The following is a 72,089-nucleotide window of genomic DNA, read 5'->3' as shown; positions in this document are numbered from 1 at the left end:
CTGCACCCCACCACTACCGCTCCACTTGTGAAAACACACAGGTATAAAAAGGGTAGGGTATAAAAAGGGTAGCCGGGGCAAAGGCATCTCCTGCTGATGGAAGCAGCTTGCCTACTGCAAACTGTTGACCATGCTTTGCCCTCCAGGCCAACTTGCGTTTGTATTACTATTTCTTTTTTTTTTCAACGTCAACCTAACTATTTTGTCACGCTACAGAATTGTCAGTGAATTCACAAGCTACATTTGTAATAGCTCATTTGAAGACCAAGTAAGCAGACCTCTTTTAATTGCTCAGAAGAAGCACATTAAAGTTCACACTGAACACATTTGAGTTGATCAACAAGACCTACGTTGAGAGGTCTGAAAGGGAAAGGAAAATGTCTTTTAAATATTGAAACAATATGCTGTGCTTTGGATGTGTGATGAAGTCACTCTCAAGTAGCGTTTGTGTTTTCCCACTCTAGGGGGCAGAGGGTTTGGTCCCTATCTTAATGAATCACCATGTGTTTCCTATGAGATCGAAGAGCCTGAATTGTACCAGAGACTATAAACCCTCATTATCAGTTTGCCGTTATCCTGGCTGTAATCCTGCCAGGATACTGGCAAACGGTAATACTGTTACCGGTGCCAGATCTTCTGGAATTACTGGTAGATTACAGGTGCTGGCAAGAGTAGGTTAATACCCATGTAAGGACTCCATGGGGGGACTGCTGGTGTTACCGACACCTGTCATACCGGTGCTGATAATACCGTCTGCTTTTTTGCAGTGGGTTGCCTGACTTACCTGCAGTTCTTGACTGGAGGTAAAACAGGCCACCCCACTGGCAAACTTTTAGCATGCCGGTCTGTAAACATGCCAGTAAACGGAATTACTGGCACGTTAATTCCAGACGGGCAAACTTCTAATGAGACCCTATGTGCTCTATATGGGAAACAGGTTATCTACTAGGTGGTATCCAAATGGATCAAGAAAAACATGTACTTTGATTGATGTAGAATGCATGATTTGGATGGCCATCCCCGGGTGACTCTAAATAGAGGGCCCCACAGTTACTCTGTGAAAGACAAAGCTAGGCCTGAGGTTTGTGAGAAACCTGAAGGTTTCTCCCTGGCTAGTCCCCAGGGATCTGTCATCCAGGTGGCCAGGACATGGCCATTGCTATTGGATCCAGTTCCTGGGGGTGGACCAGTGAGGGAGGATTACGTGGATGGGGGGTACTTGGGGAGTGGGAGTGGGACACAGACGGGTGAGACACAGTATCCACCTTCTACCGACACCTTTTCCCCATCCTACCACGTAGGATATTTCAAAACACTGCCCCCCACCCCTTTCCGACACAAACACTTTTGCACAACATGATACAAGCCAAAAACCGACTCCAGGAAAATGTAACTAGACTAACTGAATTGCAAGCTACCCCAAGGCATACTTCAACCCTATTTCGAAGGTGAGGATTTGGGAAATGTTTTCCTAAACTTCGAATGCCTGGCCAAACAACTTGAGTGGGGAGAAAACCTTAAGAAATGCTATATGGGACCCTTGCTAAAAGGGTAACTCCAAACTTCTTGTCAACTACTCAACCTTGCACAGGGAGCCTCCTTCCTATACATCAAGGAAGGCTTTTTGAAAAGAGTAGGGCAAAGCTGACAATTCTTATCGGCAGAAATTACGAGCCATTAGGTTGAACCCGGGAGAAACTGCTTTAGAGATGGGCGAACGAAACAAAAACACGGTAACCCTATGGACTAATAATAAAACTCTAGAAGAACTGACCGAGATGATTACCTTAGAACAATTTACAAATTCCTTACCCCCTTTTTTGCTAAAATCCGTCCTTCATTTAAATTGACCTACCCTAGCTGAGAATGCACAAAACCACGCAGATGGGGCTAAATACTTCCAGCCAGCCCATCAATGGAAAGGTGAAGACATCATCAACCCATCCATCGCCTACATCCCAGGGAATAAATAAACAAGGGGAGGGGGTCATATAGAGTCAAGGAAGGGGTGCCTCGAGAAAGAGTCAAGATAAACAAAACTGATCCAAGACCTAAAGATGAAAGCAGAAGGGAAGAAGCAAAAGGAAGCAAACCACCTCCTCTGGTCTGTTTCCTGTAGAGAAATTGGAGATCTAGCTAGACACTGTCTAAAGAATGTAAAAGACGAACCTACGGAAATAGGCTGCTTCAAGGGTGAACAGTGGGAAGAAACCGAGGAACAGCTAGAGACCTTTTAGCATCTGCTTAGGTCAAACCCCTACTGAGTTCTCCTATGAAAAGGCTTGGATAAATGGGAAACAGGTAAAGGCCTTAATCGACTCAGGTTCTAAACAGACCGCTATTCAGGACAATTTAGTTACAGTACAAGACTTTAAACCACCAAAACTAGTTGTAGTAACTTGTGTACATGGGGACAATGAAATCTATCCTAAAATACCAGTGCACATGGAAATCTGGGGCAAGACATGTAAAATACCATAAACCATAATACCAGGGCTCCCTGAAGAAGTTATTCTGGGGCGAGACTTCCCCATCTTCCCAACTCTCCTACAGGAATCGCCCCCTCCCTTCGGAGACTTTCTGCCTTAAAGGTCCTGGCAGGAAAATAACAACTCCCAAAACTCTCCTGTATGGGATTGGGAAAACTCAAAACCCATAAAGCCAATACAGACTTTGAAACTCAATTCGTAGGTTACTGTAGAAAGTCAGATAAGATCACTTTACCTCTACCTATTAAAACTGATGAGTGGACATCTCTCACACCTGTTCTTTGGTCAGTCTTAACGACAGAAAATCTAGCCAAAAAACAGGTATATCCACCTTGCATAGGGGAAGGATAAGTGCCTTAAGGTTTCTCCCTGGCTAGTCACTGGGGATCTATCATCCAGGTGGCCAGGACACGGCCATCGCTATTGTACCAGTGAGGGAGGATCACTTGGATGGGGGGTACTTGGGGAGTGGGAGTGGGACACCGATGGGTGAGACTCAGTAGCCCCCTTCTTCCAAAACCTTTTCCCCATCCTACCACGTAGGATATTCCAAAACACTGTCCTCCCCATTCCAACACAAATGCTTCGCACAATATGAAAGACAACGGACTAACACCAGAGCCATTTACCTAACATGTCCTAATACAAGGGTCAGGCAAAGTCAGGCAATTGTCCAGAATCACACACACACACACACACACCAGACAACCTTTTACCTTCCTTACACGGATAAAAGGTGGAGCACAAGAGCACAGGAGGAGCAAGGCAGACCGCACAACGTGAGAGCTAACCTAGCACGGCAGTTCAAGAGGAGGAGAAAGGCAGCGCAGACCGAGACGGTGACAAGGAGAGAAGCGACCTTGCCCTTTCCGACCAAGGCCCGTGAAACCTCTGCAGAAGGAATCATAAGTCTGCGAACAATAGCCAGCTCATGTTGCAGCAGATGTCAACAGTACACGAGAACCTCCTCTGCTGATAACCAAGCCGGGGAGATACACTTGTCTCTGTTGTATCAGCCTTGACTCCAAGAAGAAAGAAAACCAAGCGGTTCATCACAACTGGTGAGTCGAGGGGAGAGTCGATAAGGAACCGCACTGTGGTGAACGAAAAGTAGCCAACAGCTCATTTGGACTTTTGAAAGATTTAAAGAAACTGTTGAGAAAAGAGGGGTAAAACCAGCAACAGAGGAGTCCGGCACCACATGGGTGCTCACGCAGGAAACTCTGGGCAATTATCCGGTGGTATAGACTACCATAACCAGAAGGCATTGGGAAAAGGTAAAAAGAGGTCAACGTGGTCATACATGGGTCTCGTAAAAAATCCTCTTTATATTGAAGACCTAATTAAAGATGAGGAATGGATTGCGTTTGCACATCTTTGCCGCACTTTTGATCTAACGGAATGCACCTACGCAGAGTATAGAAATCTGAAGAGCATCATCTCCGTAAACATGGATCCCACACAATTGGCAGTCCAGGGCAATGCTTGGGCAGCTTTAGAGACATTCAAACATGCTGCTCCCCCAGCCCCAACTATGTACAAGGTCCTGAGAACATGTCATAAGGGGAACTTAGAGACGGCGAATGCTTGGACAGAGGAGCTGGGTGAAGTGATTGACCAAAAATGCTGGCTGCATTGCTGTGGTAATGTGAGGCTTGTGAGCATGGACTGGGGCTTAAGAGCGTCGCAAACCAACCTTCTATTTAGGGCCTTTTGGACGCCAGTGCGTCTGTTTAAGAGACACTTGTTGGAAAATGATCTGTGCTGGAAATGCAAAAAAGCAAGAGATACTTTAAGTCATCAGATCTGGTTCTGTTCCAAGACTAAGGGATTCTGGGAGGGAGTTTGTGAGAGATTAGGTTTGGTGTTGAGCTGTACCATTCCAATGGTTGCGTCTCTCTTAGTACTGGGTGATGTGTCATTGTAAGAGGATGTTGACTTTAGAAAGAAAATGTGGTTCTTAGGGCCTGTATGATTGCGAAAAAGATGATTCTTAGGGCTTGGAAGTCGTCCAGCTCTTTTTGCATCGATGAGTGGGTGGATGAGCTGCTTACGATCTCCACCTATGAAAAGGCAATTTGCAAATTGAAAGGATAGACTGAAAGGTTTATGGACATATGGGGGATCTTTCTCAACGTGCATGGTTAAAGTCTCATGGTGACTCAAAATGCTGGTGTGTTTTGTCCAAATTCACTATTACCCTGAAATGTATTCTGATTTGCTCTTATGCTAGCCAAGATCATGCCATGTTACGTGGGGATGTGTTTATTGATTATTTATAAATTGTACTACCAAATGATACAGTTAGATATTCTTCTGTTTCTTTCTCTTCTCCTTTTCTGGTCTCTTTTCAATTTTCTCTCTTCTACTTTTTCTCCTTATTTATGTTGTGTTTTGTATTATGAGATGATATTTTCTTCTCTTTTGGACTCATTCTTGTGACCAGGTTTGTAATTTTATGAAGCCTGTTTATTTCTAATTGAATTGCAAACTTTACTGCCGAAAATAAAAAAATGATAATACAAAAAAAAAAAACTCTTTACCGTAGAAAGACTTTGACCGACAGATGATTGTGAAAGAACGGGAAATGAATCCCTCTTGGTGAATTGAGAGCTTGAAGAGAGTGTTGCAGAAGTTGGCAAGAGTGAACCCGGCAAAGGGATGCTAACGAGACGGGGCAAAGTCTTAAGTCCCACAGTGAACTGACTGTAAAAGTTGCAGAGAGTGAACCCGGCAAAGGGAAGCTGACAATCAGGGGCAAAGCTTGAAGAACTATTTAAAAAGACATTAAGACTCGTAAGTAAGACAAATTGGAGGACCAGGGGAAGTGAATGGTCCCCCTTGTCAAGTGGGTCCGAGACCGGTCGAGGGAGAACCATGGGTGAAAATTCCTCACCCAAAGTCATTTTGCAAAGGAACTTTTTGTTGTTGAATACATCAGCCCCTGGAAGGTAAGAGACTTTTTATTGGAAAGAGACTTAAACATCGAAGAACCTGATGGCTGCAACAGAACTAGGAAAGCTTGAGCGTGTGCTGTGCTCAGGAGATCCATTTTGTCCCGTGCTCAAAACGTGGGGAAGGGAGACCCCTGGCAATCACATCCTGACTTATTATTTGGAACATTTCTTTCCTTTTCCTTATTTGAAACCATATCCCACACTCTTTCTGTAACTAGTTGTTAGCAATTGGCAATAGGGTTTTCTTTAGTATAGGCCCTTTTATTTTGACACAACGCCACCAGGACTGCCTTATTTTTCATTTGATGGTCGAAGCTTGCTCCCATGATCTGAGATTTAGGTTTACAGTTTAATAAACACCCTTGAACCATGATCACTTGTGTCTGTCTTTACTGTTGCCGCTTACAGGTTGCAATGTGTCCTACTCTCACTTGAATTAAGCTTCCATCAACCAGTATCCGACAGCAGCAGCAAATTCAGCTGGACCCTACCAGGAAAAGGCTGATCGCCTTTTACTTGAGCGTAGGAGTTTGTCCATTCTATGCACCATCATTCCAGCTCATTTCCCAGGTAAACTGGCACACCCGGCTGACCGCAAGGTACGAGGCTTGGGCTGCCATCTCGTACAGCATCCCACTCACTGTACGTTTCCAAACTTTAATACTGGGCTAACAAAACATGTGCCTATTCACCATGCCTCAGCAAAGGATGGTCCCATTGACGTTTATGGGGGCCTGAGCCTGTTAGGAATGCACAATTAATCTGAGGCAGAAGACACCTTCTAAATGGTGGTCAGTTGAGATATGTTTCATTGGCAATACCATCGAGCTCTCAAGTATAGTCCTTGCACAGTGTGGCCTGATCTCCTGTCGGCACTTCCCACAGCAAGAAGGCGAGCAATAACTCTGTGGGCCCTGTTTCATGTTCTAGTGTGCTTCCCTTGTTCCCCCTTGGCTGCGAACAATAACTCTGTGGGCCTTTTTTCATGTTCTAGTGTGCCTCCCTTGTTCCCACTTGGCCGCGAGCAATAACTCTGTGGGCCCTGTTTCATGTTCTAGTGTGCTTCCCTTGTTCCCCCTTGGCTGCGAGCAATAACTCTGTGGGCCATGTTTCATGTTCTAGTGTGCTTCCCTTGTTCCCCCTTGGCTGCGAGCAATAACTCTGTGGGCCATGTTTCATGTTCTAGTGTGCTTCCCTTGTTCCCCCTTAGCTGCGAGCAATAACTCTGTGGGCCCTGTTTCATGTTCTAGTGTGCTTCCCTTGTTCCCCCTTGGCTGCGAGCAATAACTCTGTGGGCCTTTTTTCATGTTCTAGTGTGCCTCCCTTGTTCCCACTTGGCCGCGAGCAATAACTCTGTGGGCCCTGTTTCATGTTCTAGTGTGCTTCCCTTGTTCCCCCTTGGCTGCGAGCAATAACTCTGTGGGCCATGTTTCATGTTCTAGTGTGCTTCCCTTGTTCTCCCTTGGCCACCAACCCCATTCCATGTGCCCAATGCACCCTCCCCTCGAGCCGTTTGAGTCTCCATCGTGGGTCGCGTGACCCAGCCAACATTCTAAGCCATGTTTCTCAGGGCAACATTGCCCACTGCCAGCGACGGACCAGGGCAAAGGGTGACACATGTTTGTCAGTTTGCTGTGGTGCCCAAGCCTTCCTCCTACTGCCTCTCTTGCCTAGCAGTCAGATCAGCTTTCAGGTAAGGGATGACTTCAACCCGTTGTATTTTCAGCTGCCTGGTGGTTCATTTGTGGCCCCACTTTATCACCAGTTCCTTATGTTTGTCCCTCGGCATCAATTGTTGCCATAGATTTTTTCCCCACTGTATATTTGCTCCTTGCTTGATCAACAGAAATTGTTTTCCCTGCGTTTCTGCCCACTATACTATTTGCTGCCCTATAGTGCTTTGTTACTCCATTGTATATTGTTCCGGGTTTTACATATTAATTTAGCTGCCATCCTGATTATTGGTTTGCTTGCATCCTAGATTTTTGACCTCACTATATTTGGCTCCGTGGAATCTTTGCTTAATTGTCTGCCCCACTTTATTCATTGCATCCCTAGATGTGTAGCCCCAGATTCATCCCAGATTAACTGTTTACCCCGATGTGTTTGCTTCCTGTACTAAATTGTGTATGCCCTGCTGAAATATCAGTTGTTCCAGAACAATTGGTTGTCCAAAACATAGGTGTTCCTTAGATTAATTTTCACACCATTACATTTCGCCTTCCTTCATGAAATGTTGCATTATTTTCATCAGTAGAAGGGCAATTGCGAATCAGGTGGCTGGAAACGCAGGTGGAAACTGCCAGTGTTCTAACTGCCACCCCGTCCCTTGCCCCGTGCGTATTTCGGTGCCTTTGCCACAGGCCCCTCCACCAGCCCCGCTGCCTTCTGCCTGGCCTCAAAACCATCCCCAAAGCCCCCTTCAAATGACTTGCTTGCCCTGGGCTTCCGGCTCCCATGCTCCTTTTCCTGTCCATGCCGGGCCGTTGCCATAGAAAAGGAACTTGGTCCCTTCTCTATTGACTTTATTTGGTTTTCTTTTTGTTTGACGGGAGATCAGGCTTGTGCAATATGCGTGGACCTATTTTCGTGGAAAAAAACGAAACTGTTTCCGCCTGGACAGGGCTCCACGCTGTGGTTAGCAATCATAACCTTGGCTTGGGGTTTACAAGGGCGGCTTTGCTCAGCTATGCCAAGGCTCGGGCTGTTACCGGCCCAATAACCCCCGGACCCATGGGTGATAGCTATAATCATTGTCTTAGATCAATAGTCACATTACTGCACTTCCGTGGACTGGATTAACTGATGCATTCATTGGTGTACTCATTGTTTCCCTAGAGTAATGAGGTACGAATTTTGTTCTTTGACTAAATCAATTGTTGCACTACTGTATTCCTGTTCACTACATTAACTGTTGTATTAATTGCTGCCCTGGATTAACTGTTGCAACATTGTATCTCTGCTCCCTACATTAACTGATGTCTTAAATGGTGCATTTATTTTGCCCCACATTAAGGCTGTATTACTGTTGCCAAAAACCAATTGTTGAAACACTGTATTTGTGCTCCCTAGATTAATAGTTGCATTAAATGTTGCCCTAGATTAAATGTTGCCTTAGATGAATAGCTGCCTTGGATTAATTGTAGCTTTAACAGTATCCTTAGATCTATTGTCTCTGCTCGCCTGATTAACTGTTGCATTGCCACATGTGTGGCTCTAACAATTTGATTTACACCCTGGATTTCCTCACTAAGTGATATGGCACAACTCTGCTACCTGGTGTCCCATTGTAATATGTGCTAACCTTACGTACTCACATATCAACGTCTGTGCTCAAACACACTACATGCAGATCTGCTAAGCCACTCATGCATGCCAATGTAATGCTCCTGCCAACAGATATTAAACAACAGCACACTACACCTCTGCAAACAAATTACAAATCGCGGCCATGGCCAAAGCATATAGCACCATGGGCACAGGAAGCTCCCCTCTGAATACAAGCACCTCTATGCACTTGATACAGAACTCCTAGGAACTCACCCTTCCGGTCTGCATGCATCAACATTTTTGGCCTCATTACACGGACGGCGGTAAGAGTTAACGGTCACCGTTAATGGCAACGGTGACCGTTAACCCTTACCGCGTACTACGAGGTCCCTTTGCGGGTTGGAGGATTTAACGCCTGCTTCTTGCAGGCGTTAAAATCCAACCCGCTAAGGGACCTCGGAGCTAATTACGGCACCGCAAAATTGCGGTGCCGTAATTAGCGCCTTCCCCATTTCCATAGAGCCCTATGGGGCAGAAATGGGAATGGGGAAGGGCAATGGCGGAAAGGGGATTTACCGCCCCTCCAACCTTGGAATGGGGCGGTAAATCCCCTTTCCGCCAAGGCAGTGCCGGTATTTTACCGGCATGAGCCATGGCGCTAATAGCGCCATGGCTCACCGCCTTCCGTGTAATGAGGGCCTTTCTCTCACTCCCCAATGGCCTTACCCAATTTCTTTCAGATCTGCCAGAGCACCAGGAGGTGATCAAAATGGAAGCAGTGTGCGGTATGAATCCTAATAATGTGGCAATAAGACCCGAGGCGGCAGGCCAATACCGCCCCAGGTAATGCCCCCGGGGCCATAGTTAACGAAGCCCCGGGGGCATTACCGTGGGCGATATTGGCCCGCCCGTTAGACCGGGGTCCTAATGGAATTTTTTTCTGTTTAGAAATGCTGCTGCGTTTCAAAACAGAAAAAAAGAGTGAAAAAAATTGCCGCCGGGAAAGGGAAAACATAGTCTGTTTTCCCTTTCCATGGTGGCCATTGAGAGCGGACGCGCTGGGAACAAAAGTGTTTCCAGCGTGTTTGCTCCCAAGAAAAGAAGAAGGTAAGTGGGGTTGGGAGGGAGGAAGGGAAAAAATAAAGAAAAAAGTAGAGCGGCTCCGGCGGGGTATGATGGAAGCCTCCAGCCGTGTAGAGGATCGGAGCGGGGATGGCCCCGCCCGCCCAAGTCTCCACACGCCTGGAGGCTTCTATCGGCCTCCGCCGGAGACCAAGCGAGAGAAGGTAAGTGGGGTGGGGAGGGCGGGGAGGTGGGAGGAGTAAAAAAAAAAAAGTCTTACCTGAGTCCCCGGCGGGGAACGAAGGCAGCCTCTGGCCATGGGGAGGCTCGGAGCAGGGATTGCCCTGTTTCGAGCCTCCTCATTGGCTGAGGGGCTGCCACGCCCCTCGCCGGGAACAGAGTACCCGGCACGCACGGCGTACACGGGAATACCGTGTGGTATGGCTCGGAAAAGAGCCAATCAACACGTTGGATTCCCGGTGCACCGCGCGTGTGAGTACTAATATAGCATAACACTGTTGATGAAGAAAATGGCATTTAGTAGCTGCAGATGTCCTTGTTATGTGGATTACATTAGCTGGACGTCAAAGTGCTTGAAAACAAAGTGGTATACTAAATATAGATTATCAGCGTTAAGAGAAGGAAGAGAGCAGGTTCCAGGGAATGGGAGTCAGAACAGAAGTTGTTGTACCAACAATCACACTCTGCAAGAAGTCAGTCTTGGGAGAAAACGCAGGGCTTCCAGCATAACTTGAATAATTATTCACAACACACGTACCTGGGCTCTGCAGAGCCAATTGTGCAGATCTAACAATTAATTTTCCTACCTTTAGGTTTCTTTCAGGAACCCACATGGCAGTTCTCCAATCTGCCCGTATCAGGAAGCCATTTCCCTTCGAAATTCATCAGTCCTCTTTCCTTTGCTTTTCTCAGCTGAGCCAATGGATGTAAGGATGTGTCTGGTTTACACCACTTATAACAAAGGAATCTAAATATGGGCCATAGCAATAACAGGCTCTATGTAAGCAGGATGAGGGGATCACCTGATCACAGGCTTCAAAGTATATCACAAAAAGGATAGAGTAGGGAGAATGGTGAGTGATATAAGAGCCATCGCCATTGGAGTACCCTCCATAAGCACCTGTAGCTCAGGTGTCTGCAACCTTTTGCTTTCTAGATGTTTGGATTACAACTACCATCAGATGTAGCCGGCATAGTCAACAGCGAGGGAATCATGGGAGTGGTAGTCCAAAGCTTCTGGGGAGATGCCAAGGGAGGAGTGGCAACATTTTGCCGGGTGGGGGCAAGTTTACTTTTCTGGCACATAGTGCATTGCCCAAGCCCACAGTGCAGCGGCCCCAACTTTCAGAAAAAGTAATCTCAATACCAACCTCCCTCCCCTTTTCACAGTTTCTTATGTACATATGGTAGACCTTATGGGTATTACTTTCTTTTATTCAACACATTTAAAAACATTTTTCTGTTATATGTGTGGTTTCTTAGAGAAACGGATCCCTGGAAATGATCCCACTTGCCAAAAATAGTACAATTATTTCACCAGGATTATGTAATGGGTGAAATGGGAATGCTGGGGTTTGAGCCCAGTTTTCAATGTGTTACAGTTTGTAATTTGTGGTTGCAGATCCCAGGTATAGATCCATGTCAGAAAGGCAGACCTTTGTGCAATGACAGACAGTGAAAATGCCCAGAGACCAGAACTACCCCTCCAGGGTCAGATCCTTCCACCCCAGAGGTTGGTTCCTGGAAATTTACAAACACAGACTGTTGATAGAGGCACCCTGGTTAGAGGGGCAAGTCTGCAATAACCTTCCTAGGGCACGTCTGTATTAACCTTCCAAGTAATGCTGCACACAGTTCAGGGAGACTTGCTAGAAACTGTAACATTAGGGATTTCTGGACTCCAAAGGAGTAGGGAAGGAAAGTGCTGAATAGCATAAATGAGGGATTATGTCACATGAGCATGGAGGAAAGTACAATGATATCATTAAAGTACCTCTAGGTAGGGCCAGGAAACAGATCACACAGAGACAGGTAGCTGAGCAGACAATGCTGTTTATCTAAGGGGCCAGGGATGGCAGCCCAGGCTTCAGATGACAAAGGGGGCTCATGAAGTCGATGCCGTGAGTGTTAGGTTTGGTTAACTTCACGCAAGAGCCAGCAAGGGGTGATAAGCAGGATGGTGTTGATGCGCTCGTATTGCACACAAGGTACACAGACCCTCACTTCGCCACTTTGTCACTAAAGGTCCCGGCACCCTGGTAGTTGCCCACGTAGCCAGTGTTGGTGGTCACATTCTCACGCCCAGCGATGCCCTTCCCCTTGCCACTTTCATCGAAGCGCTCCTTGTGTGAGCCTGTGTACTTGCTGGTGTCAGTCAGGCGATCCACACCTCCCACGTTGGTGGCTTTCTGAAAAGAAATACGGGACAAGAGGATCTTAAACGTGCCAATCGCAAGCACATTATTTATACGTTGGTCAATAAACTTGTCAGTAACAAACTTGCCACACTGCCCTGCCATGTACAGATTCTATGTCAAGACCGGAAGCGAGCATTATGCTCCATCCTCCTTTATTTATACTCTTCCAGCAGATTTAAATCTCCATATTTCTTTAATAACATTTTTTTTCTTCAAAACTTCAAAAACAGAAAACATCCAAAAGACTTCATCTCCCATGAACCCCAGTTTCTCTGGTAGTACCATGTCCATATCCTGTCCCCTTAGCAGCTTCTTGCCCAGGTCCTTTCCTCTCCTTTTTTGGCTCTTCTAAAAGATAAGTTGCATGTCTGTGTGGCTCCAGATAAGGAGTGTTGATCAGAATAACATGATGTAATCTCATTAGTAGAATTTGTGCAGCATGCTAATAGATGCAGAGTGTCTTATTGGACAGTGATTTTGTTATATTAATGTTCGTAGATTGAACGGGACTGTGTTGTATGCCGGTTTTTCACTGCGATTTGCAACACATTTTTTTGCCTCCCCAAGGCCAGTAGAACACATTCTCCGGATGCGTAGCCGGACCTGTGAGTATCTAACTCACAGCGGGCACCCCGCTGCGGTCTGTGAGGCATTTCCATTTGCCGTTTATTTCAGCGCATTTTACGACATATTTATTTTGCCTCACTGAGGCTAGTACTACATATTCTCTCTGAATGCGCGGCCGAACCTGTGAGTATCTAACTAACATAGGGGCACCCGGCTGCGCTCCATGAAGCGTTTCCATTGCGCCAGTGTTCCGCGTCCGAGCAAGGTCTGTTTCAGCCTAGTTTCGGACGCGCAGACGCTCGGGGCAAAGTGACGCCCCACGTGCGAGTTCAAAAGCTCAAGCATGCAGTGACTCGGGACGCCTGAGGGTGCCTTTCTCTAAAGCGGCAACTCTCTCTTGCCAATTACAGAGAGTCATGCTCAGTACTCCAAGCACATAGAAAAGTCTGTGCGAGCTACTGCGGCCCATTTCAGCAGCACGGCTGCTGTAGAACATTCAAAAAACGATCCAAAACTAGGATATCTGGCATCCTACGATGCAGGCGAAGCCACTCAAGTGTTGCCATTTGGCTGAAAGAGATGTGAAAGAGATGTGGAGATTTGTGGGCATGTATCCAGCCCTTCAGAAGGCCCAAACCTCCATTAAAAAGATATTCCCAGTGAGAGTTTTTGCTGGGACCGATCGCAGCAGCGGTCGTGCATCCGGTCGTTTCCACTAACAGAGATGGTTTAAGAACCCGAGAGCTCATTACTGAGAGTCCCAGCAACAAGGCGCGTTCTTCCTGTGTGTGGACACAGCAACTAATGGCACAGAGGACGAGGTTATTACCACCACCTAAGTGCACAATCAGGTGAGAAGTATGATTACCTACCACCCTGTGTGGGGCAGGACACTATTATGCTTAGAAAATTGGCAAATGCATGGCTGCTACAGACAGTGACATGTTTTCAGCTAGAGTTCAGGGCACTGCCTGTACAGCAAGCCAGGCCAAGGTGGTAGAAAGAGAATTGACCCAACTTGCGAGCAAAAGCGCAATAGAACACAGCAATGAGGTGACAGCTCTCTTCATGAGCAACATGTTTCTTTTTGCACAGGAAGGAGAGAGTAAGGCCGGTTATAAACCTGAAGGAACTGAATGGGTGGCTGGTTTACAGGCACTTCAAGATGGAAGGGGTGCACCTTCGTCCGACACATCCTCTGAAAGGGAGACTGGTTGGGCCTGGAAGACCCCTAGCTGACAATTCGAATTGCCAGGGAGCACTGCAAGTACCTAGGCTTCCTATCGAACGATCAGGTATGGCAATTCAAATGCCTTCCATTCGGGCTTGCCTCAGCTCCCTGGGCCTTCATGAAGGTTATGAGGCCAGTGGCGGCAGCCATGAGAGAAAGAGGTATTCATATGATTGTTTACTTACACGACATCCTTATGCTGGCGGATGACAGGCGAATCCTCGTCGACCAGATGCAGTGGGCATCCCAACTTCTCTACTCCCTAGGTTTTCTGAGAAATCGGGAGAAATCAGAGCTGGTCCCCAGGCAATGCCTGGAGTTTCTTGGGTTTGTAGTAGACACGACAAAGGCAACTCTAGAGCTGCCAGCCCCCAAAATCAGGGCAATAAAGAAGGAGCCCTAGCGAGAATTGTCAGGCTTTTAGCAGCCTCCATCCAAGCCATCTTTCCAGGGCCCCTACATTACAGAGCCGTCCAGAGGCTGAAGATCTGTCACCTACAAGACGGTCTGGCATACCATCAGCTAGTATCCCTAGATCAAGAAAGGAGGTCAAAGCTGGAATGGTGGCTCCAGAACTAGGAACCCTGGAATGGGCGAGCCATCTTTGAAGATGTACCGGAACTAGTGATAGAGTAGGGTGCAAGCAGAGCAGGCTGGGCTTGAGGTGCGGTCATCTGGAGACAGGCAGCAGATGGTCGCAGGAGAAGCTATCCCTCCACATCAATTGCTTGGAACTGGCTCACGCTCTTTTGTGATTGAAGCCTTTACCAAGGACAAGGCAGAGGGTTGTATTCTGCTCAGGATGGACAACATCTTGGCAGTCTGATACATCAACCACCTAGGGGGCACTGCACTTCTGGCATTACTGCCTCAATCTGAGGATCTCTGTGACAGCGGAGTACCTCACGGGCGTGCAGAATGTAGGGGCTCATTGGAACGCTACTGGCACGATTCCACCAACTGGATGCTGCATATAGAGGTGTGTGCGCAGATCTGCAGGCCTCTGGGGGCTCATGGACCCCCACCTACTCGCGTCAAGGTTGAACAGACAGTTACCAAGATTTTTCAGCTGGAGACTGTATCCAGAGGCACGAGGGGTGGTTGCTTATCTGCAAGCGTGGTCAGGCGCAGTACATGACACCTTTTCCCTCAGGGAAGATCTCCTGGCAGACATGTTCGGGAAATATCATCCTATGACCAGGACAGGCCAACTACCTCAGCTAGCGTGCAGGGTATTGAAGGCAAGTCCCTTTCTTACACACACTCGAGAATAAAGACAACCCACTAGGGAAATAGGCCAGGAGATAGCGTTGCAAGGATTACAAGGTTTAATTGTACAGAATCCAAATATCAGCAAATGACTCATAATATACAGTACAAATGGGTGCCACTGATTGGAGTCACCCTAAACATGAACCTGCTCCACCTGGGGCGGCACAGCAAATGGTGCCCGGGTGAAGGTAGGATAAAATACAGTCACACTGAGCCAACATTCAGGGCTTCATTGATACCGCAGTTCCCGCACAGGGTTTTGATCTTTAATTTATCCCTCCCTGCACCTCGTGTTACAGGGGATATGTTTTCATACTTGAAAGAAATACAGCCGCGCATGCTTAGGTCGTCTATAAACACTTGATTTGTGTTGGGACAGGGGGGTCGCTAGCTTATCAGGGAATGCAAAGGTTTGAGGGTCGAGTTAGTGGTAGGGCTGGCTCCAGACTTGGGGTTAGAGGCCTAATGGCAGTTTAGTGGAGATGAATGGATGCAGCACGGAGCCTAGTGTTGTCTCATGTTCTTGTAGGGCGCATTCCTTTGGAAGATACAAAATATTTGACACATTGGAGGAACAAGGGGGAAGTGGACGTCCATTGGAACTGCGCTCTGCAGAGTTAGCCTGTCTTGCGGAAATTAGGCCTAGTGAGCCAGGAACATGTACAGCGAGAGCCTGAAATTCATTCCTTTTGGGGCTAATACAAAAGGGAGTCGTGGGCTATGGGTTTTCTAGCACTGAGCATCTACTTCTAAGCACTACAGTGCCTCTACATGTTGCCTGATAGTGCGGATTACTCCCCCATTGTACGTTACCTCCCCTCAAATGGTGTTCACCTTACCTGGAAGCGCCTAGAGGGATGGAATAGGCTCATTTCCATCCCAACATTAACAGGAGCAGATGGAGTTTGCCAGGCATTTCGGGTTACAGGGTGACTTGTGGGAGATGGTGCCTATGGTGCAGCCAGAGCGACTTTCATCCCGTTTCTGCCCCTCTAGTGCAAGTGCTCAACTTTCTAGCTTCCCTAGCCTTAGGAGGAAGAGTATTTCGAACTGTAGGTGTTTACAGGTCAGTGATCTCAGCAGGGCATGATCCGTTAGATGGAGCCCCTATAGGGGAGCACCCCGCGGTGGTGAGACTGATACGAGGGGCTAACGTTAGTAAGTATGCACAGCTATGGGACGTCGACACAGTCTTGCGGCTGTTCCTGAATTGGCTGTGTAACAGGGATTTATCTGGCCAATAGCGATTTTGCTGTGTCTGGTGTCACGTAGGAGAGTGTCAGAAGTGCCCCTCAGCAGTTATCTCATATCCCTATTTTCTAGAGCTTTCGGAGTCGGAGCAAGTCTTCAAGACATCTTGAAGGCAGCAGATTGGTCCAGTAACGTCACGGGAGTTTTGATTCTATTAAAGACACAGCGGCGAGCATTGTCCCACCCAGCAACACAAAGTATTGGTGATCAGTTTTATGATAATGTATGTCATTTGTATTTGGTACGTTGTGTCGTGTGACCCTCCCTAATGCATGTCTTCTCTGACAAGTAATGACCAGAAGACTGGCTGAGAATTTGAGAGCAGCGGTAGCACAGTTTTGCAGTCCAAGTTGCCGAAGTTGGCCTTGTGATGACCCCTTGTTGAAGAGTACCGGTTTGGTGCAGCCAAGTGCGACATGTTGGTTTCTTCCATCTGGAGTTTGTTGGTCGTTGGTCCGGATGTCAGTTGGAAGACATCAAAGAAGAGGAAAGGACCTGGGCAAGAAGTGGCTCATGGACCAGGATATGGACATGGGACTACCAGCGACACTGGGGTTCATGGGAGATGAAGTCTTTTTGATGTTTTCTGTTTTTGAAGTTTTGGAGAAAAAAAAGAAAACAAAATGTTATTGAAGAAAGATGGAGATTTAAATCTGCTGGAAGAGTAGAAATAAAGGAAGATGAAGCATAATGCTCGCCTCTGTGTCTTTAATAGAATCAAGACTCCCTGCTCTACAGCAGGGATAATACTCATTACCCCAGCCATAGCTTTCTTTCCTGAGGTGTTTATGGGAATATTTTGTTCCCTGAATAGTATTCCAGCCCCATCCGGATATCCCTTGTTATTTGTTATCTCCTATATGTACCTCTGCTCCGTCATGAGGATCGTGGTCTACCAGGACATACTTTAAAGGTCCTATGGTGAGGACCCCAAACTCAACCTGTGCATCACAAGTAGCATGAGTCTGTGAAAACCGTGCTCATCACCCACGACACATACCACCTAGAAACCTCATGCATCAGCGACCGTAATAAAGGGAGTCTCTCAAGCATGATGCAAGGGAGACCCAAGAAACCTTAGGGCCTAAACACAATAGCATTGATGTTTGGTTGTAAACATTGTATGAGATGACATATGCTGACATTAGAAGTGTGTAGGTTTATGCACATACATTACCCGACTGAAAAATGCTCTGATGCAAACCCAGCGTTACAACTGTTAAGAGGTTATCGAATATGGTGTAAAAATGATCAACGGTTGAATATGGAGATTGAGGTTAATGTGCTGTGGAAGACCACAAAAGTATACAATGTGTATAAAGTTGAGATACTCAATTATGTCTTTGTTAAACTGGGAGTTAGCAATCAGTCTCACATACTAACCCCCAAACAGTCGATTGTTATGTATTTTGTATTGTTCAAAAGAGGAGATTCAGTTCAGGAGACCAGTGTTTGTATTGTTTCTATCAATGATGGGTCTTATTAAATTCTTTATTTTTCCAAAGAGCTGAGTTTGAGTGTTAGCTGTGGTAACAGTAGGCAGGGTGTTGTGAAGAAATATTTATTTGGATATGAGTGTCCAGATTCATTGTTTCATGGTACTTCCATTTAGGTGTTCAGTATATTTTCATTCTCAGGCATGGCCAGGAGAAACTCGAGGGCTCTGAATTCATTCCCGGTGAGCCCCAAAATACCTCAAAACCAGTAGAGGTATCTATATCGAGGGTGGTGGTGTCAATCTCTTGAGTCCTTGCAAACAATGCAATTTCCCCAATTCCCTCTCTATTTAATAAGAATACGAATAATACTAGTTTGTATATTGCGCTAGCTCACCCAAGGGCATCAAAGTGCTGTGATAACAGTTGATATCATTACCCACCATGCGGTACTCAATGTATCGTCCTCAGAAGGATAAAAGGCTGAGTTAGCCCTGCAGGGATTTGAACCTGCATCTGCAGCCTATGCCTCGACGACAGAAATGGGCACTCAGTTCGCTGCGCTATCTGAGCAGCGATCTAGTTGGAAATACCAAAGGTATTTCAGAGTCCTTTAAGGGCTGTATGCCCATCAAGCCACAGATGCACGAGTCTTTTCTTGTCTGGATTAAGGGCTTCCATCTAATCCAGTCTCATTAAAAGCCCATAGTGGCCATGTATTTCTGCTGACACTTTCCAGTAGTTTTCCTTTTCCTTTGGGAAGGACCTTTCTCCGGCACACCCATTCTCGATGAACTCTGTCACTTTTTGTAGTATGGTGTCCGCTTGTTGCTCTTTGTGCCGTTCTTCTGAAGGCATTTCACTGTCCAGTTGACGGCTTTGGTCAGTTTCCATAGCTACTACACATTCTTCTTTTAAATACCTGTTGTCATCAGTAGCTTGTTTGCAGGTAGCCTTGATAAACAGTCTGCCTGGCGATCCTCCCACCCTGGGATGTGATGTGATCTGAGCTTTGCTAGTCTGGGAGTCGGAATCTCCTTATTACTTGATCCCAATGTGTTTAGCAGCGGTATGTGCTCAGCACAGGCTTTGAGCTTCCTTCCCCACACAAAAATCCTGAAGCGACTGACTGCCAAGGTGCACGTCAACATTTGTCTCTCAAGGACTGAGGAGTGTTGTTCAGTTTCAATCAATGCTTTTGATGCAAATGCTACAGTAGGTTTAGGGTGATTTGATTGAATACATTTGGTGGGAGGAGAATTCCTCAATTTTGTTTTATTTTGCTGCATATATATGTGGCATGAGACCCCACGGCAACCCCTCTTAACACCCCTACATTAATTATTTCCCTAAACCCACCCCCCACATATATATGCAGCAACACTCATCAAAATAACTGCAACAAATTCTCCTTTGACCAAATATGCTGCGCCGATCCCGCTACAGTGTAGAGTACTAATTTCCTGCATTGCATCAGCTTCGCACACAATCCATATGTTATGTTATGTTATGTTAAAGGGACTTATATAGCGCACCGTCACCAACAGAATTGGTCCCCAGGTGCTCAGGCAGATCTGTAAACAAGAAGGGGGGCGGGTAGCGTTAGTGGCGTTGAGGGGGAGTAGGAGAGTGGGAGAAGTAGTGTGCTGTCAGTGGTTTCAGCTCGGTATACACCATGTGCTGAGCTTTGGTGCAAGTATCGGATCGGGCCAGACCTTGTGTGCTGTACGTGCTGTTTATGTGTTGTTGATGGAGTGTGGTAAAGTGTGTGTGGATTGCTTCGGAGAGAGATGATTGTGTGAGTTTTATGTGGGTTGAGTATGCAGAGATTTGAAAGTTGAGTTAGTGGGGTCTTCATCCTGGTTCTGATACTTCTTGTTCCGTTTGAGCTGTATTCCTGTGGGTGGGGTGGTTGCTGATGCCTTATAGGTCATCTCCCTGTAGTGTGTGATAGTGAAAGTGCGGCGCAGACCAAGCTGTAACCTAGTGAGCGTTGTATGGTGTGATAGGTATGTCTGAATCTTTCCTTCGGGTGTGGGAACTGAGGTTTGTGCTATTCTCTTGTTATCTATTGTGACATTGGTCTGTTGGAGCTTGGAATGGTCCAGGGTCAAGGTGCTGTTAATGAGACATCCTAGTACTTCCGTCTTAGTCAGCCTATGTATTCAGTCCCTAGTTTCCTCCTGTCATGACTATCTCTCAGTTGGTCATTCGGTTTTTTCATGGAGTGTCTTAATTAAGAGCTATTGTTTGGTTGTTGCTTGTATGTGATGGCGCAGCATGCTCCCCGCTGTATCTTAATGAGCATTGTATAATATGAATGGTTATGCCTGTTTCTCACCCTCTGGTTCGGAGCTGAGGGATGGGAGTTCCCTATTGCCTTATTATCTGTCTTGACGGGGGTCTGTTGGGGCATGGCTGCTATTTGATGAGTCATCCTGGTTCTTCCTTCTTGGTCTTGCTATGTATTCAGTCTTTTGGGTCCTATTATATCTGTCTCTCGGTTAGTCGTGGAGTATTTTCCTCAGAATCTTTTACCAGTTGATGCTTGGTGTGGATCAAGATCTGTCTCTTCGTTCATAGATGTTTTAGTTGTGTGTGTGTCCCTGTGGGCGGTCTTCTAGTTATGACGTGAAGAGACAGGTTTTATGTAGTTTCCTGAATAGTAGGTGGTTTCTTGTGTTACGTATCTGCTTTGGAATCTATGCACTGGCATCCACAGCTATTGCGGTTTCCCATTTGGCATTGAAAGGCTTCAGGTTTGGTGAATTGACAAACGTCTCTCTTTATCCTCTTGAACTCTTCCTTGCACTGGGCAGACCAGCCATTAGACTCTTTCCTTTCGTCAATATATTTCATAAGCATTCTGTTTTTGACGAGTATTGATGAACAGTGGGTTAATGTTTCGCCATGCCCATGAACAATTTATTTTAGTTGCTCTTTATTCATTGGTTCTGGTGCTTAAGCTATGTCATTTACTAGACTTCTGTAAGTTGTATCTCTTTGACTGATATTGAGTACGCTAGGAAGTCTAATTGCTCTATGTTGAATTCACACTTGCCCTTCTTTAGGTGGATTCTAGTGTTTCTGAGGGCCCCATTACACGGACGGCGGTGGACGAAGGTGCTGTTAGCACCTTGGTCCATGCCGGTAAAATACCGGCACCGCCTTGGTGGAAAGGGGAATTACTGCCCTATTCCAAGGTTGGTGGGGCGGTAATTCCCCCTTCCCCCATTGCCCTTCCCCATTCCCATTTTTGCCCCATAGGGCATAATGGGAATGGGGAAGGTGCTAATTACGGCACCGCAAATTGCGGTACCGTAATTAGCTCCCTGGTCCCTTTGCTGGTTGGTTTTTAATGCCTGCAAAAAGCAGGCGTTAAATTCTCCAACCCGCAAAGGGACCTCGTAGTAAGGCGGTAAGGTTTTACCGGTACCGGATAAAATACCGGTACCGGTAAACCCTTACCGCCGTCCGTGTAATGAGGCCCTTAGTCTCTTCACTACTTCATTCAAAACTGAATTGTGATGAATTAGAATATCACCTTGGAAGTATTTTCCTTTTGCCTGCACTTTCTCTTTGCAAAGCAGAAGCACCTGAACATAGCCCACACAGCATCTGGGTAAACAGGTGTTATGAAAGCCGTCAATTCTTTTTATCTGGGGTGCAGCTTCAATTAGTGGCATGCCCTAGTGACATCCAACAGTCGGTGTGACTGGTTTTTAAAGTGTGTGACACACCTCTCAAATCACACACCTTTGGTGGATGTCAGAGCTGGAGCGCTTCAGACACATAGCAAGCTCCATACCCATCCATAGATTTCAATGGGCTATCACTTACCTGATTCAAAATCATCTAATATCACCCGCCTTGGCCACTCAAAAGGTTGCAAGGTATGGTGTAAGATACCATCAAAGTGTAAGGAAACATTAATCTGCCCCCCCTCTCTTCGTCTGCCCTCTAGATGCAGCCTGATAAAGAAAATCTTTCAATTTGTCTTAACCACTAGTGTTGCCATGGGCAGCTTCCATTTCATAATTGTTTATATTGTCAGCCCCATACCAAAAGTGACTCCACTATAGGCAAATCATTCTTGATCAAGTCATCAATGGACAGAGCTCTGTGTCTGAAGTGCTACGCCCCTCCCCTGCCCCACCCTCCCCCGGTGCATGGGAATACTAGAAACCCCATATAAGACCAAGGTGCCTCTTTCTGCACCCGTGAATGTTTGAATGGTTACTCATTGTGTGCCCCTCCCTTTGTTTTAGCCTTCACCTCCCATGATCAATAATCAGCATAATCAGTGATGAAGGACCTTGGGGCTATAGTCTAAAAACCTCTGGAGGGACACATGAGTAGCTAAAGACAACCTTTGTCTGTTCCCCCCTGTTTGCCATGTGCAGATTCATTTCTTAGCTTTTACACGCACCGTAACACCAGCGTTGATTGGTTCTTTGCCCTCTATCAGCTTGTAGGTCTCCGCAAGAGCTTCATCTTCCGGCTTACCCTTGAAACGTTTGGCAGAGAGCTCTTTCAGAGCGGCTTGAAACTCTGAATACTTCATGGTTTTCGCTCCCTTGGTCCTGAGAAAGAAATATCCATTAATGACTCTATCACAAACTCACCTCCCTTTTAAGCAATAGTATTAGCAACCACAGTTCAAGAAATCAGACAAGCAAGGACTGTAAAAATCAGAAGATCTGGTGTAGAAACCTTAGGAATGTAGAGTGAGAGGTATAGGTTTGCACTTATGCCTATGACTCAGGAATAGTAGTAGGGTTGGGTACATAGTATGCATAGTATGCTAGCTTTCATTGGTCTCATTTAGAAGTAATAGCTTTATGGACATTACTTGTTAAGGACTTAAGGTTTTGATCTCGAATGTATAGCATCTTTCGGGGCAATTACATGTGACTGACTTACAGATCTGAATTGCTGAAAAGGGTGACAGGGTTTTGAGCCTTAATTTGGAACATCTCGAGGGTTTATCAATTGTGACTATTGTGTAGATTTCAATATCAGACTGTTCTTTTTCTACACATGCTTGCTTGTAAGGAAAGATTCTTACGGTATTTTTATTTACATTGTCTGTTTTCAGTTCAACTTTGGCTCAAGAAGAAGAAGAAGAGATTGAGATCTTGAAACGCGTCAGCCGTTTATTTTGGACTTTATACATACAGCTTGTTTGATGAAATTGTTCATTCATTAAATGTGTGTGTTCCTCATCTACAACAAATGAATAACCAGGGCTTTCTTTAAATCATTACTTTATGACAAACTGTTATCTTTAACTATAGAATGATTAACCGTTTTATGGTGGTATAGTAACATTGTGCAGGGGATGAGAGGGCTCACATTTTGGATCCTCTTTTCTTCTCATCGCAGTTCAGGAAATCAGACAAGCAAGGACTATAAAAATCAGAACATCTGGTGTAGAAACCAGAAGTTGCTATATTTGAAAGGCCATGAAAAAAGCACCCATCAGACTCCTACCCCCACACCCTGTCTGCTATGAACCACACCCTCTACTGTACAGCAGTCTGCTGCTATCTAAATAGGTTCACACCATATACGTTCCCTAAATACTACGTAGAACAGTGGCCATTTTCTCTGAAAATTGAATAGATGTACAACCCTTGTTATGTTATGTTTTCCATTTCGTACCACAGGGTACAGCGCAACTAAAACCAAAAGGCATCCTGGCGCTACAAGATTTTCAGAACAACTGCACGAGCACAACACCACTCTCAGAAAAGCAAGGTTTTTAATGAACGTTGAAACTGCAAATGCTTGACAGTGTACCACAATGCAATAGGCAAAGCATTCCACAGCTTGGCAGCTGCCACAGAGAAGGAGCGTCCACCAATTCTGACATACTGAAATCTGTGCATGGAGATAAGGAATCTGTCCCTTGAACGGAGGGGACGGCAGGATACACAGGGGCAGAAGAGATACAGACTGAGAACGATCAGAAAGAAAAGAAAGAAACTAAGATAAAACCGTACCAGAGATCCCAGCGGTAGAAAGTCGACTGTAGGCAGAAGAGATACAGACTGAGAACGATCAGAAAGAAAAGAAAGAAACTAAGATAAAACCGTACCAGAGATCCCAGCTGTAGAAAGTCGACTGAGCAGGATGGAATGATCAACGGTGTCAAAAGCAGACCAAAGGTCTATGAGAATCAGTGCAGCCACTCCACCTTGATCAGAGGTAAGTGTCAAATCATCCAACAAAGACACCAAAACTGTCTCAGTGCCCCGGCCTGGCCGGAACCCTGACTGGAAGGCATCAAAGAGATCTGTGTCTTCACAGAACCTCCCTAGCAGGGGTGCAACCAGCAACCAATGACTCTGGCAACTTCATGAAAAAAGGAAGGAGCGATATATGACGAAAGTTTGGTGGTGTTAGGGGATCAAGGGAAGGCTTCTTAAGAAGCAGAATAACAAAGCATGCTTCAGGTCAGAGGTAATCTTGCCCATAAAACAGGAAAGGTTGATCGCAGACACAACATTGATAAGGATGGACGGCATAATTTCTTTTACAATGTTCAATGAAATACCATCAGTTGGTGAGACGGATTCAATTTTTTCTATGGCCAACAAAATCTCTGCTGCAGGGAAGGATGGAAAGGAGTCCCACATGGACACCAGAGCGGCTGAGGACAGACAGTTCATCAAAGGGGAGGGGGCTACATATTGAGTGCCTTTGAGGACAGGGAATAGGTTTTAATTTTCCAGCATTATTGCGGGAATACCGGGGGAATCTCCTGAGATAACCATGGCAACTCTTCAAGACATGTTCGGAAAATAAACTATGGGATAAACAGGGGTTAATAGGTGAGGGTCAGGGAAGGGAAAAAACGATGTATTCATTTGTATTGAATATTCATAAGGCACACTATACAGCAAAATGGTGTTTCCCGGTGCCCACAAGACAAAAAAGAGGGATGGGGGGACAGGTCCTACTAGCCCTTTTGCCATTCGGATTGTGTAAGTGCAATAACAAGAAGTGCAGGGGGGAGGGGACTGGTGGAGGGGGATAGTAAGTGACACTCAGGAGAGGGGGCATAATAATGCAGGGGGATGGGAAGAAGGAAGAAAGTGGGTTGGATCAGACTCACCAGGCTAGTCCGGGGAGGGATGCCCAACCCACAAGGCTAGTCAGGGAAGGGGGCCCCTGAGGGGCACTGCTGGTTTAGTAGGACCAAGAAATGAGGAGGGAGACATATGGTGAGAGTCTGGCAGGTTGGGGAAGTGTTTTTAATTTTTGAGTGTTTTCTCTGTTATCTCTGGAATTGAAACACGGTTATACTACCGTGGGAATCGGCATAAACTGAATTGATTTCTATGAATATATCGCAGTGATAGGGAGTGAAAAAAATTATTCACACCTGCAGTGATCACTTCCACTAGGCAGGGGACATTGGGTCTTAAGGGGAAAAATGACTGGTGTAACATGCGCAGTGACCATAGCCAAAGGCCATGGCTAGTGCGCTTCAAAGAAATGAATAGTGCAACATGTACAGTGGCCACGGCTGAATGCCATGGCTAGTGGGCCCCAAAAAAACCTATTGATGCAGCATGTACCAGTGGAAAGGGGCGAAGGCCATCGGGTATAAGGTAATTTTATCCCCATAAATATGGTCGCTATACATAATATCGTCCGGAAAAGGTTGTGGCAGCATTATATATGGTGACCATATATATGGGGTCAAGGGGTTCTGGGGTTGCGGCAGTGTCCCCTGCTCACCTTGAAAAAAAAGGTGTTGTGGCTGCGGGGGTGTCTCCTGCATGTTCAATGTAATAATGTCCCTGGAAAAAATGGCAATTCTTTGGCAACTTTTTTGCCAGGTGACATTTTTGCGGGGTCATTATTACATGGAACCAGCCATGGCTAGTGGGTCCTGAATAAACTATAGTATAAACTCTTGACGTTCTGTTAGAAAAGTTAAGAAATTAAGTGATTACCATCTTAATTCAGACCTCCCCTTGCAAAGCCCATGCGCACCTACAAATACATATTAGAAAAGAAGGGATTCACAATGAAATACACAATTACATTTTGGGAACATCGATGAGAGAGGCGCCAAGTTAAGATAGTCATCACTTCCCACATCTGCTGAAATTCAAGAGTTTTGTTGCGTTAAATCTGATCACCTTAACTCTCTCTTAACTAACGTGTTTCACTGACTATATAAAAGAGAAGAGTCTAGACTGCACGTGGAATGATACAGATGTCTCCTCTCATAAGTGGGGCAGTAGGGGTGGTGGCCAGATAGGCACCAGCCTCCTGTTGCTGGTGTGAGCCGGCATAATCTCCCTGTTTCTTTTCAGTGGGTGTATGCAGTGTGTGAACATAAGCGAATGAGGGACAGTGGAGATGGGCAGAGCCTCTACATTGGCCAACAAAGCCCTGCATCTGGATAAAGTAATCACATTCTCTCCTACATTTTTCTATATATGTATGAGTTTGGCATTGCACAAGTGTGTGTGTGGTAAACATTAGTCAGGAGAGTGCTAATATGAAGCAATGTATTGCAGCTAAACACATGAAATTTGGCGGTTGTGGGAAATGACGACAATCTTAACTTGGACTGAGCACCCATGATGTCATCCCTGATTTTATTTTGGATCTTCTTGTTTATCTCTTCTGGGATCTCATGGATGTGCTCATTAGTCAAGCAACAGGGGTGACTCTGACCTAAGATTGCCATCACTTCCCACCCTCCCACCCGGATTGTATGAGTTTTGTTGTGATCAATTGGTTCATATTAACTCTCTCATAACTAAAGTTTTTTCACTAAATTTCAAGGATTTTGTTATGCTATATTTTATCTGTGATCGCAGTCTATGCAACACCAATTAAGATTAAAGCCTGTGGCTCACTGCCCACAGCCGATAGCCATCGGCCACATGCACCATCAGTAATAAATATCCAGATCCCACCATCCATGTGCTTTGACCATGGCCTGCAGCCATGGCCTTTGCAGTGGCCACTGTCCATGTCCATGTTGCTACAATTAGGCTAAAAGGTCATGGGACACTGGACCAGGCTAATGCTCCTCCTTTTTTTTCCCTTATTTTTATTTCTGCAAGTTTATCCTCAAAAAGTCCCACAGGCACATACCCAAGATCACTATGACGCTGCCTTGTTTTTCCACAATAATCACTCACAAATGCTCAAAATGTAAAGTCTTCCCCAACCCCTCACCACCTTCCATGTGCACACCTCCTCATTTATGCCCCTCCAGAACCCCCTACCACTGCGTAAATTCCTCTCAACCCTCTACTATTATCCTCTTACCTTCACTATTTCCTGTAACACGCTTTTTTCCTACTGTGTCTTGCATTGTTCCTGTGGGCGTCCATCCCCAAAGAACTCGACTAAACATGTGAACCCTCCCCACCCCTACCCTAGCATCGAGCAGAACAAATGACAGCTTTTCATTTCTGAAAAGTTTCATTACTGCAATGACCATGGGAGAGAAACTAAATATTTTTGGAAGGAGGAACCATTTGCTCCATTAAATTGTTTAAAAACCTCTGGGCGGATTTACACCAAACCAAAAAAAGGAATATCTGTGATGCTTTGTGCCCAACTTGTTTCTTATTTGGTACAAATCCATCCATCAGTTTTCACTGTTTGCATGTTTAATGGAAGCGCATTTCTCTTTATGAGAATATTAATGGGAGTAGGTCAAAAACAACTTGTTGTATCTATGCCAAATAACTTTTGGACCATTTTGGAATTTTTACCCAAATTTGCCATTTTGTAGGGTCGGGGGGCAGAGTGGGTAAGAAATGTCAGACATTTGTTTTAGAAAATTCCACCTTAAACCATCCAGCAAGTTAAAAAGTATCAGCAATAGAATTTTTAGTAAAGATCAATGCTCATTGGTTTCATCTGTATAAATAAAAGAAAAGGTCCTGACCGACTGACTGACTGACTCATCAATGCCCAGCTCAAACCGTTTGACCTAGGAACATGAAATTTGGAAGGTCCATGCTTTGTCCCTAAGAGGCTAAAAAGGGTGAAGTGAATTATTTTATGAGGATACCTATATCTCAAAAACCAAAGATGTCACAGACGTCAAAATTGGTATTTAGATTCTTCTTCAAAAATAGAGAAATACATGTACCATTTTCCGAAAATACAGTTAAGAGAGGCGGAAGAAGAGGGGGACATTTTTTTTAAAGGATACCATATCTCACAAACCGAAGATATTAGAAAAGTCAATATTCACATTTTAAATCTTCATTATAAAGTAAGTTTCCGAACTGCTTCTTAAAATTGGTAACAGAAAGTATCCCATATTTGAGAGCAAAATCATCCCTTCCAACCTAGCCACAGTCATAAATTCCCTAGCAGAACTTACATCTAAAATGCACCCTGACATAAAAAAATCGAATGAAGAAATCTACAGAATGGTTATGTGAGCATGTGATTTTAACACAGAAAAACAGCATGGCTGCCGTAATCAATAATATATTTATTAATTCTTTCGGAGGAGTCCAAATGGAGTACAAATCTTTAAACTCAGTGGTTCAAAGTGATGATGCAGTCCACAGCACTGTTGAGTTCTTGAAATCTTTAAATCCTCCTGGTCTTTCTGAACGCAAACTTCTTCTCAAATTGGGAGCACCTGTGATATTATTGCAGAACCCAAACCCACCTAAACTCCGTAATGGCACCAGATTGCGAGTGAAGGTTCTCTACAGAAATGTAATTGAGGATACAGTGCTAACCGTTTCTGGCCAGGGGGTCGGTGTTCATACCACAAATAACTCTTATCCCTTCAGAATATCCATTTGAATTCAAAAGACTTCAGTTCCCCTTAAAGTTATGTTTTGCCATGACCATCAACAAATCTCAGGGGCAGACTTTAAAGGTAGCGGGGATTGACCTAAGGGAAGACTGCTTCATGCATGGGCAGTTTTACATGGCCTGTTCCAGAGTGAGCTCATCTAACTCTGTGGTAATCCTAGCACCTGAAGGGAGAATCACTATTGTAAAAGATCCAAAAATCCAAGCGAGCAAAGCCACAGGCAATAGCTAGTCTCAACTATAGGGTGACGACCGCCGCTCTATTATATATGTATATCCTACAAAGTGAGCTGATTTGCTCCTTAGATTATATGTCCTAATTACTAGTAAGAGAGCAGGTAAAAAGATGCACGCACTTCCCGGCCCTAGGTACCCAGCATGTCCCTGGGCAAGTGATGATTTTGTGATTACACACTGTGGTTGTGTTACAGGAAGACGTTTCATTGATCTGATCGAACTGGCAACTTTGTGTGCATTTGCCTACATCCCTTTTTTTTAGCCTATTCCACTCAAAGGGTGAGTCACAACATGTCCTTTGCAACAAGAACTGACCTCTTTTTCCAATATATTGTAGCGTACTGTTCAGTGTATCCCTGAAGAACAGCACAAGAAGTATCCACAAGTAAATTTCACATCCAAATGGTCTTTGCCATGTAATTTCAGGGCCTCATTACAAGTATCGCAGTGTGGGAAAGAATTGGCAGTAACCCAATTACTGCCACGTTTCCTGCACCACCATACTATGAGTATGGCACTGGAGTGGGGGATTTACCTCCAGTGTCATGCAGGAGGTAAATTCTACCGCTTTCCGCTAAAAATCAGCAGAATCGACAGTTAAACAAATTACTTTTGACATATCCTAAGAAAAAAGATAAAATAACAAAAAAATACATCTCTCAAATCAGATCATCTTCCAAAAGACAATGGGCCTTATTAAGGGTCTGGCGGTAACCGTGCCAGTGATACCGACGGGTTGCTGATGGACCCGTAATGATTTACCGGTGCCTGACTTCCAGGGAAGACCGGGGGATTACAACCCCTGCAGACCGGAAAGTCAGGCGCCGGTAATTTCTAAGTGCCCATTTCCATATATTCCCATAGGACTCTATGGGTGTGGGGACCACGGAAGCACCAGCACCGTTTTTAACGGTGCCAGGGCTTCCGTGACAACTCTGCGGAGGGTGCCGTCCCGCCCAGCAGGGAAGACATGCCGGGTGGGACAGTACCCACCTTCAGAGTTGTAATATGCCAGTCAGGAAACAACAGTGCTGGTAAGCTTACCGGCAACGTTGTTTCCGGACCGGCATAATTGGTGGAGGACCAATATAATGTACACACATTCAATCTGCTAAAATTCGAAATATACCATGTACCTCTCTCCACGGGTTGGTGTGAAAAACAAATTGTCCCTCATGGGAGCCAGACATGAAGAGGCCGCATAGAGCCGCCGGAGGGTGATTAAAATCCAATCCTGACGCCCTGAGGGCCCTTCTTCGCAACCCAACCAGTGCATCGCCGTTTGTCAGGAGATGTTGTACCGTCTCCACCTCACCATTGCCACAGAGCCGGCACCATCCATCCGCCCTAGGAGTATTAGACCATCAACTGACTATTTCAAGAGTGCTTACTGTATTAAATTTAAGATGTAGATATCCCATACAATGGAATTCCCCAGAAAGTTGCTGATGTAAGTAGGCGCCAGTTGTCTTTCGAGTATGTATGGAAAGAAGCCGGCTGCGGTGGACCTGGCAGCCAGAGAAACAACCATTTGCTTACGCTTAAGAGAGACCAATTTCCCTCTCATTACATTTTTAAATTGGTTTGCACTTAGCATCCGCATACCCTCCTGGTTACTTCCAACCCACTGATCGATCATGCTCAACATCTTAACCAGTGTTTAATTCTTGATAAAAACAGTGTTTGTAGCAAAAGCATTGAACAGAATCCCCATCAGGGAATTAGCTTGTGCATCTGCAAGTTTCCAATACAGCATCAAGCTGCTGAGCACAATACGTTCATGGGTCATGATAAGATCGAATTCCAAAGCGATCATCTCGGCTAAAACATAAAATGGTAATCTTAGCAGATGCTTTTAGAAGCCGAAACTCAATCTTGGCTATTGCATCCAAAATGTCCGACACAGGATTGGCACAAGCTTTGCAACAAACAGCTTGAGCAATATCCCCACTGGGTAACCTCTGCTCCAAGATGCAAAAGAGCATGTAGCCCACACAATTTGTGCTCTACGCACCTTAAGACCACAAAGATGGGACATGACTCTAGGGCTAGCTTCAAAGACAACACCCAAGTGGGTATACTGGGACACAACCTCAATCACCACACCCTTCATATTCCACCCCACTCTAACCGCATGTCTATAAGATGTTTCAAAGACCACAATCTTGGTTTTGTTGATATTTACCCTTAAAGAGTTCAAGGCCGAGTAAGAGTTAAGGTTATCCATGGAAAATTGCAGACTACCTGGCGTCAGGTCCAGGATGACAATGTCGTCTGCATAGCCCATCCATAATACAACTGTATCGCCTAACTTCTGCAGAAGAGCTTTCGCATTGACTAATGCAAGACCCATGTATGAAAGGTAAACATTGAAAAGAATCTGTGCCAGGAGGCAGCCCAGCTTCAAACCCACTTCCGTTGAGATCCAAGCAGAGGTTCCACCATCTCCCTCCAGCTTTATTTTGACACGTGTATTAGTATGTAGCAATACAATCATCTTTAATAGACCCGGTGGGATCCCCCAGCCCTCAAGCTTCCCCCACAGCCTAGCTTGATCCACCTTGACAAAGGCAGCGCTATAGTCTGCAAACTCTGCATATATATATATCGGTCAGTTGCGGATCAGCCCTGCCTGTTTCACGATGGAGGACAGTGCTAGTATGTTAACCAAAGTTGAGCATCCCTTCCTAAAGCCATCTGATTCCAGGGAATTATATTATTGTCATCTGCCCACGTGGTTAGCTTGTCCAAGAGAATCCATGCAAATACCTTGGACGGAACGTCCAACATGGACAGAAGGTGATAATTCCAAAGGTCAGTTTGAGCTCCCTTCTTGCATACAGGGACTAAAATACTATCCTGTCAAGAGCATGGAACCACCTGCGTGATGGAAATACAGCTAAAAAGCTGATGAAGGGCCCTTGCCCACAAGGCAGCATCTGCCTTGATTACAAGATTACATAGCCTGTGCGGCACTGGGGATCTAGAAGGTTTACTGGCGCCAATAACCCCTGCAACCTCCTGTTTGCTTTTCTCAAAGATTCAATGGCCTGTATCACTTGGGGCAAGGGGCAGAATCCGCTTTGAGTGTCCCAGTGTCGATGCGATATAGACAATCCATTCAGATTCTTGAGCTCCATTGAGATCTGACTTAGATGTACCATGTCGGTTTACTATCTCCCAACATTTTATTACTTCATTTTGACGGAGATCAGTACTAAGTCGCGCCACTTTTGGCATTATTTTAGATTTCTGTGCAGGTGAAGCCACTTAGAGTAAGAGCACTTGATGTCCCTCCTTCTGGATGCAAGAGCCATGGGGTCAGCCACTTCTTTTAATAAGGACCGCAGTTCTTTGCGCAAAGATCTTTTTTTTGTCACAAATAGACTTATCATAGGGATATCTGTGTAGTAGAGATGACCCAACTGCTCTCCAATTGTGCCGCTTGTTAGCTGTTTGGACACTCGCGAGAATCTCAGCAATCATTCCTTCAAATTGTTTGATTACCTTCAAACCCACAGCCCCATCAACCCCATCGTTAAAGGCGGGGAAGTTCAGAAGAACCCTTTTTACGGTGACCGGTTCAGCTTCAATACATGTAGGGTTCCAACTAACCCTAGTCCGAGCTCTGTTGACCTTTATAGACCCAGTGTTATGGATACCATAGTTAGGAGACACCAGATCTAATAGTAGAATAATAGGAAAATTATCATTCTCCTCACGAGATTGAAAACCCATGTCGATAACTACTGGGTCATTGTTAGTCACAAAAGCATAGTCGATGATACTGGAGCTGGAAAGTGCCTATTGCGTAAACTGTGGGAGACAATTCGAGGGGGGCGCCCCGTCCACCATGGAGCACCCCCTTGAGTAGAGAAGGGTGGCCGAACACAGACCCCTAGGACAACTACGGTCTAATCTTGATTCTCCCTTTGGGCCACTGGCCATAATTTCCATCTGCCCATACAGCGATTCCTGATCGATGGCGATCCTTGAATTAAAATGCTCAACCAAAATGGTCGTTAGGGAGTTGACCTGGGAGTTGAACCAACCCACCAATTCTTCCATTAGGGCACATTGAAGGGAGACATATGGAGGATCATAGTTGTTGATAACTAGGATGTCCATTGACCCTGACTGACCTAACCCCAACAGTTTTCCAATCTGGATATTAGGTGAGTCACATGGAATCTCAGTCAGACAGAGTGTGTTTTTAGCCCCCAAGATCAATACACCACTTGGTATACCCAGAGGCCCTTTCAATGGCAGTTTCTGCACAATTGCCCACCCGTCTAGTACCAGTGGATCGACCATCCATGTTTCCTGCAGAGCCAATATGCTAAAGTAGTCCACTTTCTCAAACAACTCCTCGTCCTCAAAAAGGTGTTTCTTCCCCCTGGTATTCCAACTAGTAAGATATGAGGAGTGGCTAGGGGCACCTCTGATTTCTCTGCCTCACCATTCCAGCAAGCCACTCCCAGTAGCTGTCTTCATCTGGCAAACCAGGGGCAGCCCCTCCTCCCCCCAGATTCGTAATTGTCATTCCATCATGCATGGAATTAGATGGGGGAGCTACGTCGCCTAATGGAAAAAAGGGCATAGGTTCATTGGTTTTTCTATGAGTTGCTGGTTTAGGCCCAGCTCAGGCCACCACCAGACATCATAAGAGGGAGGGAATTACATTTCAAAGATGTACATTCATAACCAGCCCTCAACAGCAACTGTGAATGATCCGCAACATTGTCGATCATAGAATCTAGAAAGAAATAAACTTATAAAGAAACATACTGCGCCCCCTCACACTGCCGCACAACCTTGATGTCATTGCTGCCAATTGAACGAAGGGGTATAATGGAAAGGAACAACTCCAGAACTTGAGCTCGATTTCGATAGTCAAATGGATCTCTCCGAAAGAGGCTGCAAATTAACAATGCCCTCTCTGAGGGACCCATGAAAGAGCTCACATCATTCTTCAGTGGTGCAGAGCCAGTAAATGGCCCGACCAGCCGCAAAGATGGACACGTGGGGCCAGCAGCCGGACCCGCTAAGACTTCAGATGGACATGCAACATTAGGGTCTGCAAATAGACTTTTTAGAGAATAAACAGGTGTAATGTCCTCATGTTTTTTTCCACCACCATCCTTTGGGGAAAAGAGACCCTTCCCCCAATGTTCGTTTCTTTAGTCGATGGAAAGGAACCCGTTAGACTGCTTCACTGACGTGGATAGGCACCCCGGGAGTGGTTCTCCGTAGGGATCCAAGTTCTTGAATGGAAAAAGAAGTCTGAACTGCACAATTATTCCTACTGGAAGCAGGGCGCTATTAGTGCTTAAAGTAGGAGCCTCAAGAGGCAGTGGACAGGTTGATTTTGATGTCCAAGAAAAGTTAGTATCGATAGAAACATCAGCTGTTGAAGAGAGAGGGACTTGCTCTGCAACCTATTGTCAGTGCCACAGGGCACCTTGGCATTGCCCCCTTTCAGATTGAAGGGTCTTTTATTTGCATACTTCTTGGCTTGACATTTAACTTTCCTTTTTTTCCGAATGGGGCGATGTTAATTTGATCAGGCTTTACAGCACCAAGAGGTTCTTTAGGTACCACTGGTAGAAATATGGGTGCAACAGCCGAATCGGAGACCTTGGATTACCAAACGAGGTTAGGGTCAAAGTCCCTCGATCCAGCTGATCACCAATAGATTTAATGTGAGCGTTTAGTGACGAGACAGCATGTTCCAGTGTTTTTGGGGCAGCAGCTTGAGTCACCACAGCCAAATCCTGTGAATCAAGATGGGACAGAATAGTGTCAGATCTTGCAGTAAGTGTAGACAGCAGATTTTCCGGGGCATTAAACATTGCCATGGAGTCACAGCTACTCAGAATTACTGTGGATGAATTGGAGTAGTTGGAATAGAGTGAGGAGTAGCACACAGGTCGAGAGAGTAAAGGTCCTCATGGGTATCAGATTGTCCAGCAGGTTCAACGTAGGAGTCGTCAGGTGGGAAAGAGAGATTGAGATCCAAGAGGCCCACCACCTCGCCTGACATGCAGGCATCCTCAGTAAAGTTGGTTGCAGTGGCAACAGCACCAGAAACAGGTTCAACAGGACCAGCAACAGGGCTACCAGGGGGGTCGTGGATAACACTTCCGGGGTCACATGCGGTAGATTCCACCACAGTAACAGCACTGCTCCCAAAATCACCCACCAAAGCCTGCATGTATGTTAAAGTAGGGGCCATATTGGGGATAAGGTGCAGGTCCATAGTCCCATTGCCTGCCCCCAGCACAGACGAGACCGGCTTAATTAGTTTAGAACCCAGGCACGGGATGGACTCAGATAGCTCTGCCTCCCACTCACTACCAAGCTTACAAGGGGACTGAGATGGTGGTACCAAGGACGCTACAGAGACCCTGTCTATAGTTGATGTAGAGACGACCATGAGCTTAGAGTAGTAATTAATAATTTGAAGAGATGGTTTTGAGCGGGAGGGGGAGAGGGGTGGGATTTCCAACTTTATTCCCTTTATTTGCCCCTACGCGATAGAATTTCCTTGGGCATGATTTCATCTCACTGCCCCTACGCGATAGAATTTCCTTGGGCATGATTTCATCTCACGCTCTAAGGGCAAGGGTGGGGGTACAAGCTTTTTCGTAGGATCCAGAGTACATGTGAACAGGCAAAGTTTGTCGCTGTGTTCTTTATGACCAAACAGTGAACAAGGCACTTTAGGTACACACACCAACCCACCAGCCTCCCCCCCACCCGCCAATAGGATCCCAGTAATAGCTCCCGATGTTTGAAGGGTAGAGGCAGTAATATGCCCAGAACCAGATGTGACTCCTCGGTGGAAGGGTGTGCAGCAACCGATGGCGGATCAAGTAGAGCTGCTGCAGTTGCACTGCGAGTCCCCAGAGCAGCTGGAATTAGCAAAGGATTCGCAGACAAAAGCGTTGGATGAGAGATAAGTCCCCCAGGGCCACTTTACTGCTCACGTCCGCTCTCCTTCACACCACCAGTGATAGTGATAGTGAAACGCAATGCGGAAAATGCCATATGCGGAAGAAACAGCAAGAGCGCAGACAGACAAAGGAGCCGTGGCAGAGAGATGGCTCTCAGAGCCTTACAAAGCAGGTACAGATTGGCTCAAATGATAAGAGGGGAGAAAAGGCTCACCAAGGGGCGCAGCTGCGAACTTGTGGTGCAATCCAGAGATTCCTGACAGGAAGGCAAAGACGAAGATGAGAATGGTGGGCGAGACCGGGCACTCGTACACGCCAAACACAACAAACACACTCTCCTCCACACTCCGAGACACGGTCCGCGTGTCTGGCTATGGGGATATGTGTTTCCTCCTCCAGTCAGCAGTCAGCAGGGAATATACACTGTGGAAAGACTCCGGTTCTCCAAAGCAGTGGCGAAGCAACACAAAACAACAAACACACTCTCCTCCGCAATCCAGGGTGGAATTACCACAGTCATTCTGCCAAAAATGGCCATAGAATCCAATGGACTCCATAAAAATGAGGATTAACTCTGCCACCTCCACTTGTGATCCAACAGTAATTACGATGGACCAAGTGGTGGTAATGGCAATTCAGTTGGGCGGTATTTCTGCGGATTTACCACCGGAATACCACCCAACTTCTAATGAGGCCCTATATATTTTTTGCAAGTGCTCACAAGGCTTACTTACCTTTTTTAGGGAATGAGACATCAGCTTCTGTTTATATATACTTTTCCCACTGAGCCAAGCACTCAGCTACAGCAGGGGCAGCACATTCTACAATCAGGTGCTGTTATTTCTTTTCTCCCTAAGATAGAGCTTTCTTTGAGATATAGAGAATATTAGAGCAGGCACGAAAATAACTTGCTTTCTTAGCAATCTAATGCATCAATGATTTTCAGAGGCTCTGTGTTCAAAGCATAACTTTGGCCTTAGTGTGGCCTCTCTGTTCCCCATGAGCCTGCTTCTACATCAAAACTATATACAGTACAAGCAATACTTGTTTACATTTGTCATGTGCTGCACATACCTATACTGGACATACTTAATAACTTGCTTTTAAAGACCGAAAAAAATATGTACAAGCACTGTTCTGGTACATATGAGTATCAACAATAGACATGGAAAATGAATTTACAGGCTATGTTGGTCAATTGGTCTTTACTTTTTCAATAACACAGTGAAATGCACACTTTGAATTCCCTCTTGGATTTAAGTCTGTAAGGCTTATTCAAGCAATTGTGAAACGTTTTCAGTAATGTGATAACAAGTATTAAAAAAATGCACTATGTGAAACTGCGCTGAAACTCACTACAGCACCTTGAATAACTATAGACTTATGCCGAAAATAAAGAACTGTGTGCCTCATTGCAAGTGCGGCTCTGCAGAAACAAACGGTGGTAAAGCAGTGTATTACGGCCACATAATCGCACCGCCATACTACAGGTTTGGCAGTGAAGTGGAGAGTTTTCCTCCATCAAAAAGCTGGAGGTAAATCCACCACCTTACTGCCAAAAAATCAGTGGATTTACTGCCGGCAGAATGACTACCAGTGGTAAGTCTGCCAAAATCCCCATGGAGTCCAAATTGGGCTTTACACTACCTACCACCACTTGTAATCCAACGGTAAATCCGCGGGCGGGATCAAGGCGTGGTAACGGTAAATCCATTCAGCAGTATTTCAGCAGATTTAGCAGATTTACCACCAAAATACTGCCAAACTTGTAACGAGGTCCAGTGTATTTTTTTCTACAAATGTGTTTTTTTTTTAAACTGAACATTAACACATCTGTGTTTGCCTCTGCCATCACTCAACCCTCCACTGGTATACACTACTCGTAGAGCATCGACACCTACTTCTTTGACTGCTTATGGGTGTCTGTGTGTGCGTGCTCTCTTAGATAGGAGTAGCCATTAAAATCCTACTCGCGGAGACACAGGGCCTCCTAAGCGCTATTGGTCTCTGCCGATCTGCCTATATTAATAAACATATATATATATATATACTGTAACCTTTGCCCTCACTCCTTTCCTGTCCCAAAATCTCCAGGCAGAATGTGCTGAGGATAGACCCACATCAAAGACGATGTGGTAGATTTCTTTTCAGCAGGGCCCTTGACAGTAATCGCCCTTAAAGCCACTCATCCCACAATCATGGGAGAACTGTTAAAGGGGAAAGCATTAAGGAAACCGATGAAGCATTTTAGGAGCATAAACACCTTCATCAGATTCCCAAGAATGAACTTCGCCCCCATATCATTTACAATCAATCAGCTATTATAAATGATCAATTTGCTTTCAACAGACTTTAATAGTAAAACAAGAAATGCCTGATGCACCTGATTTTCATCATACCAGCACGCCATTGACAATATATGTAACAACAAAAGGACCAATACATTTAGGAGCACATTTAGCATCATCGTAATAAGCTTTATTTCATCGGTTGCCTTAAAAGCATATGCAATAAGAAGTAAACGCATACAATTCCATAATTACATGCAGTTCATAATTACAACTCACACACATTCAGAAATAACATTTTCAATTCATTAAAAGAAAAAGGGGAGTTTCCACCGCTTGCCCATGATCTCAGGAATCCAACAAAAAATTAAAGAATACAATTATTAGGATAAAAGTATATATTTCATTTACATGAGGGCCTTAGGGTAGAGAAATATGTACAACAGTCAATTAAAACATGTTTGTCTTAGTCGCCAATCCCTAACTAGATATTCAAATACCACCTCCTCCTTATAATTAAAAAGAATGGGGAGCGAGCCACCTCCTTCTCAATATTGTATACTCGGGACATAAAAGGGAAAAATGTAATGTGGTCTCAGCTTCCATTGTACAAAAAGGTCACAATTGTGATGTATATTGGGACAATTTGCTCGAATGGGTGCTTTGAAACACAATTTACTTGATGTATAAGCGCCTTACAAATGCACAATAAATAAATAAAATATAATCGGCCAGAGGGAAAATATGCAGTCAAAACTTTACATAAAGTGCTTGTGCATGAATCGGATACATTTCATTTAGATGGGCCTCTGATAAGTGGTTATCTTTATACGTCATAAATGTGGATTGGTGAAGAGCCAACAATCAATGTTTCAAACCATAAGACATCTAACGTACAATTGATCATATTCGTTTGGGAATTAGTCATTGTCATTTAATTTCTCATTAGGGGATCACATCCTATATTACACATGATATCTGTTGTGTGTTTGTACCCTTTCCAGTTTTTTTCCATTTTGGATTTGGGTAACAGCCTTTAGCATATCCATTTGAATTTTTACCAATATGTGAATTACTTAATCTGGGATTTAAAAACAACACTTTCCATTCCACTTTCCAACAATAACAAGAGGAGAATACTCAGGGTATGGCCACGATACGAGTGGAGTCTGTATCCACATTTAGAAGTCTTGGTATAAGATCATTAATATAGATCAACAACAGCAAAGGTGCCAATATGCAACCGGGCCGTACACCTGTGTTGACTACAAAAATGTCTGTGTTCCCCCCCCCTTGGCCATATCTGTCTGTTGCCGTGTTGTCTGAGTACAGGCGTTGAATCGGAAATAGTACGTCAGATGATATATTTCAGTTGCTCAAGATTTCCCACAGTACGAGTCAGTCTACTGAATCAAATTCAGTCTTGAAGTCAATAAACAATTAATACATACATTTTTCAAGAATGTCATCTTTATTTAGGGTAACAAAAAGGCAGAAAGCCTGGTCGATTGTGCCTACTCCTTTCCTGAAGTCAGCCGGGACCTCTGGGATCACATGATTCTCTAATGCCTAGTTCATGGTGGGGCAGGATAGCCTTCACATAGTCTTTGCCAAGCCCATCAATCAGGGGCTGATCGGCCTATAATGACCTGGCTATGTCTGTCTCCTTTCTTATGAATCGGAATTATTTCAACTCGTTGCCAGCTACTGGAGACATAATCAAATAGAGTTCAATTGTTGAATAACCATGTCAACATTGAGACCCAAACAGCAGGTTCCCTTTTGAATAGGCCAATTGGTAACCAGTCTAGTACAGGGCCCTTGCTACTTTTTTTAGATAAAAGATCATTACAGAGTTCCTCCTCTATAACATGTATTATTTGGAGGCTCCTGTGCTAGTTCGTTCCCGATTGAAGGATCTCTATATAAATCCCCAAAATGGGTCGAAAATGCATCTTTAGTGATGTGAGTTTCCACCTCCCTGTTTGACGTGTTTTCACAGGCTAAAAGTTTCAAGGTAATATACCAAAATCTTTTGCAAGGAATGACACACCTTCAAAAAATGAGTGGGTAGCCAAACGGACAGACCCCGCCAAATTCTCTGGTTCATAGAGTGTCATACATCTGTAAGTGACATATGCTGCACATTGAATGCCTCTAAATGATCTTTAATAGCCTTGTGTAATAGTTGCAATAAAGACTATCCTGCACGGTTGGTACCAGAGGCGAACTCTGTGGAACTCACACCCCCAAATGTTCGACACACCCAAGACTACAAGACCTTCCGCAAAGCTCTAAAAACATGGCTCTTTCCATAATGCCGACTAAGACCATCTATACGGATGAGACCTTGCAACCAGATGACAAATGCTCAATGAGGTCCCGAGTAATGACCCCACTAAATGCGCCTATTTACTCACTAATACGTTTACTCTGAATGCACCAATTGCAAATGCGCACTTGAAATCCTGAATAGCGAGCTCGTTAGATCAAAAACTCCACCCAAATACTTACCTCCCCTGTCTCTATGCTCACTCTCTACACCAACACACAATTAGAGCGCAGCTACACCCCTCGATCAATTTCGGCCCAGCTGCTCACATACGAACAATACTCAACATTCTGATAAAACGCAGCTACACCCCACGAAAACCGCCCTAGCTGCACACATAAGCATCCTACACAGGCCTAACACAGCCAGAACCCAGTCTTGGTGACCATTCTCCAGACTGCACACATTCAACTGATATCAAATACCACCACACCTAATGCTAGGCTGCAGCTGCCATCAGGCAATTGCGTCAGCTGCGCACATAATTGGTGCACCGAAGCACCCTATAACACCTTACTCTCTTGACTGACCTGGACTACGGTCCCTGAGGGCGTTCAACCTACCAGCGCTTTGAGGTCATACCAATGATATATAGAGCACTATATAAATGCCAAATAATAACATAACATAACATACTAAGCCGCAAGGGTTGTGTAAAATGTGCTCATGTGAAAGGGTTGAAGGAGGGCACCTGCTTTAATTTCTTATGAGGCAAACAGGCCCAACTAATAAGTCAATAATCCTTAAGTAGCAGAGCATAGATTGGTGTTGTATTCAGACGTGGAGAGACGTCTTATTGAATCTAAGCCAAAGACCATGCGTTACCATGTGGCATAGAAAAGTCCTAGGCCTTTCCTGTCAGCTGAGCTGCAGGCGGGGGGCAGGGGCTTCCTTCCCTTTAAAGGTCAGCATTCTTGAATCTAGCCCGATGGTTCCAAGGAGCTTGTGACACTACATTGGGCCGCATTATTACTCCGGCGGTAGCCGTGCCGGTAAAAACAGCACGGCTGCCGCCAAAGTAATTTGTTTTCCCCAAAAAGTTACTGCCCATTCCCATTCGAGTCCCATTGGACTCAATGGGAATGGGGAGGACGGTAGCATTGGCACCATTCATGAATGGTGCCAGTGCTACCGTCAAAATCTGCGAGCGGTGCTTTTCCACCCACCAGGTCAGGTCAGCTCGCAGAACTCAGAGTATGCCGGTCCCAACAGTGCAGGTAGCTTACCGGCACCCTTGTTACCGGACTGGCATACTTATAATGAGGCCCATTGTGTCGACCTAAAACTGAAAAAAAAATGCTAAGGTGCTTATTACCAAACCCATGTCTGAGGGGATCCTGGGATTGATGTTCTTCTATCTGACTGCCGACATCCTTTTGCTTTACCATAGAAATGCCTTGGCTTTTGCTGTGAGAAGCCAATGCCCATTGTGTCAGGGTACCTCTTGTCAGCAGAGTCTTACTTAACTCATTCTCATCCACTCTATTATTCTTGACCATGGGACACTCTTCCATCACGGCAGAGCCGCAGCAGTCGCCACTGATAGATACCAGTTTGATTCCAGTGTATCTGCTGCGAGAAGTACGACTGCTCCTTCTGGTATTCCCAGGAATCAAGGTACTTCTGGTTCTATGTTTAAAGATCCATCTCTGGCTCTACTAGAAATATCTAACCTTTGGGTCTCCCTTGATCAGGCATCAGTGAGGGCAAAGGGTGGGAAGTTAGTTTTGTTACCATAGATCAGATTCATGGCTCACATCAACAAACCAGCCAGGAGTTTCCGCTTTGCCTCCCTTCTGGTCCAGAATATTGGGTCTTCATGAAGATACTAAACTGCCTCATAGGAATCTAAGTGATTTGCCCGTGGCGGAAACTACCGCGGGCAAAACGTTCGCATGAGAAAGGTGCGAACTACCAAATGTTTGCACCTTTCTCATGCAAACACACATACATACTCACACCCACAAACACACACACCCATAACACCCCCCACCCACACCCTCGGCACACCCCCACCCAGACCCCCAACATAAACAAACCCCACTTACCTTCATCTTCATCTAAAAAAAGCAATGTTTAATTTGCTAATCTCGCTTTGCCAAAAAATACTCTCTAATTCATTTTATGGAAAATAGCCACAATAGCAGATTTTCAACCAGATTTGATACTCACACTGCACAATAAAAAATAGGGCCCATTCTGAGTCAGGCAGTCAAGTAAAAAAGTTCCGGAATCCGAGAAATAGCGTCCCTCACATCACCACGTAGAGAACCTATTGATACATTTCTGCTGGACAAGCTCATGATCAGTATGAACGTTGACAGTGGCTTATGGTGGACAATAATATCCATGCATACGTGCAAAAGTCTAGGTAAGGAGCCCAAGGACTTGGAGCCACCTGGCATTGACCCAGAGGCTTATTGGGGCATACAAATCAGAATTGTAGGTACATTCCATGCAGTAATTGAATACAAGACCCACTCTTGTGAAGCTTGGGTATTTGTGTCCATAAAGGTGTGTCATGCTGAGAACCTGGTGTCTGCAGAAGCTGCTGAACCCCCGACAATCCACTCAAAATGTGGCACTCTGAGCTGACATATATATATAACTGCTCAGTTTACCTCACTTTCAGGGGAAAGGGGGAAGGGACAAAGAAACAAACACCAGGCTGGAAGCTATCAACTCGCTGGTTCTTCACCTGTAGTTAAAACATAATCATGCCATATACCTCATTACTCATGGGTTACTATACTAACCTTAAACTCTAAATCCTTTACCAAAATAGTTTAAAAACCATACCTGGTACTTCTCTTCAGAATGCCCAGAGAAGTGATAAGCAGACAAGACTTCCTTACTTGTGGACCAGAATCTTATAGATCTTTCAGCCTTCTCAGTAGGTCCAAGAATGTAATTTAACTTTGTAGTTAGTCTGCTCAACCCTAAGATTCTTGAACAAGGTCTTCAAGTAAGTTTAAAGAAGTTCTTTTAAGTTCTTGTATTTGTTTTTTAATATTTTCTTTGTAGAGTGTCTTTTTCTCAGGAACGAATTTAACTTGCGATTGAATCTTCACGTGGAAAGCCAGCACACGCGCTAAAATCCAAAACCGCAGGAAAAAATCACACGCGCTTTTCTCCAAGTCGTGGGAAATTCGCACACGCGCTGACAATTCAAATCGGGGGGAAAAAACATACGCTCTTTTCTCCAAGTTGCGGGAAATACGCACACGCGCTGACAATCCAATTCGCGGGTAAAAAGCACTCGCGCTAAAGTCCAAGACGCGATAAAAAATTACACCCGCTTTTTCTCCAAGTCGCGGGAAATACGCACACGCGCTGACAATCCAATTCGCGGGTAAAACGCACTCGCGCTTAAGTCCAAGACGCGATTAAAAATTACACGCGCTAAAGTCCAACGCGCTTATTTATCACGCAGAAAAAACCCTCGCGTAAACGAACAGTAAACGCGAGTCCAAAGTTCACGCTCGTGCTTCACTCTCACGCGTAGAGACACACACGCAGGCTCAACGTAACGGGAAAAAACTCACGCGCTAGTTTGAAATGACACGTAGCGATAAAAACAAACGTACGCGCTTCAATCTTTTTAGTTACAGATTTGCAATTTCAATCTCTTAGATAAATATAACCTTTTAACAAAGTTCAACAAAACTGGAAAGTCACTTATGTTGTGAATGAGACTTGAAAACTTCTTTTCTCAGAAAATTGGTAGATTTCTGACTCCTGTCCTGTGTCTCCACCAAAATCCAAACACGACTCCTGTTGTACTTTCAGATCTTCCGCTCAACTGCTAGAAACTTGTCACCCTTGACAAAGTAAGCAGGAGCTACAAGGCACACGACCTCTCAGCTGGGCAAGGACGATGAAAGACAGTTTAGAATGTTCATTGTCCTCCCTATAATCAATCTCCAGCCAATCAGAATTTAGACTGAGAACCTCCATCTTGGCTTGGGGCAATCTCCATAGTCTGCAATGAAGGTTAAGGGCAAAATTGGCTGTTTAAAAATATAACCCATAATAACTTCCTAAAACCTTTCTATACTAAATATGTGTCTCCCCTGACCCAATGTAAATGAGTATATGATACTGTATGTAAAGAATATGTCACTCCAACCTGACAGTACCTGACAGTACCCCCCCCTCCTAACGCCCAGTCCCTGGGCCACTCTTCAATGGAAATTTTTTATGGAATCTTTCTACCAAACGAGGAGCATGCACATCACTTGCTTTCTCCCAAGTGCGCTCTTCAGGACCAAAGCCCTCCCAATCAATGAGATACTGTAGCTTTCCTCTTACTCTTCTAGAGTCCAGAATTCTCTTAACCAGAAATTCTTCGGAAGCATCTTCCTCAATCACAACTGCCGAAGGACTAGGTGTTAATCTAGTTCCTTTAACCACAGGTTTTAATAAACTAACATGGAAAGTTGGATGAGTTTTCATATGACTGGGTAATTTAAGTCGAACAGCCACTGGATTAATCACCTTTTCAACAACAAACGGTCCTACGAAACGAGGACAAAACTTATTTCTTCCTTTAATTCTCAAAAACTTGGTTGATAACCACACCAAATCTCCCTCACTATATTGAGGACTAATCTTTCTTTTACGGTCAGCAAACCCTTTGTATTTTTGTTTACTCTCCACCAACACCCCTTTGCCTTTTCCGAATTTCTTTTCATAACTTCTAGTCTCCTTTCGACTTCTGGGTTTCCTGAATCATTATTAATCTCAATACTAAGAAAACGAGGATGAAAACCTCGTCCCAAATAAAACGGAGACATAGAGGTGGCATCCTTACTACAGTTGTTATATGCGAATTCTGCAACCCACAACAAATCTACCCACTCTTCACCTGTCTGCAGATAACACCTCAAATATTTTTCCAACTCCTGATTTATCCTTTCTACCTGCCCATTGGTTTCTGGATGGGTACCTGATGATAAACATACCTCCACTCCCAATCTCTTACAAAAAGCTCTCCAAAACATAGAAATAAATTGAGAACCTCTATCTGAGATGACCTGACTGGGAATTCCATGTAATCTTACCACTTCTTGCAAGAAACTGTGAGCTAAACTATCAGCGGTAACCTCTCCCTTCATTGGAATGAAATGTGCTTCTTTAGTGAGTAAATCAACTACAACCAATACCGAAGTACACCCTTTATCTTGTGGAAGATCCGTGATGAAATCTAAAGACACTGAGTACCAAGGCCGCGGTGGAACTGGTAACGGCTCCAATAACCCAGAAGGCTTTCCGGCGAGATTCTTAGATCTAGTAAAATTTCACAGGTCCTAACAAAATTAAGGGTATCTTGTCGAATTTGTTCCCACCAAAAATGTCTTCTGATCAACTCAAGAGTCTTCCGATACCCTGGATGTCCTGCCAAGACTGATTTGTGACACTCCTTCAACATTTTTTCTCTAAGTTCAATTGATGGTAAATAGAGTCTGTCATCTAAATAAGGTAAACCATCTTTAATTTTGCGAGCTGGATCCAAACAAACCCAATCTTCAAGGTGTGTCTCAGAAATGGATTCCCATACTTTCTTGAAGATTTCGTTCTCCTTTTCAACCCCAGCAAGAACAAAACGTTCTGGAGCGATCAATGGAAGAGGCTCAGAGACCGACTTAACCTCACTTTCTGGAAACTGCCATGACAGAGCATCTGCCTTTTTATTTTGATTACCTGGCTTAAAAGTAACTATAAAGTCATAATCCGCAAAAAATAATGACCACCTAAGTTGTCGAGGTGTCAGAGTTTTTGCTGTCTTCAAAAAGAGTAAATTTCGGAGGTCAGTTAATACAGTCACAGTGTGACGTGCTCCTTTTAAAAAATGTCACCATTCTTCAAATGCTGCTTTGATAGCAAGAAGCTCTCGGTCTGAAATGGTGTCATTTTCCTCTGCAGGTGAAAATGTCTTAGAAAAGTAGGCCACTGGATGCAATTGTCCTGTAACATTATGCCTCTGAAACAACACTGCTCCCATTGCTACTTTGGAAGCATCAGCCTCTACAAAAAATGGTTTGGAAGTATCAGGGTGAATCAAAATAGGAGAGGTAATGAATTTCTCCTTCAAAATTTGAAAAGCCTCATCAGCCTTAGCTTCCCAAACAAATGGAACTCCTTTTCTTAAAAGTCGAGTAATTGGAGCTACTAAACTGGAGAAGCCTTCAATGAATCTTCGGTAAAAATTGGCAAATCCCAAAAAGCTCTGGATCTCCTTCACCTTAGTTGGAGTAGGCCAATCACGGACGGCTTCCACCTTTTTTGGATTCATTTCCAGGCCACAAGGAGTGATCACAAATCCTAAAAATTCTACCAAATCCGTATGGAACTGACTCTTCTCCAATTTAGCGAAAAGATTATTCTCTCTCAATTTCCTCAAGACCTGTCGAACGTGAATTTTGTGTTTCTCCAAATTCTGGGAAAAAATCAAAATGTCGTCAATATAGACGATAAAAAAAACATCAAGAAATTCCCGAAGAACCTCATCGATAAAAAATTGAAAAGCCGCTGGGGCATTGCAAAGACCGAAAGGCATCACTTGGTACTCGTACAGGCCAAATCTGGTTTTAAATGCCGTCTTCCACTCATCCCCCTCTTGGACCCTTACAAGATGATAAGCTCCACGTAAATCCAACTTAGAAAATATGGTTGCACCTTGGATTTGTTTTAACATTTCTGAAATGAGAGGGAGAGGATACCGATTTTTCACAGTCATTCTATTTACTGCCCTGTAATCTATACAAGTTCTGAGAGAACCATCAGCTTTAGGCACAAAGAACAATGGTGAGGCTGCCGGCGATTGAGAGTGCCGAATAAATCCCTTAGTCAAATTTTCCTTTAAATATTCTTTCAAATAATCATTCTCTTTTTCAGTCAAGGCATAAACCCTACTGCTTGGTAAAATAGCTCAAGGCTCCAACTCTATCTTGCAGTCAAAAGGCCTATGAGGAGGCAACTCTCCAGCTTCCTTTTCATCAAAAACATCCCAATAATCCTGATAACAAGTTGGAAGTTCACCCACAACTGCTCCAATGTCAAAACCTATTGCCCCTCTTTCTGCAAGCGAGAATGAAACGGAATTCACAACTTTTTCTTTCTCTTCAAAAGACTTTCCTGAAAGACAATGTTCCTGACAAAAGGTTGATTCTAAGGATACAATTCTTGCACTCCAATCAATTCTGGGATTATGAAGTGTAAGCCAGGGCATACCCAAAATAATTTTCAAGATTGGAGCATCAATTAACTCAAAAGAGATATTTTCTTTATGACCTCCAGTCTTCTCCATCTCAAGTAACTCTGTATTATGAGTGATTGGACCTGAAGAAAGAAGTGTCCCATCAACTGCTCTGACCTGCTCCATTTCTTTCTTAGCAACTATAGGAACACCTAGAGTTCTAGCTAATCCTCTATCCATAAAATTACCCGTAGCTCCTGAATCAATAATAATTGGCCCAGAACCTAAAAATACCTTTTCAAACATCAAGGATACGTTCACAGTTATGTGAGGAACCGCTGTCTGTATTGTGTTTGCCACTTGTTGTACTCTGCCTGAAGATTTGGAGATCTTCTTGGGGTTAAAAGGACAGGTTTCAAGAAAATGACCACTCCTACCACAGTATAAGCACAAATTATTCTCCCTTCTTCTTGCCTTCTCTTCCTTGGACAACGGACCTCTCACCCGGCTCTGCTGGTCAATTATCTTTGACTTCACTTCTCTGTTCACCACTTCAACTTTAGGCCTCTCCATTCTTCCCGGAAACCTAACTTCTCCCTGAGTACGTCTACGCTCTAAACGTCTTTCAGTTAAACGAAAATCCAACTGAACCACCAAATCAATTAAGGCATCTAAAGTATTTGGTCGCTCCAAAACTCCAGCTAGAGCATCTTTTAACTCATCATTTAAGCCCCTATAAAATAAGGAAGCCCTCTTCTCCTCTGGCCATTTACTTTCTAAAATTAAAGTTCTAAATTGAGTGATATAAGAAATCAACTCCTTTCCTCCCTGGCGCAGTTCCAGTAAATCTCCATCAACCTCTAAAGATAACTGTTTCTTATCAAACATTTTCTTAAATTCGGTCTGGAAAAGGGAATAATTATTCAAAGCCAAATTCTTTTGACTCACCAAAAGACTTCCCCACGCAGAAGCTTCTCCAGATAAATATGATAAGATGAATGTTACCTTTGAAGCATCTGTGGAAAACAACTCTGGACGACTTAAAAAATGCAATTCACACTGAGTCTGAAAAATGTGAAACTTTCTAGAATCTCCTAAGAAACGTTCTGGAGCTGCCAAAGGAACAGGCATAACTAAAGTGCCTAAACTTCCCTCTGCCCCTCTGGGGAGCCTAGGTTCTTGTTCTTCACCTACTCTCACCAACTCAGGTGGGTTTCCTGCACCTTCCGAAACTTCAACTTCTCTTTCTTGTATTTGGGTTACCTTTAAATTTAACTCATCCATTTTTTGACAAAGACTTGAATTCTCCTGATGAGCCACCCGTAACTCTTCTCTCATTTCCCTAACCATTACTCCCAATGCCTCCATGGTTATCTCGTCGGGGTTCATAACAGCTTGGGCAGACACTTTTTTTATTGGCCTTTCATACTGTCATGCTGAGAACCTGGTGTCTGCAGAGGCTGCTGAACCCCCGACAATCCACCCAAAATGTGGCACTCTGAGCTGACATATATATATAACTGCTCAGTTTACCTCACTTTCAGGGGGAAAGGGGGAAGGGACAAAGAAACAAACACCAGCCTGGAAGCTAGCAACTCGCTGGTTCTTCACCTGTAGTTAAAACATAAACATGCCATATACCTCATTACTCATGGGTTACTATACTAACCTTAAACTCTAAATCCTTTACCAAAATAGTTTAAAAACCATACCTGGTACTTCTCTTCAGAATGCCCAGAGAAGTGATAAGCAGACAAGACTTCCTTACTTGTGGACCAGAATCTTATACATCTTTCAGCCTTCTCAGTAGGTCCAAGAATGTAATTTAACTTTGTAGTTAGTCTGCTCAACCATAGGATTCTTGAACAAGGTCTTCAAGTAAGTTTAAAGAAGTTCTTTTAAGTTCTTGTATTTGTTTTTTAATATTTTCTTTGTAGAGTGTCTTTTTCTCATGAGCGAATTTAACTTGCGATGGAATCTTCACGTGGAAAGCCAGCACACGCGCTAAAATCCAAAACCGCGGGAAAAAATCACACGCGCTTTTCTCCAAGTCGCGGGAAATTCGCACACGCGCTGACAATTCAAATCGCGGGAAAAAACACACGCGCTTTTCTCCAAGTCGCGGGAAATACGCACACGCGCTGACAATCCAATTCACGGGTAAAAAGCACTCGTGCTAAAGTCCAAGACGCGATAAAAAATTACACCCGCTTTTTCTCCAAGTCACGGGAAATACGCACACGCGCTGACAATCCAATTCGCGGGTAAAACGCACTCGCGCTAAAGTCCAAGACGCGATTAAAAATTACACGCGCTAAAGTCCAACTCACGAATAAATACGCACATGCGCAAAAAACCAAATCGCGAGAAAAAACACACGCGCTTATTTATCACGCAGAAAAAACCCTCACGTAAACGAACAGTAAACGCGAGTCCAAAGTTCACGCTCGTGCTTCACTCTCACGCGCAGAGACACACGCGCAGGCTCAACGTAACGGGAAAAAACTCACGCGCTAGTTTGAAATGACACGTAGCGATAAAAACAAACGTACGCGCTTCAATCTTTTTAGTTACAGATTTGCAATTTCAATCCCTTAGATAAATATAACCTTTTAACAAAGTTCAAGAAAACTGGAAAGTCACTTATCTTGTGAATGAGACTTGAAAACTTCTTTTCTCAGAAAATTGGTAGATTTCTGACTCCTGTCCTGTGTCTCCACCAAAATCCAAACACGACTCCTGTTGTACTTTCAGATCTTCCGCTCAACTGCTAGAAACTTGTCACCCTTGACAAAGTAAGCAGGAGCTACAAGGCACACGACCTCTCAGCTGGGCAAGGACGATGAAAGGCAGTTTAGAATGTTCATTGTCCTCCCTATAAACAATCTCCAGCCAATCAGAATTTAGACTGAGAACCTCCATCTTGGCTTGGGGCAATCTCCATAGACTGCAATGAAGGTTAAGGGCAAAATTGGCTGTTTAAAAATATAACCCATAATAACTTCCTAAAACCTTTCTATACTAAATATGTGTCTCCCCTGACCCAATGTAAATGAGTATATGATACTGTATGTAAAGAATATGTCACTCCAACCTGACAGTACCTGACAAGGTGTCATCTCTATTAGGTTGAGATAAACAAGATAAACCGCATTGAAGCTTTTGAATCATCCCCGGTATCAGTGGCAGCGCTGACAGATAAGTGGATGGAAAAATACACAAAATATTTAAGGAGAATCTTGGGAAATTAAAGGGGTTTCAACATCACAGTGTACTTACAGAAAGGGTACAACCTGTAGTGCACAAAGTGCTTGAAAAATGCATGATTCATTGAGGAAGAAGCTTGACAACTTACTGAATTTCTTTGTCATTCAGCAAATAGAAGGCTCGGAGTGGTTGGTGCCCATTGATATTGTATCTAAACCTAATGGCAACCTTTGCATGTGTGTTGACTTAAGACATCTCAACAACTCCATTTGGGTGGACAGGCATCCACTGCTGAACATTTCCGTGATGGTGGCAATGGTGGGTGCGGCAAAAGTATTTAGTGTGATTTATTCATCATCAGCGTATCACCAAATTGCCCTGACAGACAATTTCCAGCATCTGATGTCCTTCATTAACCCTTGGGAGCATTTAATTTCTGTCAGATGCTGTTCGGCTTGGCGTCAGCGGCACCTGTGTTTAAACAGGATATGGAACAAAGACTGAAATGTTTAACAAATGTCATGGTATTTCAGAGTAAGATCTTAGTCCATGGAGTGGATATGGGTCAGCATAAAGACGCAGTATTGCAGTGTCTCAAAAGTAAAGGCCTGAGATCCAAGATGGCCGCCAGAGAGTGAAGTCGCACTCTGACGACCTCCAGGCCAGGCCCATAAAAGGAGGTGAAAATAGAGCACAGAGCGCGATAGCAGAGATTCTGGTGAAGAAAGCCTTAACGCCCGAGTCATTACTGAAGCTGACCGATACACCCCGGGAAGAGGAACAGCATCCCAGCAGCCCCAATAACTGAGCACCACGCCGTGGTCGGAGAGAGGAAAGGCTCGGAAAGGAGGGATACGCAGTGGGACGAGGCTGCCACAGTTGGCACAGTGAAGATTCAGAGGCACAGCAGACAGTGGAAGGGGCTCACATCTCCAGGGGGGAGATGAAAATGTGTGGGTTCATGTCACGCTCACCTGGTATCCACAGGGACGCCACCTAGCCGGGTTACTCGCTAGTATGCTTCTCAGCTTTGCCCTGATGTGGTCTGCGGGGAAGGTTCTGCCTGAAAATGCAGGAGGACTGTGTTCAGGACTGACCGACTGGGGTAAGTATCATCCCTCCACCCCCGTATGATTTCAGTCCCTCTGGCGCCCTCTCCTCACCTTGTGGTAGAATTAGGCGTGCTCTCCATCCTGCCTTCTTTGCAGGGGCACGTTGTCTTTCATGGGCGAGTGCGCTCCAGTTACTGCACTGACGCCGGCCGTTTGATATTGTTCAGGTAGGTCTTATTGCTGTTCTTTAGTTTTGTTGCTATCTTGCATGCCTTTCTTTGTTTAAAATGTCTCTTTTTTCTCCCTTAGGTATGCAGAGCTTCAGCGCGGCAAACTGGCTTGGTTGATCCCCGCTGGTAAATGATGGCGCATTAAGAGCACTATGATGCGGTAAGTAAGCGCTATGCGCAGCACTGCAAAGTCTTGCCTTTGCTAACCTGTGTTTTCCTTCCTTGTAGGTCACGGTGTTCTTCAGCGCGAGTGGAATGTCCGGAGTGGTGCCAGCCGAGAGGCAACCAGCCAGGTAAGCCTTTTGAGAAGTTTGTAATTTGTAAATGTCTCTACTGCTTTCTTTAATGTTGCCTCTATCTTCCTCTTTCAGCTTGTTCTGTCCGGGAGGCGTGCAGATTCGAGGAAGCTGTTCTCGGTAGCTGCGAGTGTTTAAAGATGAAGACTACAGGTAAGATGCTGCTGCTAATGATGTACCTTTTGTCTCCTTGCAGGTTCTGCTTCTCCGAGGTTCGAGGGAATAGCTGGACACGGGGAGCGTCACGCTGCAAGCTGCGAAGTAACGCGAAGCGTGTTGTCTTGCTCGGGTGGGATCTAAATAGCCCCAACAAAATAGTCCAGGTAAAGTAGTGCCTAGGCTACCACACTCAAAACACTAGACCGCATAACTTGGTTCTCAGGAACTAAGCTATGCGGATGCCTCCATGTTGGCTGACAATACAATAAGGTAGTTCCCAAGCACATTGTTTTTCATGCTATTTGAGCCTGGTGCCATAGGCGCCAGGACAGGCCCCATGAGGGCTTTTGAAGAGGATGCCAGGCTCTAGAGGCCGAGTCCTGACTCCATCTGGACAATGGGTTTGCCAGAGAGGGTTTTGGGCGAGGGTCGTGACAGTTCATCGGCGACGACTTGGCCCAAAAGAAACAACATACTTCGCCCAAACAGAGGGAGACAGGGGACACGGGGTGGCGGGTGGAGTTGACTAACCTTAACAAATATTTTCTAAAAGGTCATAAATTGTCAGATTTATCATCACAAACAAAACCAGACACCCAGGGACAGAATTGGGGTTTTCAACATACTTTCCATTGAAATGCTAACCTTAACAAATATTTTCTAAAAGGTCATAAATTGTCAGATTTATCATCACAAACACCAGACACCCAGGGACAGAATTGGGGTTTTCAACATACTTTCCACTGAAATGCCACCCCTTGCTTCCACCAAACACAAACACACGTGTGGAGAGGAGGGGGGGGGAGCCCTGTGGCGACTGGCAAAGCAAACTGAATTGCTTTTCTTAAGTGGTAATTTAGGCTCGGGCCAAAAGGTGTTAAGTAATCACAGACATGTTACCCTTTAGTATGGCAGCAGGGAATACCCACAGAGATTAGTGAATTTCGCAGTGTGACTTATTATATGTAAATTTAATGATAGAACCAGGGAAATCCCCCATTGTCATATGTTTAGAGAACATTATCCATTATAAATATATAAACCCCAAAGCCGCCAACCCAAAGTAAACCCTTTTCCTTCTTGACACTGTATCTATTCTTCCTATTGCTAACATATTGATTTTGTGTCAGGCACGTGTGGTTTATGGAATGGCATTAAGAACTGCTCCAACTGAAACTACTTGGCAGATGGCACATCCAACAGTGCAAGACCAAAACTGTGCAGCACTTGCTTACTGCAGCCTTTCCAAATCAGATTGAAAAGCACACTTAACGGTATAAACGGTATAACGGTATAAACAATGTGACGGTTATTATTGTTCAATTAAGTGGTTCACGGTATCTTTAACGGTATACCGTTATACCGTTACATCCCTAGTGACAGCGCACATCTGCCCCCCGGGGGACCCAGCAATCTGTCAAGTAAGCAATTGCCTGTCAGTGGAGGGATCAACTCCTCTGGAACTCGACACCAGAGCTTTCATACAGTGCCAGCAAAAGAGGTGTGAGCCTAAGGGTGGAGCCTGGTCCCAGAGCAAAGGTTGGACAACACTGAGGCCAGTACTGAAGCATTGGAGGCGTTTTGCAGTGGTGTGGCATACCTAATGCTGATGCAGGCAATACAGCACTACTAATCCATGTGCAGGAGAGGGGAAGCAGGCAAGACCTAGGGGAGCCATATAGCCTCAGAGTGCAAGCAGATGCCCGGAAATAAGGGTAGGCAGACTCCAGCAGCACAGGACTGTAAAAAAAAGCGCTAGAAGGGGCCAATTGGAGAAGTGCTGGCAAAGGCTCTTGGCAGAGACAGTGCTGGGTGCTCAGAGTCAACAAGCAGAAGAAAGTGTGGCTCCTCATACCACATCTGAAGAAATGGCTCTCAGGAAGGATGATCTTCTAACATGCTTGAAATGTATGGAAGAGAGAATGATAGCATCTTTTCAGGAACAGATGGCCAATTTAGAAGGGGAGTTAAAGAGCACACTGAAGGAAGTCAGGGAAGAAATCGCCTCCCTGGGAAACAGAGTAGATCAGACTGAACAAGGCCTATCAGAAATGGACAAGGAGGTGAGGCAGAACTCAGAATTATTGGAGCAAATCGCAGCCGCCACACATAATTTGGAAATCCAGGCCGAGGATCTAGTTAACCACTCTAGACGGTCCATCATCAGAATAAAAGGCCTAGCAGAATCTAACTCTAACGTAGACCTGAAAACATCGGCGTAGCAGTGCTTCGGAGTGATGGTAGCGGACTCCGCTCCTGAGGAAATTCAGATCGATAGGATACATAGAGTGGGCCCTAAGAGGAGCAGTGAGGGAACCAGACCCAGGGACGTGCTAGCTGTACTGGCATGATTGGCATCCTACGAAGAAAAAGAGGAAAATACTCAGGGCGGCCAGGGGTCAGACCACGATATCAAACCCCTTAAGTGCCAGGCTATCATGCAAGTCTATGCAAAAAGGATGAACATTCTCATCCTTGGAATTTAAGGGGGTAGGCTCACAGGTGAGACTGTTTCAAGACTTGGCAGCTTCCACACTTCAGAAAAGAAGGGCTATGGGGCCCCATAACGAGTATCTTAGTAGGGAAAAAAATCCCATACAAATGGACCTTCCCCTTCAGACTAACGTTCTCATGGGAAGGGAGGCAAAAGAGAGCCACCACCTACGCTGAGGGTCTGACGATACTGGGAATGGAAGATGGCGAAGACGACCCCAGTGAACAAAGATGCGGGTGCAACAACAACAGAGAAACAGGCCATGGGAATGATCCACCGCACAAGGAAGGAAATGGGCCAACTTGAAAGGGCCCCATGGAGGAAGAAGTGGAAACAGGAAATAATATTGATTCAACATCCTAAAACGTACATGAAGCGCTTGATAAAACAGCCAGAAGGTGGGGGTGAATTACTGGAGAGAGGGGGTTTAAAAAAGGATATCTTGTAGAATTGTGCGGGCCTGTACTGGGAAGGAGTGAGGCACCACTTCGATTTCCTTAGATGGTTAGTGTAACATCAGGGGTCCAGGTAGAAAAGTGGGCCGGTCCCCACCCATCGGTGTGGCGTTCTTGGACACCAAGGCTTACCCGGATAGGGCGATTGGGGAGGGTAGGGAGGGAGGAAGGGCAAGGAAGGGAGGGAGGGGGGCTTGGGGGGCCACAAAGGAAGTATATAAGAATAACTGAGGAGATGGAGCTGATAATGGATACAAGTTGTAGGAGAGGTAACTATCGATGAGACCACTATTAATCTTGTCACATAATGTTAGGGGCTTGAACACCCCGGTAAAGAGGAAGAAGGTGGCATTGCAAATAAAAACGGGCGGGACGGACATGATAACATTACAGGAAACGCACAATTAAAAAGGAGAGGGTCATAAACTACATACACACCAGGTCCCACAAATACACCAGGCGAATGCCTGGAATGAGACGGCGGGGGTACTAGTGGGCATAAAGTATTCGTTGAGGGCAAAGGTATTGAAAACATTAGCGACCCAAACAGGCGATTTATCTTCCTGCACGACATGATGGAACAGAAGGTGATGACGATAGGCACCATTTACGCCCATAACACGGGACAAGACGCCTTTTTACATCAGACCAATGGGAAACTAGAAAGCTTTGCAGTAGGTGAGATCCTCCTCACGGCGGATTTCAAAATAGCATGGGGCCCCGTGAAGGATAGGAGCAGCCGTTGCATAAATAAAGGTCAATGTCCATCTAAAGCAGTATGGAGAAGGTTGGCAGGTATGGATATGAGAGATCTGTGGTGCGAAAAAACGGGATGGGAATCGGGATACACTTGCTACTCCCACGTCCACGGATCATTCTCCAGAATAGATTATGCATGGGGTACCCCTGGAATATTAGGGGCACTATTAGATTGTAAGGTAGACCCGATTGCCCTATCTGACCATGCACCCATAAAGATCCATTTTAGGGGACTCAAACCGAATAGCCCACTATGGTCCAGGAGAATGCCTTGTGAACTGCTCAGGGACGATGTACTAGGTGAAGCTTTGAAGGATCAAATTACTGACTACTTTGCACTGAATGATTCACAGAGGATTCCTCTGGGCACCGTATGGGATGCCTTCAAAGCTGTGTTGAGGGAGGAGCTAATCTCCCTTAAAGCAGTAAAACGGAAAGAGAAAGACAAATTAGAAAAAGACCTAGAGGCAGACTTGGGGAAGGCTCAGAAAAAATTAGCAGAAGTTAGGAACAGGGAGAATGTCAACAAAGTGAAAGAAGCCCAAAGACAACTTAGCATGCTCAGATCCACCAGAGCCGAGAGCGCCCTTTTAAATCTTAAGCAGCATCATTACATCAGGGCCAATAAGGCAGATAAGATGCTCAGAAGGCTGCTAGAACAACAGAGAGGGGCAGCGCCACATAGGAAGACTCAAGCAACCAGGCAGGTCCATAACCACAGATTTGGATGGGATAATACAGTCCTTCGTAGCATACTATGAGCAGCTATACTCATCAGATCACCCGAATTAGCCTAGGATAAAGGCTTTCTTGGACGGAGTGGAGCTTACCTAGATAACGGGGAAAGCAGGGGAAACTTAGATAGGGAAATCACTGAGGACAGGGTGGAGAGAATGATAAAAAGCATCCCTCATAATAAAGCACCCGGCCCCAATGGCTACTCAGGACTTTCTACAAAATGTATTGCAACTAATTAAAGTATTTCCTTAACAAACTATACACAACTCATTTCAAAAAGGGGAGGGGGTGACCTGCACGATGACCGAAGCAAAGGTGGTGCTGTTTGAAAAACCAAACAAAAATCCCACAAACTGCGGATCATACAGACCCATTGCATTACTAAACGCGGATGTTAAAATGTACGTGGGAATTCTAAGAGAAAGAGTTAAGGGAGTACTACCAAGGTCATTGGGCAGGATCAATCAGGATTTACCTCTGGGAGACAAACGTGGGATAATACAAGAAGGGTTATTCACTCACTAGAGAAGCTAGAAATAAATCTACTCCCGGCCACTCTAATTTCCCTCGATGCTGAAAAAGCTTTTGACAGGGTGGAGTGGCCCTATCTGTTCCAGGTGATGGAGCGGATGGGCTTTGGCCCAGATTACATACAAATGGTAAAGGCAAACTAAAGAAACCCCTCAATCAGGCTGGTAGTTAACGCACATATCGCTGATACCGTGAGAGTAGAACGAGGAACCAGACAGAGCTGTCATCTGTCCCCCTACTTATATGCCATTTATCTTTAACCCTTGCTGGCCGCAATCAGACAAAACCAAGAAACCAAAGGGGTCCCATTCGGAGGGGGGATGCACAAAACAGCCGCGTACACGGATGAAACGCTGCTAATGCTAACAGAACCGGCCTCCTGCATACCAATTCTGGTCGGAATATGGAGGAAGCAAGAAGGGTTGTCGGGACTAAAAATAAAAATAGAAAAGTCGGAAATGCTAGAGATAGGCCTCTCCAAGAAGACGATTTCCCCCCCCTCAAAGTTTCACACCCTTTCACCCCGCAGGAGGTAGCATAAGATACCTAGGGATCAAATTAGCCAGCAGACTTTCAGCTTGACAAGGCAAATTACCCAGATGTAATCAAAAAGATGCAAGCAGACCTTACCAAATGGTCTCTGCTGCGAATATCGAGGCTAGGACGTATAAACACGGTAAAAATGGTGACCCTCCCTAGGCTTTCATATATGTTTCAATCCCTCCCCATCAGGGGCCCAAAGGCATTCTTTCATACAATGAATACAATAATCTCCAGATTTATCTGGCATGGTAAAAGCCTGAGGGTAGCCTTGGATCTTTTGATGACTCCAAGACAGAGTGGTGGTCTGGGTCTGCCTAACTTATTTTGCTACTACGAAGCCACTCAATTGAGAGTAGTGTGTGAATGATTCTCCGATAGCAAGGATAAAATATGGGCTGGGATGGACAGAGCGGTGGCGGGGTGCCCTTTAGCTGGTCTATTGTGGCTACAGGGGACAGACAGGCCCCCGAGTGCAAGGCAAAGTAGGGTACTCCGGGTCACGTGTGATATATGGGATAGGTGGATCAAAAGGGGACATTTGTCAACCATCCCCTCCCCATTTACTCCTATGTTCAACAATCCCAACTTCTCCCTTGGTATGGGAAAAGGTATGTTTGGTCGGTGGAAGGAAAGTGGGGATGTGAAAATTCGAGACATGATGGTGTGGGAAGGAGAAATAGTGACCTCTGAAGACTGTAAGATGCAGTAGGGCTTTTAAAAAAAGAAGGGTATGAATATATTCAGTTAAGGCATTGGTTGTGTCAGAGGGAGGTTCGGCAGGCAGCAACCAGGACATTAACCAAATTTGAGTCTTTTGTCACAACGTATACGGGGGACAAACACCTGGTATCAGATATGAATATATATATATATATATACAATTCTCCTAGAGTGCTCATATAAAAAGAAGTGGCCATATCAGACAGCCTGTGAAGGCACGTTGGGAGTAGCGGTCTCAGATGAGTTTTGGGAGGGGCTCTGGAGGAACATCCCAAAAATGACCAGGTCATTGCAAACCCGAGAGGCATGGTATAAAATGATGCTTCAATGGCACTATACCCCAAGCAAACTCCATAAAATGTTCAAATCTGCATATGGGGACTGCTGGAGGGGTTGCAGGGGGCTCGGGGACTGGAGACATATCTGGTGGGAATGTACCAAGATTAAGGATTTCTGGAAAGAGGTCGCTGGGCACTTTCAGGAAATGGTCCCAGAAATCCACTCCCTCGCGTTAGACGAGAATTGATGTGGCCTGGTCGACCCGGAGCATCAAGCAATCCCGAAACCACGGAGGAAAGCTATGATAACTTTACTTATATCGGCTTGGCAGGTTATTCCAAAGAATTGGAAGCAAAAGGACACACCAGCGCTGATCTGCGGGCTCTGTGAAATATGGGACACCTTAGCTATGGAATGGATTACATATAAAATACAAGGCGACTCAAGAGAAATTCCAGAAAGACTATGGAGAAGAGCTATCCTTTTTTTAAAGTGACTATGTGCAGCAATGATGCCTGCAGAATATACAGGTTTTGGACTTATAGGCATGGGGTAAAGGTTCAGTGGTTCAGTTTGACTTTATTTCTCTCAGTTATCCTGTGGTCCCCGGGGGGGGGGGGGGGGAGATAGGAGGGAGGGCAGGAAGGGTTGTTATTGTTTTGAAATGAATGCCAATAAATATATATATTTTTTAAAGTAATGGCCTAACAGTACAGTGGGAGAAGTGCAAATTGAAGTTGACTGAAGTGGACTACCTCTGCCACAAACTTCCGAGGCAGGCGTCAGACCAAGAGGGAGAGTGGTTCCATGCGAAAATGTCCCCGTTTAAAAAGCCGTCTTTACAAAAAGCCACCAGAAAAAGGCTTTTGTGTGGCCGCCGCGATCCATGTAATGGAAGCATGGGACACCTCCATAACCCCTGGACCATTATACCATTCAAGGTGAGCAGGGGACACCCCTGCAACCCCTGCTCCTATTCTTCAGTATAATGGAGACACTTTTACCATGTCGCACCACGACCTGTTTTCCAGTGGCTTTTTGTAAATACGGCTTTTACAAGGCAACCTTTTGACTGGATATGGAAAGAGTCTGGTATCTGCCATCACCATGGTTCCCACACCAAAGAACAAGGAGCAAGTGTGTTCTTTCTTAGGACTAGCAGAATATTTTCCTAAATTAGTACAAGCCTTTGCCACCAAAATCAACGCCGTTGAGAGCATTGCTGAAGAAAGGAGCACAATTCCTTTGAGATGATGTGTGTGATAAAGCATTCCGGAACATTAAGGGGGGCATTGCAAAAGCTTATACACTGGGCCATTTCGTGAAGGAGGAAAATGACAATTGTGACTGTTGATGCCAGTAGTTTGGGGTTGGGAGCTACTCTGACGCAGTTGGGGGTAGATAGAAAGAATGTGGTGGCGTTTGCTTCGAACCCTTTCAAGGATGCAGAATACAAGTATTTGGCGATAGAAAGGAAGGCATTGGCTGTGTTTTGGCCCATTGTGTATTTCAAATTCTTGTTGTGGGGAGAAGAGCTTACTGGGAAATCTGATTGGTGCGCCTGTTCTCCTCAAAGGGAGTGGCTATGCACGCATCCCCGTCCATCTCCAGGTGGGTGCTGGGTTTACAAGGATGCCATTTTAGGGTGAGGTACTTGCCTTGTGAAAAGAATGCTGCTGCTGACAGCCTTTCAAGGCGACTGGTGATGTCACCTGTTAGTGATGTTGAGGGGATGGAAGACGATACAGGCAAGGAAATGGTGATGGCTAGCGTAGAATTGCCCGCCATTGATGAGGAAGTGTGGGTAGATGTTGAGAGGGATGATGACATTTTATAGTGCTTGAAAGAATGGGCGATCCGTGGTTGGCCCAAAAGGAGAACCCTTGGAAGGGAGATAGATGCATGATATGAAGTGAAGGATGAATTGTGTATTATAGGTGAGAGGCTAAGGAGAGAGAAAAGTAGATTCCGGCTAGTGGTCTGAGGGAGAACATTATGGGCCTTGCTCATGAGGGTCATTTGGGCTATAGCCTCACTAAAAGAAGGTCTGGTGGCCGTGCATGGATGTTATGATGGATCGCAAAATTAAAGAGTGTCCAGAATGTTCGTTGTCAGACAAGAGCAAGAGGTACAGAGATGTTCCCCTGTGGCCTGTACTGGTTCCTGATCATCCTTGGAGCAAGTTTGCTGTGGATGTTATGGGGCCGATCCAAGGGTTAGGTTGGAGTGCCGTGTTTGTTTTCGTTATGGTTGACTACCATACAAAGTGGGTGGAGGGGAAGGCAGTTAAAGAGGCAACCACTGAAGAGATGATTGGTTTCTTGGAGGAGGTGTTGCTCGGGGAAGGGTTTCCACAGCAGGTGGCCACTGACAATGGGATTCAGTTCACCTCGGCCAAGATGCAGGAGTTTCTCAGAAAGTATTCCATTAGATACCTCAGAATGGCCTTGTATCACCCGCAATTGAATAGCTGGAGGAAAGGGTGAATAGGGTGATCAAGGGAGGCATGCAGTTGGCAGTGAAAGCTGGTAAGTCTTGGTGGGAGTTTGTAAGACATATGATATGCAGTTACCTTCCCACTCCGCATTCAGTGACAGGGGTGTCACCATTTGCGTCTCTAAAGGGAAGAAATCCAGGGGCCAGTTTTTGCCCTACGTGGCTGGGACTGGCCAGGACTGTGAACGTAGTTCTGTGTGAAGTCATGTGTAGGGTGGTGATGTGCAGAAGTGCAACAAGGAGTATGATGTGCATCACAGGACAGTGGAGAAATGTTATTAAGGTTGGAGATGTTGTTTTAGTGCAGAATCCCAGGTTGAGAGTGAGTTGTCATGGTGAGAAGTTATCTGTGCCCAAAAAGATTGCGGCCGTGAGGGGAAACATGGTAGTACTGGAGGGAGAAGTATGGTCACAAAAGGACATTGTACTGAGTGCAGGAGGTGAACCACATGATGATGATGTTGATGTGAGGGCTGGAGGGCCTAACTAAGGAGTATGGGGAATCAAAGGGTGGAGGCTGACCGATGGTTAAATCTGTGTGAGCGCAAGGAATCAGAGGACTCCCTAAAAATTGGATGATTATGTGGTCGGTTAGGATTTGCTCAGCGTATGTTCTGGGAGGTTGTGTTGTGCTTTTCATAACCAATATCTCTTAAGCGTTTTAAGTTCTGTGGGGTGGAATCGTCTGTGTTGTTATGGGAAGGGGATGTGTGGAAAGTTGGGGAGTTGGAATGATGCGGGAAGGGCGTGCAGGAAAACGGTCGGACGGGGTGTGGGGAGTGGACGGAGAGAGCACTGCGCAGGGCAGAGAGCACTGTGTAGGGGCTGCTATGAATAAAGGACTTACCGACGCCATGTTCTCGAGGCCTTTGCGATTGCAAACATCTAAACAAGTCTATTGCAATATTTCAGCTTCCCTGCCTCCATGTACCGAAGTTTTGAGTTCCTTAAGGCAAGAATTTGGCAGATGCCTGCTAGGAGAGTAATGGCTACAGTTCCATAACGAAAACATGTTTAACAAAAGTAAATATGGAAAAAATACCGGTTTTTAAAAAACTAATTGTGGGGCCCCCATCCAAGCCCCTTTTTCCCTATGATTCTTACCTCACCTCAACCACCCCACTACCCGTTTTAGCCATTTACCCCACCCCCATATATACTTACCTTTCATTTACGGTCGTTTTTCGTTATTTATGTTTCATTGAAAAAGTTATTCGTTATTTTCTATTCGTTAATTTCACTGTATACCGATGGCTACTTGGTTGAAATATTGTCAATGGACCAAGATTGTTTCTCTTTCTTTGGCAGATGAAAACAGCTATGGACATATTTTTTGGAAATGTAAGCCTTAGAGATATGTTTTAAACCTGTTTTAAGGTACTCCATAACCGTTACCATGTTGTGCCATTTGCACAGCATTCATCTGACATTCGTATGGCCTGTTAGTTCTATGGTCTTTCTAGATGTGCAGTGTTCCGAGCTGCTTCCGGTGGACAGTGGACCAATGTTGCATAGAAGATGATAGGGCATACATACATACATTGCATATGGGTATACATTCAACAGCTGTATGCATTGATAACATGGGCATTGACATAGCATTAGATATTGACAACGCATAATAGAGCAACCGCATGGAAGTTCACTCCTTAGCAAGTAATGCTGCAGGTTGCGGTGTGGTGAGTGGGTGGGTATGTACGCTACTAGTGGTGGGTGCCTGTCTGGCCGAATTGTAATGTAGCCCCCTGGGAGGATGATTAGTGCCGTGGTTGGCCTTCATGAGTATTGAGTGGCCAATAGTTAGTGAGGCCTGTCCAATTGACTACAGACTGGAAGACCTGCAATCCTGCAGATGGATACAGTCCATCATAGGATGAATGGGAGCGGGGAAACAACAGCATCACAGAAACATGTACATGGATCGGCAGGGTAGCAGCACAGCCTCATAGCCAGACCATAAGAATACGAGAGACCCAGCAGTATCAGCGGATGATGGGAGCATTCCCAGATTATGATATGATAGGTCATTTATAAGGTGCTTAATACCCAGAGGTTTCCAAGCGCGGACCGAGGATCGAACCTGTGTTGCTCCGTGTCGTCTTGCTTCCAAGGCAAGCACATTGCCCCTGAGCTATCCTCCCGAGGTCACCATTGTAATGTGCCCATAAGCACTTTTACACCATTAAGTGTGATAGCAAGCCCCAAAATTACATTACGAGTAAGAGATAACAGGATGAGAGGTGCATTTGCAGGGACATGCCACAACATGAGAACATGGAGCAGTGAGATAATGAGCTGAGAATGCCCATTTAAGAGATGTTAGAATATCCCTAAGGACGATGCAGTGAAGTAGTCCTTGTGATGTGCAGGGACTGGAAGAATGGTACATTTACAAGGAGATAACCTAAAGTAGGCGTCTGCAAACTTTGGCTCGCAAGATGTTCTAGACTGCAACTCCCACCATGCCTACCCAGCATAGTCAATGAAGGGTTGTCAAGGGAATCTTAGTCCAAAAAATCAGGAGAGTCGCAAGTTGAAGACCGCTGACCTATAGTAATAGTATGAGATGTTTCAGCCTTCGCCTTATGGCCTGTGGCATTAAGTGGAATATTAGGGCAAAGCTGAGCATTTCGAGGGAGATATCAGATCCTATGACAAAGCATGTGTTATGAAGTGCAACAACATTATGAAAGGATGTATGATATGGAGGCAGAGATAGCAGTAGGATTTGGGAGCAGGCGCCTCAGCTAGACGCAATAGCACTGCCTTTGGTACAAACAGCATCACAGTATAAGTCGACAGCACCCATTGATCAACTGAGGGAGAAGGATTAGGCTCAGGCTGGAGAAGCAGTGGCCGCTAGGTGGTGTGAATGGAATATAAGGATGAGGTGGCAATGGAGTGGGCAGGTATTGTGGACGGCCGGCAGGGTTAGCCTCGTTTTTAGGCCTTTCTGAACACAGTTTTAGGCCGAGTGCATTTTGTATTTGAGCTTGGGTTCCAGAGCTCAGGTACCATGACAGATAATGATTTTCTGTGGTGCCTTGTCACATATAGATAGCTGGTATGGAGAAATTGGGCAGAGGAAGACCCGAGATCATACCCATATGAATAAAATGAGATGTATTTTCGTTTATAAATTTTATATATATGTGCCGGGAGGATAGCTCAGGGGCGATGTGTTTGTCCTGGAAGCAAGACAACGCAGAGCAACACAGGTTCGAATCCCAGTCCCATCCTTAGAGACTGGGCTCCGGTATTAAGCACGTTTTAAAAGATGAATTCATTCCTATATCATGTAGAAAGAAATGTAATTAACTTTAAGTATGTGTGTATGGTAAAGACCTATGTAATTAGGAACAATGAGGTTAAATGCCTACAAGTAAATAAGTTACTCCTGCATTGTTAGTCTTTCGTACCCATCAGTCACATGGCAATTGTCAATGACCACCACTCTGTATTGGCCAATATATACCTCCATTTGCAGAAGGGGATGAGACTTGAGATGGGCCATGGAGAGCCGGCTAAAGTGGAGCCTTGGGATGGTAAAAGCCGCCCACTCTCATGCTTGTATGTACTGGACACCTGCTACCTGAAGGCTTGCGAATATTGTTTGGGCATGAGGTTATGGTTCCGAGCTGCTACAGGAACTCCACGGTAGAAAATCAGCCCACTTATCACTGTGCTGTGTTAATGGGATGTAGCAATGTAACAGACTAACTGTGTGACAAATAACATGTCTGAATCTGACGTGGCTCCCATGCACCCTCCCCTTAACTTTCCCAGCCCTGTACACTTACTTCACTTTAGTGAACACAATGTCCACGTCTGTGCTGGTGACATCCTTCCCATTCAGGACTCCTGTGTCCTTGCAGAGTTTTGAGAAGTTCTTTCCAGTCATTTCGTTTCCAGTTGCCTTAGTGTCGCCGTGGACGGCAAATTTACGGAAGGCTTGCTCCAGCTCAGCCGACATTGTTGATGCTATGGATGGAAGCCAAGTTTGTGGAGATGCAAATTACTGAGTAAATGAGCTGCAGACCCCACCTGAGTGTTTCTCTCAAATCTTCCTGTCTCAAGTCCTATTCACTACCTGCAAGTACTTATCATGGCTAACTTATCGCCTGGGCTGAAATACTTATTACCTCTTCTCACCAATTGAAAGTTCATTTGGTGTCTCCTACTTCAAAACAGTACCACAGCTATGGGTTCAACTCGAGGGGGATCCTCTCTTTAATGTGTTTATCCCTGAGGTCTTCCTTGTGTTTATGGAGAGAGGATAGTGTCTCTCTGTTGTGTTTTCTAAGTTTTTGTTTCTGTGGAAAGTGTGCTTGCTCCTGAGGTTTAATCCTGCCAGCGAAAGTGCAATTGAGCGAAGTGATCTTAAAACTCTAGTCTGCCTTCTCCCAGGGTTTGCTGCTTTGGGGAGTGGGGGAGGCTCATCACTCCAGTGTACACCCTTAATTTCAGTTTAGTATTAGGGTGTTTTCTGTCTGAAGCATGGCCCTCACAAACTCCCTGCCCTCAACCGTGGATGGTTCAATTGTTTTTTCTAACAACTCTATAGTCCCCATTGTTGGTTTTGTAAGATTGTCTTGTATTTGTACCAGACCCTCTTACATTGTTGGCTCTGGGAGTGGCTCTCAACTCTACTACACCTCACCTGGGTGCTCTGTGATCATATCTCACAAGTCTATTGCGGCAGCGAGTAGCATGTCCTGTTGGGGTGAAGAGGGGATATCCTAACAGCTGTGGCATCCCCTTCAGTGGAGGCATATCTCCCATCTAACCCTTTCCTGGGATTGGTTATTTGACTCTTCAGATAATGCCTCTTTATTACCTGGTTGATGGTTCTGACATGTTAGGGTATCCTGCTTGATGTCTCACTTTACTCTCTCTTTACTCACTTCTCAGCTTTCCCTCTCCCCATTTCCCTATCTCACCTATCCCCTATGATTGGAGATGGGTGGCTCAGCAGGTCTCTGCTTACCTTGGTGTTAGTCCTTAATGCTGGTCTCTCCGTTTTTCTATGTTTGTCAAAGTTCCTGCATCAGCCTAGCCCTGTAACCTGGGTCTGTCCACTGAGGATATTAGCAACTGCTCTGAGTAGGTCTGATAAGAGGGCAGAACCCCCACCTCCTGCCACTGTGACCTCATGTCTTCTCTTCTGTGACCTCAGCTGATTGTGAGCTCAGAAGTCTGGCCTTCCTGTGCAAGTTCACTTTGGAGGCCTTGCCATTCTCTGCGTGGTTGGACAACTGACTTGGGATTGTGTTAGGAGAGGGCTGCAGCTGGTAGAGTGTTCCTTCGGATTGTCTCTCCTACTCCCCATTGCAACCAGATGCCTAGTTGCCTGTTGACAGGAGCCATTACAACTCATTATTCTAACACAAAATATCAACCCATCAAATATCCAAAGAAGCAGGAAAGCAGGTAGGCAAACACAAACATACAAAAAACAAATATAAAAATATAAAGAACGATCATACAACTCTTCTTGAACTATGACACCGCTGTTATGATTTGGGCAGTGAGTGAAGCAGGGTCTAATTGGGGCACAAAGATAGACCATTTTAGATATATTTGGCATTTGGAAATTGACCTGTTTTCTTGGGAGCCAGTTCAGGCTTTTGTCAGAATAGCACAATCAAAGATTTAGATAGTGTGCCAAAGACACTGTAATGGGACAGGTTTAAGCTTACAAACAATGCTTGTCCTGCCGCCTTACTAACCTAAACTAACACGCATACTAACCCATGAATATATCTTGCCCATCATCATCATAATCAGCTTTATTTTTGCTGTTGTCATAAAAGCATATACAATAAAAAGAAAATAAATATGCTTCCATAGTTATTATGCAGTTCATAATTAAAACTCATACTGATTCATATATATTAATAGCAACAGTACAAATCGATTAATTGAAAGTAAAAAGGTAGTTTCCTCTGCTAGCCCATTATTTAGGAAACCAACAAAAGATAAAAGAATAAAATAAAATTGTTATGATAAAAGTGTATATTTTATAAACTTTAAGAACTTAGGGTATTAAAGATATACACAGCGGTCAGTCAAAACATGTGTGTCTTATACGCTAAGCCCTTGAAAAATAGCTGGGCACTTTGAATACCACTCCCTTGTTAGATGTCAATTTACATAAGCAAAAAGCATCCTTCTTGTTAACCACCTGATAATTAAAAAAGAGAGGGGCAAGTCACCTTCTTCTCAATAAAGTATACCTGGAACATAGGAGAAAATGTAATGTGGTCTCAAATTCCATCAATGATCTATTGGTACCTCACACCCAGAAAATGTGCTCTTGTTTCACTGTTTCGCATCTAAAGGGTGCCCACTGAGATCTGTACCCTTTGACCCTCTCCCACTGTCCTGGTGCCCGGAACCTAGTCACTAGTTTACATCTAGAGCCTCCATATCTACTACCATTAGTTCATCAATCTCCAGGTACCGCCCTGACCCCAGGGATGGAGACCACAGCTCACAAGAACCCCTCTCTCCAACCCTTCCCGATCCCAAACCTCCCCCCCACATCGCTCGCCTCTTGTGGCGCATAGCACGCGCTCTTGCACCCTCCTTAACAAGCCCCTCTTTATTCCCCCCTTGATCACAACCCACGACCCTTCCCCTCGTACATCAATACACCCTGACGCCGCCCGCCCACTCTCCTACCATCACCCCACATTCAACTGTAAAATCAGAGGTGCACTCTGGCGTGCCAAACACCTCCTTCCTCAAGCGCTAATTCCCCATCCCCCTTCCCACCCTAATACATCGACTTCCACCCTCCATCTGACATTTATTGAGAACACCCTGATACCCCCTGCCCATACGCCACGCCCCTTATCGAACTCCCAAGCCAGGGGTTCCCTGGCAATCCAAACAGCGCAAATCCATCCCTTCTTCCACTCCATCCTTGCGCCCTCCAAGGAACTCCCCTCTCTCCCTCACCCCCTCCCTTGCCCTGCAGTCCCTCCCCCTTAGCCCACCTAGGACCTCACCAACCTCTCGCCCATCCTCCCTTACCGCCCTCTCCCTCCCCCTTAGCCCCTACTCGACCCCAGCCAACATACCTCCCCCTTTATATCCCTTCCCCTCTCTGAAAGCTGTGTGTCTCACCCTGGCTAGAATGGTAGCTTCATCTCCCTCCCCCTCTGACCTCCCCACCCTCTCTCACAGCCCTTTAGGACCAAAACCCACGAAAAGCAGAAAACGTGACTGGTCCTCTCCCTCGACCCTCTACTCCTCACCACTTCTGCCTCAACCCTACCTCCCATTTTCTCCCTCACCTACCTCACACTCCCATCTCCCCTCACCCAGTTTCCGCCCCCTCTCTCTTGACTTCTCAACTTGTACTCCTGAACCCCCAGCACCCTGCAGACTCAATCTAAAACCTAGTCTCCAAAACCCCCATTCATCAACTGATCCACTCACCACGCCCCCTCGACCATCCCCCCGCCTCTCACATATCCACCTCCACCCGCCTACTCTTCCCAGCCCCCATCGACTTAACCCCTCACCCATCACTCAAAATCCACAGGCACGTTGCCCCTCGCGTACCCCTCCGCAACCTGTCTCACCCACCCTGAATGTTCCACCCTCTACCACTGCCCTACCAATCACCCACGCGCCTCATATTAGCACTTCGATGACCTCTACGAAGACTACGTCTGCTCACAAAGTCACCTGCATCCTTTTCAATGCCCGCTCCATAGAAAGTAACAGACACAGCATCTTTGACCTCCTATCCTCTGACAAGCCCGACCTAGTCTTTATCACTGAAACCTGGTTCTCTGAAGACTTTGCCATTGTTGCACATGAAGCCTTTGCTGCCCCCCGGCTACTTGCTCATCACCCACAATAGGCCCTCCAGGGGAGGCGGAGTGGCAGTCCTCTTTAACTCTAATTTCTCTGTCTCACTCGTCGAAAACCCAGACATGCATTCCCTCCTGTGAACCCTTCTAGTCAAACTCTCGCTGCCGCCGAGTTTCTCCCACAGCTTCCTACTCATCTACAGACAAGATAATATATTTCAACATCCTTTCCCATACAAACGCTTTAACCAACACAAGCAAAGCCACTCGTCCAGTAGCACCAGACCCACAAACAACACTCCTTCCGTCTGGAGCTGGCACCCCAAAACTACAGGATCTGCCACAACCTGGCGCATACTCTGCAAATAACCATTAAAAACAAAACACACCTGTACCGGGGAATGGAAACACAAGCAGTGTCGGTGGCAGGACAGCAGTCACAATACATGCGCGCACACCCTTCTACAATAGGTGTGGTGCCATGCAACAGTACACAGCAACACAGAAAGCGGAATGTATCCTCTCAATCTTCACCCGCACCACACACTCAGACCCAAACACTCTCCATTGGCCCTCATTTTGAAAAAAGATCGTAATTTCTACATATCAGACACACCACACCTAGATCACTGTGAGGCTGTGCTTCTAAAAGTGAGTATGGACTCCGTCAGCACTTTTAGCACACTGCTATTATATAGACCTCCCAAAATGGTGCCAGATTTTGAGGAACAACTCGTTGCTTTTATATCGCCTTTTCTTGTACTGGGTGATCTCAACTTATGGGCTAATGATCCCCAGGATCTAGATGCAGTATTGTTACTACAGGCACTTCAGTCTGTGGGTTTCACCCAGCATGTTGATCTTCCCACCCATAAAGGTGGTAACACCTTTGACTGGGTCCTAGCAAAACATTTTAAGTTATCATCCATTCAGGTTTTTGACTGTGTCTCGTCAGATCACTCTTTTTTATCCTTTGAGGTTTATTTCCCCCACTCTATAATCTCTAACTCTCAACCTCATATCCTGACTAGGAATTTTAGAAAGGTTAGGCATGAGGCATTTTAGGCCACAGTTACTCCACTCCTCCCATCATTGAAGGGTGAGATCCCTTTAAATAAGTTCATCCATCTTTTTAGAAATGCCACCAATCAAGCACTGGATACACTTGCACCCATTAAATCTAGGAAACACAACAAGTCTAATGTGTCTAACCTCATGGCACATGCCAGAGGTGTTGAGTGCTAGATTAGCTAAACGTAAGGCCGAATGTACTTGATGAAAACTCCCTTCAGATGCCAATCACGCAGCCTATAAACCTGCTGTAGAACTTTTTAAGCTCACGGTTTTTAAAGCAAAAGAGTCTAAACTGAATGTCAGAATAGAGTTAGCAAAATCCCATCCTAAAGATTTGTTCAGCATTGTACAGGAGTTAAAAGGGACTACAATTAAATCCTCCATGACGGCCGACAATGATTGGTGTCAGGACATCCACAATGGATTTATTTAGAAAACCAAAAAACATCAAAAGCAAATCGCAGACCAGGTAGAAATATGACAGAATACTGATGTAACTCCTACTCTTACCCATAGCATTGTTCGTGAATCTCCATCATTCACCTTCAGAGAGGTATCGGAGGAGGAAATGATGGAGGTTATACGTAAGCAAAAACCTACATCTTGCAAGGGGGACATTTTCCCCGCAACCATGTTTAAAGATTTTTCCGAAATACTTTTTCCATGTATAACCACATTTATAAATCGCTCTTTTAAGGAAGCTCATGTCCCCGACAACATCAAAGAGGCTTGGTTTACATCTTTGCTAAAAAAGGAAAATCTTGATCCCAGGGTCGTGGCTAACTACAGACCTATCACTAACGTTCCTTTCATGTTCAAAATACTGGACAAAATTGCAGACAATCAATACCACAAGTTCACTGAGCAACAAGATATTCTGGCATCACAACAGTCTGGTTTTCGCCCTATTCATGGGACAGAGACGGTGCTCTTGGACTTAAAATCCAATATTGCAAACATTATTGATGGGGGCAACATTGCACTTCTTTTACTGTTGGATCTGTCTGATGCGTTCGATTTAGTCAACCACTTTCTCTTAGCAGACAGACTAATTAATGTCTGCAACTGTACCTCCTTTGCTGCTTCCTTGTTCAAATCTTTTCTTGGCCCTCGAACCGCAAATGTTGTTATAGGAAATGCTCAGTCATGTAGAACTGCCTTGCTGTGCAGAGTTGCTTAGGGCTCATGTCTATCCCCTCTGCTTTTCAACATGTACTCCCAACCACAATGCAATCTACTCTCCTCTCGGGGGATATTGTTCGATAATGACGCAGACAATACCCAGATTGTCTGGAAGCTCTCTGATTCCTACACAGAGAACTCTGACAAGATCAACAAAAGTTTTTCATCTATTCAATCATGGATGGCCATGAACTTGCTAGCCCTCAATAACTCTAAAACAGAGCTGCTTATCCTAGGCAC

The 72,089-nt window shown here is 45.1% G+C and overlaps 1 protein-coding gene across 1 annotated transcript; it reads right to left on the bottom strand.

Annotated features, from left to right (window-relative positions):
* Nucleotides 1–11,833: 11,833 nt before the first annotated feature.
* TPPP2 (tubulin polymerization promoting protein family member 2) lies at nucleotides 11,834–66,882 on the bottom strand. The gene is made up of 4 exons (XM_069632621.1): nucleotides 66,755–66,882; nucleotides 65,568–65,748; nucleotides 22,403–22,556; nucleotides 11,834–12,207 (listed from the first exon to the last, which is right to left on the bottom strand). The coding sequence occupies exons 2-4, from the start codon at nucleotides 65,738–65,740 to the stop codon at nucleotides 12,019–12,021; spliced, it is 516 nt and encodes a 171-aa protein (XP_069488722.1). The 5' UTR covers nucleotides 65,741–65,748; nucleotides 66,755–66,882; the 3' UTR covers nucleotides 11,834–12,018.
* Between the last annotated feature and the right edge of the window lie 5,207 nt (nucleotides 66,883–72,089).

The sequence above is a fragment of the Ambystoma mexicanum genome, chromosome 13 (genome assembly GCF_040938575.1).
Source record: "Ambystoma mexicanum isolate Mex_15411 chromosome 13, UKY_AmexF1_1, whole genome shotgun sequence".
Taxonomy (NCBI): domain Eukaryota; kingdom Metazoa; phylum Chordata; class Amphibia; order Caudata; family Ambystomatidae; genus Ambystoma; species Ambystoma mexicanum.
Note: the sequence above shows the minus strand (reverse complement) of the source record. Positions and strands in the feature narration are given on the sequence as shown.

Bases quoted from the DNA above. Each gene is read 5' to 3' on its own strand.
- TPPP2 (XM_069632621.1), bottom strand. From the start codon at position 65,740: ATGTCGGCTGAGCTGGAGCAAGCCTTCCGTAAATTTGCCGTCCACGGC. The intron at 22,557-65,567 runs GTAAGTGTACAG...TTTCTTTCTCAG, and splicing joins ATTGTGTTCACTAAAGTGAA to GACCAAGGGAGCGAAAACCA. The intron at 12,208-22,402 runs GTGCGTGTAAAA...ATTTCTTTTCAG, and splicing joins CAATCAACGCTGGTGTTACG to AAAGCCACCAACGTGGGAGG.